This window comes from Carettochelys insculpta, chromosome 3 (genome assembly GCF_033958435.1).
Source record: "Carettochelys insculpta isolate YL-2023 chromosome 3, ASM3395843v1, whole genome shotgun sequence".
Classification (NCBI taxonomy): domain Eukaryota; kingdom Metazoa; phylum Chordata; order Testudines; family Carettochelyidae; genus Carettochelys; species Carettochelys insculpta.
This window is the reverse complement of record NC_134139.1, coordinates 103,643,930-103,715,387: the sequence shown is the minus strand read 5'-3', so window position 1 is coordinate 103,715,387 and position 71,458 is coordinate 103,643,930. Positions and strand designations below refer to the sequence as shown.

Below are 71,458 nucleotides of genomic sequence, written 5' to 3'. Positions count from 1 at the left end.
CCAAACACCATGTAGACAATCCTCGATAGGTGTCTGTCTAACTTGCTGTTCAATATTTCCACTTGATAATTACCTGCTCTGTTCAATCCCTCTAGGGCACCTGGCACTGGCCACTGTCAGAAGATGGGATATTGGGCTAGAGGGACTTTTGGTCTGACCCAGAATGGCTATTTGTAGCCACGTAACACAGGCTGCACCTCTGAAATCTGATACTCTCTGGTCTGGCAACTTCTGGACCAGAGAGGTTGCTGGGCCAGAGAGCCTGGAAGCTGGAGCAGTGCCCAACAGTGACTAGGGCGCTGCAGCTGGGAGTGATGGCCCAGCAGCAGGGAAGCCACTACTGGGTGTGGCAGTCTAGGAGTGGTAGAGGGAGTTGCACATCTGGGGTGCTAGTGAGCCGCAGGCAGGGAGCGGTGGCTCTGGGATCCCAGCCCTTCCATGTCTGCTGCAGCCCCAACTCCCAACCCTCCTGTGGCTGCTGTGGCGGCCCCAGATCCCAGCTTAGCGGTGGCAGTCAAGGCAGGACTGTGAGCCCAGGGCACAGTAGACAGGGCAGGCCCGGGAGCGGGGGTGGGGCAGCCTGGCCAGGCCAGTGGCAGGGTGCCAGCTGGCCAGAAGTTCTGAGGGGCTGACAGCAGGGGACCACCCCTGGTTTGATAAAATTCCCTCATTTGGAACCAATCTGGTCCTGAGGGTGCCAGACCAGGAGGTCCAATGTGTATAACAATTCAAGGAGAAGAGAAAGATGCTAAAAGACAATGGCATCTCCAGGATCCTGCATTCCTTTTGTATGCAGATCTTCCCCTGAAAGGATTGCTGAATCTTCAAGGGATAGGGTAAGACACCAGCCTGGAACAGCTGGGACATTTCAAAGGAAAGCTGCTACTCCATCACTGAAAGCATATTGTCCAGCACCACATCTGCCTCTGTTGAGAGTGTGACTGAATTTCGTAAAAGGACATCACTACTCTGCAGGGTGTCATGAGACTGACAGGGAAGACAGGCGTGGGGTTATGGCTTTGCACTGGCGTGTAGGCTCCTGGAGTTCAGTCCCTAGCTCTTCCATGTGCTTCTTTTTGTGACCTTGGGCAAGATGTGTAAAGCAGGAGTTACAGCCGTTTGTTAAAAGTGACTTATGTGCACTTTGGATCAGGCCTTTAATCTCTCTCTGCCATAGCTCTTTTCAAATGGAGTTAATACTAATTCCCTATTACTAACATTTATGAAGCACTGACATGCTGTGGTGGGATGCCAGAAGTAGATAAAACTGATTTATTGTCTTGCGTTTTCAGATAAAGAACTAAGTTTGTTCCCCACTTTAGACTGGACAAAGGGAAGATTGATAGTTGAGGCCTATAAAGCATGCGGCTTAGAAACGTAACATGAAAAAAAAATAAAAAGAAGAGTTTGTGAGGAGGAACCAGACACTAACTACTGGTAGAACTTTGGGTGGAGCTTTGTAAATCCCCAGATAAACAACTTTTATAGACCCTGATTATGCCAGAGCTTCAGTCAGTGCTTGCAGGTCTGAGTTATTTGTTACTTCCAGGCCATCAAAGCTGAAGGGAATAATACTCTGTATCTAATATATATTTAAACACAGAGAAGTAAGGGACCTTCCTGAGCTATTTATAGTGGGTTTTTTCCAAAAGGAGTTACTAAGCAATAAGAGCAACAAGCAGATAAACTTACTGTATCTACCACATCTGTTCTGCTTTGACTTCCTGTACAAAAGTGACGTCATCCCAGTTTGGAGAAAGCATGTTAAAGGTTTGGGTATATTGCCAGAGTTTCAAATAGACTAGCAGTTTCATATGACATTGTTCTATTTTCTGTTGGTGAGGGTGTGGACTAGGAAGTGTGATAGGGCTTTAACATCTCTAGCTTCTGGGATCCCAAGCACCTTCGCTTTTGTTTACTTACCCCGTCACAAGGGGACAGTGCATTTCTCACTGCTATAAAAGCTGCGGCGGTCCAGCATGGGCAGGTAGGTTTCAACCACTACGCAGTAGCTGACTCCAGTTTTCAAATCTTCTATTTTAATGACTTTATCTGTTCCTTCATACACCAGTATTTTTTGTTTCTGCATGTAGGGGGAGAGGATCACAATTAGTACGCTCCTGTGATAAGTATATCTATGGCCCGGCTTTGTAAAGGAGAGCAGAATTGTACAGGCATGTTTTGGATGCGCATGAGCCAACTACAGTATGCCAATAAAAACATTTACTAGCTCAGGGATCAACACCCTTTCCAAGGCGGAATACCAGAATTTGACCTTTTGACCTCTATGTCCACTCCGAGTGCTGGTGATACTTTTAAAAGTTATTAATAGTCCTACTTGCAACAGCGTCATTAAGAAATAAATTAAGATGCAGAGCTTTACTGTTTAGGTGGTGGTTGGGGCATTACCTTGTCTTTTGCTACTCCACAGGTGCCTGGCTTTGAGCAAGGTCCTGGCTGTATGGGGGAGGCCGGGGGGCGGGGCGGGGCTGAGCTCCCTCCTCGTGCTGATGAAAATTGGCTCATGTGCTGCTCTTGGCACCTGTGCTGGGGAGTTGCTGACCCCTGTATCAGCTTATAGCATCTAAAACAACATAGCCTCTGCCCCAAAGGGCTAATTTGAGAGTGATAAAGGAGAACTGAAATGCACTAACAAAGGGACAGAATAAAGGTTGGTGAGGCAATGATGAAGACACAAATTATTTTCTAAAATCTCTGTGTTAATTGCATAACATATGCACAAGCAAATCTGGAGGGTTAATTTAATTGTAAACAGAGGCAGTGCTAGCCCATTGGGGGTCCTGTGTGGGAATATTCCCCCTAGGGCTGGCTCTGTTAAAATAGAAAGCATTACTCAACTGTTTGGAAGTACAACATAAATAAACACGAATGTGCACTTACTTCATCTAGCATATTGTTGATAAGAAACACTCGATATAATAGATCATAATAGCTTGTCATTGGTATCTTGCTGCCCCTTCGCCTGGTGTATGGTGTATTTGGAGCCTGGAGCTTTAATTTTATGGATTTGTTTCTAGGAGTCAGATTTACTGATGGAGGTCCTATCTTTGCTAGAGTAATAAACAAAAGTAAGAAAATAATTATAACTGAAAAGGTTAGCTCACAGTCTAGCATTGTAACAATTGAGGGAAAAGGCCACCAAATTGAATTCATGTTATTATTGTAGGGTGTGTGTACCAAACCCTCCTGCTTGCTTCATACATGGAGTCCAGATTTTTGTTTCCAACACTATCTTTGTATAGTAGCATCATGCTAGTAAAGCAGTATTTATGGCTAATGGGTTGCTTTTTAAAGTTCTTACTTTGAAGGTATCTTTAAAAAAATCCAACGTTTTAATTTGCAAGCATGAGAACTCTCAGCTCAAAAGATGAAAACTTGTGAAAGTTGGGGAAAATTACATTTTGCTGTTCACAAGGGGTATTTGTGGTAGGTAAACGAGCATTTTCACTAGCTAGGGCTCTCAGCATGGTCTCTGTTTGGATTACTCAAAATGGCTACCTTAACAACATCCCTCTTGCTTGGAACATAGTCCTCACTGCGGACAGGAGGCTTTGACATGTTTGAAAAACATTTAGGTTATTAAATAGCTAAAGGTTCATTCTTGCTCACAAACAGATATGGAATTCCCACTGACAGGGAGCAAAGACAGAATGAGTCCCATGTTATTTCTCTTTTTGGGTGGGTGGGGGTGAGAACAGGTGCTGGAGTTGGGGTGCAGAAGTATCCCCTGGCTTGAAGTGGTTTCCATTATATACAGAATTTACACTTTGGTTCAATGGCTCTTCACACCCCCACCAGAAAACATTGTTCCAGTGCCCCTGAAAGTGAGACAGGAGAACATGTTCCATCACCCAAGCTACTGTCATGAAACACCAGTCTCTGTGGCAAAGCTTAAGCTCAGTCTCAAGCAAATGGCTAAGAAAGAACTCAGTTCCTTAAATTGTAATGAGCACTGTTAAGTTTGACTCACTGAGATGAACTGTACCAACCAAAAGTGAGCTGGAAGAGCATGCTATTGCCTCTTTTGTTACAGCTGTTGCTACTTCTCTGCTTGTCATTACTAGGATATATAGTATCAAAAGAAAAAGTTACACATACAACCATTTTTACCTACTCCTAAATACAAGCTGTGCCTCCTGTGCCAAAACAATATACATCTGCTATGAATGTCTATTTACATTCGTTTCCCAAACCCCCTAATGGAACATGCATTCGCAAGAAAGTTCAGGGTGCACTTAAACAACACACAAATCTTGCAGTGCAGGAAAGGATGATGATCACACCTATACACTGTCCAAAGATATGCTGTCCTCCTGAAAGCGCTGAACTTTCCTGTGACAGGTGCTGGTATAGCCTGCTGGCAGGATGTTTCCATGCATCCTATAACTCTTCACTTTTTGCATAGCTAAAGGACGACACATTTCCTGCCCCCCCACCGACCCCCCCCACATCCCATACTGTCCGGTTTCTCCATTCTTTGTCCAGGCCTTGCAGTGGTATGGACCACTAATGAGAGTGCTTGTTCCAGTTCTGTGCCATTTAGTTATCTTGGGAATACCCCGTCATAAGTTAGAGGGTCAGTCTCCTCTGCTTTCTCAGTTAGGTACAGGCAGTGAATAGCACTCATGTAATGAAGCTCTGTGGAATTTTGCGTAAACAATTTGTTTTGTAATAGCAATTTTCTCAAGAATTTTAGGCTTAGATGTCTGCCTATAAACGCTCTGGTTCTGACCAAAGTTCTGACACCTGATGGCTGACTAATAATGCTGACATATGCTTCACCCTCAGTCTTGGACATGCTTTCTTTGCTCATCTGTTACACCCTAACTTGGCTAACGTATCTTCTGCCTGCCACCTGATGCAGACTGTATCTTTGCACTACACAGCAACCCTACGCAGCCCACCATGGAGATTCTGGCTTGCTAAAGCAACTGCATTTTACTGGCCTTCATCAATCAGAGCCTCCTAGGAATCTGTCCTCCTTCCTTCCCCCAAATAGTTGAACATTATCACTGTTTCCTCAGCAGCACACGCTAGCCAGAAGCAATGAACATGAGTGGGCGTGTGCTGGTGGAAGTTATATACATAGTCCAGTCTTTAGGGAAGTGGCATCTTCCACAAGCACAAAGTGTACCCATTGACACTGTCTGGCTAAATTTACTCTTTCAGCAGAGAAAGGGATGTCGCCATCCTTCCCATGAAATTAACATAGTCTGATATTAGTAAGCCAGCAACATGAAGGAGAGCAAATTTGACATGTGCGTTCTCTTACTGTAGAAACTTTTATATGTTGCTGTAGTGTAGAAGGCTAAAAACAACAAACTTTTAGCACTGGAGAGGCCTCCTCAGTGAGGCCTCTAATTTTGCATCAGCCCTTTTGTGTTTGCTGCCGACTATAAGTACAGCGCCAAGGCTGAAAACAAGTACAACCACAAGTTATAGAGCTTAGGCTTCTAGCAACCCATTTTGTGGGTACAAATATGCATTCAGAACAAAAAGGGGTATACCATGAAACAAAATATTTAACAACCAAAATGTTGACTTGTTCTGCGGTGGTGTAATTTTCAACTTTTAATTATAAAGCGGTCACTCAAAATCACAAGTTGAGGGGTGTGGGGGGAAACAGACATCTCTTGAAGAGGAAGCCCATACTTCTCTACACGGAATAGATAAACATTTTCAGACTTACTGTCCCTCCAGGGAGTAAATCTGCTGCTGGTGTTCCAGTCTGAATGGACTCCAGCTGAAACTGATTTCACTCTGCCATAATAAGGTTCTCGGATATCAGAGGTCTCATGTGTCAGATCACAAAACACTTCACGAATACCCCAACATTCTTCCTTGTTCTTCCATTGACTTTGTCCATACCTGTGGAGGGGGATTGAGATCGGGGAAGGGAGAGAAGGTGTAGGCTTTGATCATTTCTGACCGTGGATTTAAGACTGTGCAGGTTGTGACATTATAGTTCCAGATCCAGTTGCTGAACTGCACCCAAACACCAGATCCTCAGAGCTGCCATGGCAAATAATTCTTTCATCCAAGATGACTGCAGGAAAGATTGATTTCATGAATACTTTCCAAAGTCTGTATCATTGACTTTTTTCCTAAAGGAGACATAAAACTGAAGTTCTCACCACTTCTTGTCATCAATGTTCTGTGGCACTTTTTCCCCCGCTGAAGATAAGTTGCTGCTGGCTAGATATTTTTCCAGGTGAGCAATTTGACATTTTGTCTATCTAAGCCAGGCATGTCCAACCCGCGGCCCGCGGGCCACATGTGGCCCTGGACAGCTAGTAATGCAGCCGCACAAGATCGTAAACTTTTAACATTATTATGTGGTTTATATACATTAACTATATTATATATTTTATATGCGGCCCAAGACAATTCCTCTTCACTCAGTGTGGCCCAGGCAAGCCAAAAGGTTGGACACCCATGATCTAAGCCTTCCTGCAGTTCCAAACAGCAAATGAAATTTTGTTTTTCACTTCCTGTTTCTGCGCATTGTGGCTTAAGTTTTCAAAAGTGACTAGAAATGAAAGACACTACCATGTGGGGATGCCCTACCTGATATGTGAAGTGCCTGCCCTGTCGTGTATCTAATAGCCAGCCCCCTTAAAGTGTCTCAAAAATTGGATAACTAAAGAATGAAGCACTCAGGATTACTAGTTGCTCTTGAAAAGGTAGGACAGTTAGCACATTCCACCCCAGAGAGAATGAGTGAGGAAGATGCTTAGCATACTGCAGGGAGTTACGTGACATCGTTTTTTGTTAGGTTCTAAAAAGTCATCTTGTGTGCTATTTGTAGCAATTGACTAAGTCGCGTCTTTTGAAGTAGCCGAGCATGGCTAGTCCCTGGACGTACGACGGAAGAGGCTTATCACTAGAGCGGAGTGAAGTTTTTCCAGTGAAAAATGAAGATTCAGCAACAGTGAAACATTTTGTGAATTCTTGCCCATTTAATTGTTTGTAGGGGGGAAAAATAACACGTCTCAAAATTTCAGTGAACTTTTATAACAAATAATAATAAGATTGGAAACAGAACACTTTGTTTGACCCAAAATTAATTTTTCTTTGGCTTTTCAGACATTTCAGTTTTTGTTCTTGACTTTTTGGAACTCTCAGTGGTCTAGAAAAAAAAATCAGTTCTATTTCTCACCCCAGGTACCCCCAGAAATAAAGACAAGCCAGCACTAGGACTCCTTCACTGTACTTACACTTTGTACTGCACAAAGTAGGTTATGTCACCTGAGGCAGCCCTCCCAGGCTGCCACTGCAAAGTGCTCTTGAGGTTTAATGAGTGGAATTCAACCTTTTGTGGTTTAATTAATCCCTGCAATTCTTGGTGTTCTGAAACTGAAGGAAAAGAAGTGGCAAATAATAAGTAAGAAAGCATAGAACGCATTCATTTTAGATACTTAGGCTAGGCCTAACTCGAAATAAGTTGCACAAGTTGCGTTGCACAAATGTGTAATTTATTCTGAGGTATCTTATTTCGAGCCCAGTGCTGGCTACACGGCACTAGAGTTTGAAATAAGTGCTTATGACAAGGGTTACTGGGAATGAAATACCGTGCTCAGAATAGTCCTGCTTTGAGTGCAGTGGTGGGCTGCACCATTTCTATTTCAGGATACAAATGTATCCCAAAATACAAACAGTAGTGTAGCCTTAGCCCCACTGTACTAGCATAGTACATTGCAATGCGTGATATCATTTTCTTTTACAGAGTAGTGTTTGTAGTGTCAATAGAAGAGGTCAAATTGCCATCCTAGGAAACACGTGTTTTAATTCAGTTCACAGGTACAGCAAAATCAGCAGTCTTTAGTTTCCCCCAATGCCATCCAAGCCACACGTCTGAGCCATAACTTTAGGGATTATTGTTGTTACTATTTAGGTTTTTTATGCAATGCCCATAAACATGCTGAAGAGTGAGAGGCTCTGCATGTCTACTGAAAATGGTATCTTTTTCATGGTAAATCAGGATTCTAGTTGTTGAGGTAGTTTGTTGTGTCCAATAAAATGTGATCTGAGATTTCATGCCGTGGAAGAAACAAAATGTATCAGATGAGTTTTCATGCTAATCTGAACCAGTTAATACACCTCAGAAGCATCCAATTTCTCTCTTTCAATGATAGAGCCAGATTATCTATTCTGTCTCTGACAGAAGCATTATAACAGAATGAACTAAAGCACCTTAGTTAAAGTGACTGATGATATGGCTGTAAAATGATTTTTAATGGAAAACATTTGTCTTTGCTTCTAGTTCAGAACTTTGAAAGTTAATGAAACAAACTAACATTTAGAAATAACAACACTTTATACATTTGTGAAAACACCTTGAGATCCTGTCATTTGTCCAGATTCATTAAGAAAACCCCCACTGCCTTCACATCAAAAGAACTAGAAGTGTTTACTCACCAGTTGGACAAGTCCAAAGCACATTTATCAGTAAGCACAGGGGGTAGTGTTTAACCAGCAAAGTTAGAAGAGCTGCCAGAGCGGAGAGCATCTCTGAGCCTCTTGGACATACGTAACCAAATGTATTACTACTTTTAAAAGGAAGTGTTTAATCAGTCATAAATTTGTTTAGTTCCCTCTTCTGGGAAACAATGGAACAAAACAGCTCAACGCCCATTAGCCAAGGGTAGGTTGGGACTTATGTAAAAGTAACTTTTGACATAACCCTCTTAATATCTTCATTGTTTTGCATTAAACACACAGCCACTTGTTCTCGACTTAGCAGCTATGTCACTGCTAGGCTTTGAATACAGCCTTATAATAAGCGAGGCTGCATTTTTTTGGCATGGTGTGCAGTATGGAAATTGCACCCCCCCCGCACGCCTGCTCCTCTAGTCAATTAGACAACAAAGTGCCCTGATTTCTACCAACTCCAGCTTTTCACTCCCACCCCACAAATACCCCAATACAACTATCCACTGCCCTCACGTATCCCAATGCCCGCCAGGCCCTGGCAGCTCTGATGTGCATGCCTCTCTGTACAGCCTAACACCTCAGCATCACAACACTGCCTGCAACACTCCATAGCCCAACCATAATTTATCCCCAGCCTCTCATAAACACTATCCCCAGGCACTTAGCAGTGCCATCCAGGCCAGTGGCCCTGTCACAGGCTAGAACAGCTCCCTCCTGATCCCTGCTGCCCAGATTCTCTCACTCCACATTCCCACATGGCTCAGGTTTGGCCCACCTGCCCCTCTCTCCTAATAGCGGGACAGCTAAGCCCGATTGCTGTGATTGAGATTGGAAGCCAATCTGTAGAGGCATAGTGCTGTTTGGCCTGGCTGCCCCGTCACTGTGCCTAGACTAAAATAAAATAAAACTCTTGGTTTCTAAAGTTAGCACTTTAAGCCCCTATGTAGGCACCAGATGGAGGCAGGGGTTACACAAGGGCCTTCAGAAGGGCGAGATGAAGATCAGACAGCTAGCAGAGGAGAAACGAGCGCACAGAAAGCACAATAAGGACTTGCCAGACACCCACCACATCTGCAAGAGATGCAGCAAGGACTGTCACTCTTGTGTGGGTCTTCATAGTCACAGTAGACGCTGTGAATGAAGCCCTCAATTGAAACTATAAAGGGCACGATACATAGTCTATGCAGACTGAAGGATGCCTACTACTAAATACAGTAAACTCTTTCATATCCGGCAGTCCCAGAACCAGAAGGTTGCCAGATGTTCAAATATTTTGGATAATAGAGAGCTATACCTAGCAGTGTGTAACACTAAAGAAAAACAAGATTAGATATTGAGAAACAAACAAAAATGTATGCAGAGTACCTTATTTATCAACAACAGTAGTATTGTACACTGTACACTTGCATTATATTTATTTGTATTTACTTTCACTATATTGTACTTACGGAAAACACAACTAAAATTTACTTCTGGTTAAAATGCTGGTTATTTGAGAGTTCCGGGTGATAGAATGCCGGATATGAAAGAGTTTACATTGAATGAGCTGATTGTCAGACACGCTGAAAATACCAAGCAGTCTCCCAAAACAACACACCGCTTTATGTCTGTTCTGAGGCCACCAAAAATGCTGCACTTGTCTGTTGTGGTTATCACTTGCTGTTTTGTGAAGAGGTTTTTCTTTCTGATTCTGCTTCGCTCTGTTCCATCATCCAAAGTCAAAGAACGTGACAAAACTGATTGTCACAATGTGAGACACTTTGCTGTTAAAAGTAATCTAGTTTGATGGCTTGATTTTGGATCCAGAATACTTTTGATTTCCACTTCTGTTTAACACATGCATTACGACGCATACTTTCAGAGCAGTGTGAGTGAAAATACAATTACTTTGTGCTCTCAATTAGCAAAAGATTCTAAGCACCCAAACCTCCCACTAACTTCTATAGGAACTGCAGGAGTCAGAACATTTTTGGGGAAAACAAAGCAGTTAAGCCATAATAGCTTGACTTTTTTAAAGTTACTTTTACAGTGCCATGGTCTTCTATGAGAGCATCACAGTTCACTATCCAATTTACTGGGCTAGCCACCATGCTTTACCCCTGCCCCACCGTTTAAATGAACTTAATGCATTGTTACCCCCATCTTCTGATATCCTCTTGCCATTCTAACACCTGTATCACTCTGCAGAGAAGTAGCAGATAGTGGGGCTTTGTGGTGGACTTTCCAGGAAAGGCAGAATCAGGGACATGGAGTCTGTATATATTCTAAGTGTAACATTTTTTTTCCAGATCTCCCCATGTCCTGAAATGAGATGGTCAGACAGCATGTGACAAATCCTTTCTTCCATGAATATTAGCCAATCCCAATGTCGTGTTGTGAAGGCCCAAACCTGCCTCAGGGACAGACTTTAATCAGAGACCTAGGCAGAAAGCAGGGTCTGCAGCACCTTTGCATATGACCGTGTCTCTCCTGAAGCAGCCTGTATATAAAGCCTTACAAAATTAAAAACAATGTAACATGTCTTTCCAACAGGCCACATTTTCCCACTTTAACCTCCCACTCCCTACCAAACTTGGAAGACTGTTCACCCATGCCACCTAGTGATGCCTCTCACAAAGGTATAACTAATGCATACACGGTACACAAGTGCAGAAACATTAGCCCGGATGAGATCTCTCCTCCAAGGACAAAGTCCTGGTCCAACCGCAATTGGCAGCAAAATCTTGAATGAGTGCAAAATCTAGCTGCAAATAGTGGTTTAAATGAAAAAGAAAAATTAGCGTGCAGCTACACTAGGAACTAACTTCAAAGTTAACTTTGAAGTTAGTTGCTACTTCAAAGTAGCCTGCAGAGAATCTACACATTTTCCCTTACTTTGAACTTAACTTCAAAGTAAGGGAGCCCAACTTCGAGGTCCTTACTCCATTCCTGGGAACAAAGTAGTGCCCTACTTCAAAGTTTAACTTCGAAGTAGGGTGTGTGTAGATGCTCAACTTTGAAGTCTGTTACTTTGAAGTTGTACTTTGAAGTAAGCAACTTTGAAGTTATTTTTGTAGCGTAGACACAGCCTTAAAGAGTAGCCTGTGTGAAATTGTGGCCACACTTTAATACACTAATAATCTGGAGAAAAGCCATTGGCAGCTGCTACTGCAAATGGGGCCCAATTCAGCACCAGTGTAAGCGGGGGACATCTTCAACCTTCTTAGTAAAGTTGTACCTACTGCGACAGGATCAGGCCAAATGGCTACAGGAGATGGATTGAAGGCAGGTAAATGAGCTCCAGATTAAGCAGATCCCTTTTTCCTGGGTAAAGGAACAGGGATACTCCAGTGCAATCCAATCACCTGGAGTCAATCAGGAACTAGCACAAATCAATTAAGACAGCAATTGGGACATCTGGCACCAATTAAGAACTCACTATAAAGACAAGAAAGAAGATGTTCTTCTGGAAGACTGGGAGGCACAAATTGTATCTGTCAGAAGAGTGTGCTGTAAGGATAAAGGAGGTGCTGGTACAGGGGCGGTGGGAAGTAGCCCAGTCGTCATGAAGCTGGCTCAGAATATGTTACAGACAGATGCCACCCAGAGCGTCCCTGGCCTGGAACCTGAAGTAGAGGGTGTGCCTGGGTTTCCCCCATCCTCCAACTCCATATTTGCCATAGGAGGGTTGACCTGGACAGTGAGACACACCAAAGGGGGAGAGACTACAGTAGATCCCTGACTTACGCAAAGGTTGTGTTCTAGTGCAACCCTGTGTAAGTCAAAATTCATGCAACTCAGGGGAGCCAGGAAACTGACAGCGCTGGTCAGTTTCCTCTTTCCTGTGAGTGGCCGGCAGCCCAGAGCCCAGCCTGGCTCTCCGCTGCCTGCCACTCATAGGAGAGAGGAAACTGACCAGTGCTGTTATGCTGATCAGTTTCCCTGCTCCTCTCAGGGAGGTCAGACTGACTCTTGGCTGCCGCCCATGACAGGAGTGGGCTCAGCTCTGGTCCGTTTCCCTGCCACTCAAGAATTGCATTAACCCAAGATATGCAGAACTTGAGTGTGTGTATCTTGGGGGTCTATTGTACTTTGGAAAGAGGTTTGGCCTGTCCCCAATCTACTCAGAGGGGCAGAGGAGTCTAAGGGGATTATTTCGCTCCTTGTCCCCAACGCTGGCCAATGATAAGGATGACTTAATAGACAGCAAGTTTGTATTCCTGGGAAAGCAGCTAAGTTGAAGATCACTGTGAGCCTCTGAGACAAGCAGCACCCTTGAAAGCATAAGACCCATGAAGGCAGAGAAGGAGCTTTGTCACACTACGTACAGCAGGGCTGACTTTGCACTTGTCATTTTTTTTTTAAACAGCCCATTTAGTGGGCCTGGAATTATGAGAAAACAAGGAACGAAATCCAGAAAGAAAGGAGAAAAAACCAGCAAGCACCGAGCATAATCCCAAGTAGTACATCTGTCACTGACTGGAAAATATTCTTTTTTTTTTTTATTTCCCAAACACACTTCCCAAACAATGGTGACCTTTAAGCAGTTCCCCTCCCTAGAAATAACTGGTATTTATTTCATAGTGTTTTATGAGTGCCAGTTCAGGAATAAGGAACTATTACATAGTCTTGTTACTGGACTATGTCATTAGAGAATTTTACAGCCATGGAGTGCTTGTAGACTTTGATCTGTCCCCAGCACAACCTACTACAGCATGTTTTCTGCTTTGCTGTGAGGTGATGTGTCTTAGAATCTGGTGGCTTTTCAATTCTTATTCTTCATTTCCCCACACTTGTCTGCCCCGCCCCCCCTGTCCTCACCCTCCTGAAGTTGAAAATAATTCAAATCCAGTATTTCAGAGAGGGTGAAATCCTGGCTCCATTGAGGTCATTGGCAGAACTTCTGCCAGGATTTTGCTCGGGCGGCTTTTTGTTGCAGGTTTACCACCTCTTATTCTAGTACTACTCGAGAAAAGTTCCTATCCCAACACGTGATTCATGGTGTTCTGATTAGCGTTATGGTTCAGGACAAGTTCTAGGTCACGCTGACTTTTATTTGTAAAATGATTAGCAGATATTATATTGACCTGTTTAACTTTGTTTGGTGAACAGTCTTATTAAAATGTGCATACTTATATTACAGTTCTACTCAGAGACCCCAGCTTCCAGGACTGATGCCCCACTGTACTCAATGAGCTATGCTTCCCAAAGATTACCATCTACCCGTAAACTACATGAAATGCAGAGCCTAGCTATTGCCTGATGGATAGGCACGTTTGTCAGAAAGTAACATTACAGTATTTAAGGAGTATGGAAATACTATATATTTTAAATGAGAACCAATCTTTTAGCAAAAGAATTAGCATTGTGAAGTGTTGATGAAAATATTAATGTTTTGTTTCTATGGCTATTGTTTAAAATAGATTCATATTTTCAGAGTTAGCATTAGTTGGACTTAAGTTGGACTCCTCCTGTTTCACTTCAAAGCACTCGGCTAATAATGTGTTGAGCAGCAGTACTGTGATGCATGTGCAGATACTGTAAAAAGACACACCCTTGGTTACTTAGTACACGTGTATACGTGGAGCATAGGCCCTTAGGTGTGCTTTGATTTGAGGATGAGTATTGGCATAAATACTGGCATTACAGCCTAACCCGTTCTTGAGGTGTGGAGAGAACCAAGGTTGTGCTCATAAGTGGCTAACGGGAGTCCCCTTACATGTTAAATCTTCGCCGTTTTATCATTCCAGAACAAATCTATGCTTTGATAATGTATTGCCAAATTCTATGAGGAATTATTCCTAAGGGTGAACTTCACCCTGTGCAGAAGATCTGGACAAACTCTCCCTTGTGTAATTCCACTTAAACCTACTTTGAAATCTGTGTTTCACACACAAGCCTGGAATTGACTCATAGCACAAGGGCTAAATTAACTATTGCTCTGTGTGCAGATTTGAAGGAGCTGGAGGCAGGGCAAAGCTGGAAATCAGATTACTTAGTTTATGGAAAACACTTCTCACAACCAGCACAGCTTCCCTGAAGAGGCCACCCAAGTATGAGACCAGGCCTTTAATTAATAACTACTAAGATAAGCCATTTGGTATGCCTTGATACGGAATTTACAGAATGCTCATGAGAAAAAGCAGCAGCGTTGTCAATTGTTCTGCTCAGAGAGGATAAGGTTTAATATTTAGGATTGTAAAGAATCCCCTTCCTTTTTTATTAAGCAACAAGGATTCTATGCTTCTATCATTCTTGTACCACACCACAGGGATCAAAAGAGGAGAATGTACTAGCTGTTTGGGGAAGGGTTGTGTTGCACTTCAAGATTACTGCAGGCAGGTTTCCAGGAGAGTAAGTACTGAGTTGCTTTGTAGAGCGAGTGAATCCATAGTTCATAGTGGCATGGCCTTTAATGTTCAGTCTAGAAAGACTGGAATCAAGCCTGTAAACTGCAAGTCCTCTAAATACCAAATGTCAAAGGTTATAGAGTGGGGGAGGCTGGAGCTGTGAAACATGACATGTTAGGAGTTTCTTATGTATTAAATAAGTTACTTACTTCCGTTTAAAATATTTATTTAGCACCCTGTGAATCCTTGAATTATGCCAACAGACTAATAGTGGTGTTCCGTATGTTGAGATACGGGGGACACCACCACGCAATAAACAAATCTGAATTAGTTCCTGTGAGATACCAGATATATTTCAGGACAGAATTACCTTCCTTCTGTTTCTTAAAGTGGCTGTTTGCACCATAGATAAAGGGCCAGAGAGCGATTGTGCGGGAGAAGAGAAACTACAATTTAGGCCAGGATTTGGACAACACAAGCAGTGGCCATGCAAACTTCCTGATCCTGCTGCAGCAAAATACCTCAAACCTAAGGGGAGGGGGTCTCCACATCTAGTCTGTCCTTGATACAGACTGCTTTGAATTACAGCCGTTGCAATAGTGATGGCTAAAACACGATCCATCCGCACTGCAGAACATGGCAGACCATCCATTTGGCACTTAACGTAGGCCAATGGCACAGCCATGTCAGGGTGATGGCCATGAATCAATTGAGCCATGTTCAACAAGGGTTCCATATCCCTTAGCCACCAATAAGTTGTACATCTGCTAACTCCTTTGATCAAATGAAATGGCCCCTTTGTCTCACTGTGCCTTCTGGCAGTCAGAAGTTTATTAACTTACAGCATTGTCAAACTGAGTGTTTAACTGCCCCAAATCAGTGAAGCATTTGGTTCAACGTAGGATGTCTTTGCAGAAGGAAGAATACTATACTGTTGCCTGGTAGAAGCAGAGACTTACTTGTAGGTCAGACTCTTCCTAGAAAAGGCATGAGGACAGTACATTGTTCTTCTCTGTGACTAGTTTTAACCACATAGTTAGCGGGGACAAGAATAAGGAAGTGATTTCGTCAAAGAACTCCATTCCCTTAATCCAGAAAAGCCCCTAGAAGTATATGTGCTCCCACTAGCCTTATCCGCTTTGCTGCCATTCTTCCACCCCTCTTAAATCATCCTCACAGCAGAACTTTCCTTCCCTCCCATTGCGAAGAGGCCTTCAGAAGTCCTCAGTCTCCTCCCATGTGTCCAAGCCTGGCTAGAAAGAGGGCACTTCCGCAATCTTCCAGTGAGCACAGCTGACAGGAAGGATGCTGGATGGCTTACCCCATGGCCCACATCTAGCAGTGCCTATTTTCTGCTGTTGAGCAGAGCATTTGTTTGTAACTTTTCATGTATTGTTAAATGGCCCCCTCATTGGAATGCTGTGTCTGTTACCCACAGAACTTTTTGGGGTTAGGGCTGACTCCTCTAAGTCTTCACGTAAGTAGTGTATACAAACTGGTACAATTCCGTACTGCAGGAGACTTGGGGATTTACTGCTATCAGACCTGTTACAAGGTTTTACAAAGAGGCTTCCTGCAAAACTTACATTCAGTAATGAACTCAGAGAAGCCTGTACCTGCAGCCTTTATGAAAGAGCTTGCCAGAAAAGTAAACGCTGATCTTAGATTGTTAATTCATGAGGACAGGGGCCATCTTTTTGTTCTACATTTGTACAATGACTAGCACCAGTGGGGCCGACAGCCACCATGGACCCCAGGCCAAGGTGGGAAAGGGACTCAGCTCCCTGTCCCCAAAGGGGCGGGGCCTAGGGAAGTCATCCCTTAGTGCCACTCAGACCACGGTGCTGCCCCCCTGCCCCCGAGATGTGCAGTGGTGAAGGAGCACTGCAGTGGTGCTTTAAAGGGGCCCAGAGCTCCAGCTGCTGCCATTGCTGAAGTAGTGGCATCGGCAGGTGGCGTTCTGGGTCCCTTTGAAATGCCAGGCACCTGCGTAATTGCCCTGCTGTGAGTAGGCCTGGCTAGCACAATGGGGTCCAGGTCTATGACTGGGCTGCTAGGAGCTTAATACAAATACTAACCGCCATTAAACAAATCAACTGCCATTTGCACACCTGCAAGTTGAATCCCTGTAAGAGGTCCTGACAGCGGTGCAGGGGAAGGAAAGGGCAGTTATGACTTGGCTTAAAGTCCTTCTGTGCTGAAACTTGGTCTCAGTTGTGTATGTGCATTCCCTCCCCCCGCCCCCACTTATAAACTGTATGCCCTAGATCCTGGAACAACTCAGTATTGCATAGAGTATGCGGCTTGATTTTTATCTTTATTTAAGCAGACTGTGCAACATGAACCAGCAAAAGCCTTTCCTCCGTTATCCTACACTGTTTCTAGATTAACTGCAAACTACTCAATTTGCTTTACATTTCAACACAATCTAAAGCCAATCTAAAGCTGCAAGCTCTGAGCAGTGGAGACTGGAAAGGGTGAACAGCTCACTGCAAAGGCTTCACCATGTGGTCTGCCTTGAGGCTATCTAACACTGCACGGGTGACAGTCCCTCACTTCTTTCTCCACCACCGAGCCCTACAGAGAAATCCAAAGTAGAGGGGATGAGGGTGGGTTGTGGATCATCCACAGGGGGACACATCTTGAAGAACCATCATTACTGCGCAGGGTTCTTTGAGTAGTGTCCCTAAGGGTGTTCTCCTGTAGGTGACCCCCAAGCAGTACCCAACACTGGAGGCTGTGACTGCAGAGTGGAGTCTGTTACACTAAACCCCCAAAATGCACGACTTCGAGTTGTGCTTAACTTAATGTGAGTTAAGCGCAACTCGAAGCCACTCTGCAGCTGTCTGCCCACTTGGCTCCCCCACCTGTGGGCAGCTGGGGAGAAGCTGCGCCTGGCTCCCAGAGTGGCAGGAGCAATGTGCTGGTCAGTTTCCTGACTCCCACCAGCAGAGGGGAGCTGGGAGCCAGGCTGCTGCCTGGTCCCCGGCTCCCCTCCACTTTCTGGAGCCAGGAAACTGACTGGGACTGGTGCCCTTGTGTTTCCTGGCTCTTCCAAGTTGCGCGGGAAATTTGACTTAGGCAGGGGTTATGAGAATGCAATCTCTGAGTAAGTCAGGGGTCTACTGTACTACATAGAATCGTAGAACAATAGAGCTAGAAGAGACCTAAAAAGCCATCAAGTCACGCCCCCTGCCCTAAGCAAGACCAAACCCATCAGATTAGCCCAGCCAGGGCTTTGTTGAGGTGAGACTTAAACACCTCCAGGGATGGAGACTCCACTACTTCCCTGGGTAGACCATTCCAATGCTTCACCATCCTCCTAGTGAAAAAGCTTTTCCTAATGTTCAACCTGGACCTTCCCAACCGCAACTTGAGACGATTGTTCCGTGTTCTGCCATCCATGACCACTGTGAACAGCCTCTCTCCAGCCTCTTTGCAACCTCCCTTCAGTAAGTTGAAGGCTGTTATCAAGTTCCCCCTCAGTCTTCTCTTCTGCAGACTAAACAGTCCCAGTTCCCTCAACCTTTCTTCATAAGTCACATGCTCCAGCCCCCTAATTATTTTGGTCACCCTCCACTGGATCCTCTCCAGTGTATCCACATCCTTCCTATAACTGGGGGCCCAGAACTGGACACAGTACTCCAGAGGTGGCCTCACCAAAGTCAAATAAAGAAGAACAATCACTTCTCTGGATCTACTGGCAACACTCTTCTTGATGCAACCTAGTATGCCATTAGCCTTCTTGTCTACAACGGCACACTGTTGACTCACGTCCAGCTTCTCGTCCACTACAACTTTTCTGCAGAATTACTACTGAGCCAGTCGGACCCCAGCCTGTAACAATGCTTGGGATTCTTCCGGCCCAAGTGCAGGACTCTGCACTTGTCCTTATTGAACCTCATCAGATTTCTTGCAGCCCAGTCTTCCAATTTGTCTAAGTCACTCTGGAGCCTATCCCTACCCTCCAGCGTATCTACCTCTCCCCCTAGCTTAGTGTCATCCGCAAAGCTTAGAGTACTATGGAGTCAAAGTTGGCATTAGAAGTGAAATTTGCATTGATCACAATGTTCTGTGATTGTGCGGGCAGAGGTCTAAGTTGCTACCCTACAGATTGCTGAGATAGGATATCTGTAAGGAATATGACAATGTAGAAACTGACCTCATGGAGTGCATGGGTACCCAGGATGGGAACACGGGCCCTTGCTAACCGTAATTAATGCAATTAGAGACCCTTTGTATAGTTTTTGAGCCAGTATCACAGATTAGAAATTTTTCTGTGGACAAAAGGAAGAGTTTAGGGGATTTCCTACCTTGTTGAGTTCTGTACAAGTACAACGTTAGTGTTCTTCTAATCTGTAGCATATGCAGAACCAGCTCCCTGTTGTCACAAAGTGCTTTTGCGGGTGTGGGGGAATGAGCAGTGGATCTGTTGATTTACCTTGAACATGTAGGTAGTGGTGGGAAACTTGAGATGTAACCTTAACTTTTTTTTTTTTTTTAAAGGGCCACGAATGGTGGGTGTGCCAACAGGGCTGCTATTTCTCTTTCATGCCTAGCTGAGGAGATGGCAGTTAGAAATTGGTCATCTCTCATACATGTCTTCATGGACACAGAGAGCAAGTTGACGTGGACTCAAAGGCAGGTCTAGTCATAGCTCTGAGACCTAGGTTAACATCCCAGGCTGGAGAGGGTGGTGTCACATGTGAGATTCTCAGTGCCCTTAAGCAGGGGCGAGCAAACCTTTTACATCAGGCCCCACTTTTTGTCCTTGCAGTTACCAGAGGCCACCCAACCTGTCTAATATAAACCAAACCAAAAGGATGCTTTCACTGCAACACTTGCTTTAACAGAGCCAAGTGACAGTTTTGACCTTTTGGAATCTAAAATGCAGTGTACAATCAGAGGGCATATGAGGTTAGGTCTATGTGAGTAGAATAACTGTGACTTGGAATAGTGTCCATTTTATAGGTATGTCACATAGTGTTGGCTGTGTAGTGACACATCTATTAGCTCCTCAGAGCTTTCTGCCACTGGGCCTTGAACTAAGGCTATGTCTACATTAGAGCATACAGTCAATTTTAAGGGAGTTAAGGCTATTTTATAATGTACTTGTCTTCACTACCAGTATCATTAGGTTGATTTTAAGGGGTCCTAAGGTCGACTTTTCTACTCCAGCTTTTTCACGAGGAGCAATGCCAAATTCGAACTTACAAGGTCAGTTTAATGCTAGTGTAGACAGTTTCCAGAAGTATACCAAAATGCCCCCAGTGTGTCCGTTCAGAATGCTGCTTTCACCTCCGCTGTTCCACAGATGAGCAGGAATCAGGAAGCAGCCTGGGCTCTCCAGCTGCCCCCTGCACCATACAGCTGCTGGGATCTCCAACTTGACTCCCACACCATGCAGCTGCCAGGCTTTCTGGCTGCCCCCTCTGCACCATGTGGCTGTCGTCCCACCACATGGCTGCCAGTTAAAATGAAATTAATCAAAATAAACTTTCAAAATGAAGCATTTCAACAATACCAAAAAACAACTTTTCAATAGCTCTAGACTGAAACTTTTCAGATATTTATTTCTGCATTTTACATTTCTCAGGACTGGCCCACTAGCTTTGTAACGGCGTTTGCCAGTGGCAGTCTATAGAAAAGTGGCATGAAAATGTGTCTGGTGGTTTGTTTTCAATGGGAGTGGGGAGTGAGGGCAATGCACTCTGGGATGATGACATCAGACACCCACAATCACTTGCAGCATATTATTTTCCTATATCACACTGGCACAGAAACCCAGAATGCAATGGGCGTGCAGGAACTGTGGGATAGGTACCCACAATACAAAGCTGGCAGTCGATCTTAGCAAAGGTAATGGGGACACACTATATTGACTTTCTAAACTTGTGGACACGCACCATCAACATTATAAAATCTAGTGGTATAAGGTCAACTTCAATAAATGCGACTATTTCCTAGTGTAGACATAGCTTAAAAAGGAGCCACACCTCCAGAGCTAGGACTGACAGGGTGGGGTAAAGAAGCAGTCCATTGTTTTGAGAGATCAGGTGAGGAATCAGCTAAGGCGGAACAGGGGGCCATACTGTCATCTGTGTCAGGTATAACAAGAAGTCTTGTGGCACCTTATAGACAAACAGATATTTTGGAACATAAGCTTTCGTGGGCAAAGACCCGCTTCATCAGTTGCATCTGATGAAGTGGGTCTTTGCCCATGAAAGCTTATGCTCCAAAATATCTGTTAGTCTATAAGGTGCCAAAAGACTTCTTGTTGTTCTTGAAGCTGCAGACTAACACGGCTACCTCTCTGATGTGTGTCAGGTATGAGAGTCAGACTTGTCTTGGTCAAAAAGGGAATTCAGAATAACTCTCACTTTGGCTTGTTAAATTGTCAGCAGGGTCTTGGATAGGAGAGAAAACTGGGAATAGACATACAAGAGGCCCACCTCCTATGGGAGGATGAGGGAACTTCTGAGTGAATGTTTCCACAGGCCAGGCCTAAGGCAGTAACAAGCGTATTTTTTTTCCAGTAAACAGCGCAGAGAGATCTTTAGTCATATTGCCTCAAAGGGAAAAAAAAATGCATGTGAAAATGCACGAGTTCACTTCCCACTCACGGTTGTGCCACACATTCTGACGGAGGCAGTCAGCTGTCATGTCCTGTATCCCTGGTAGACAGCTGGGATGAGCACCTTGTGAGGTATGCTCCATTCCTGGATTCTGAGTGCTTCCTTGAAGAGGAAGATCAAGGGCACTCTTGGTGATTTACAGAAAACAGAGGTCCAGCATGACCTTCATATGGGTTCTCCTGGATGAAAGGCCATTCCTACCAGCACTTAGCTTCAGAGAGAGATATGGAGTGTCATTTCTGTGGACTTCAACTGTATTCAACTTCTGTGCACTTGCATCCGAAACTGGCCAGGAGACTTCTCCCTGACCAGTCAGTCTCAGACCTAGCTATGTGATTTAAACAGTTTTGAAATCCAGGCTAGAGGATTACAATTCATACAGGTTGCATCTTCTTGGCCTGGGACTCTCTGAACATGGCTGGACCCCGCGTGAGAGAATTTGCCAGCTTTGCCAAGTGAGGTACTCTGCCACCAGCCCCAAGTGCCTGCTGCAGACACCCTGCTTTAGCTTCCAGACCACCTCCACTGGACTCCTCGCCCAGCTGCTGCCAGTGTCCTAGGCAGCCGAGGCTCTGGCTTCCTGCCACGCTGCACCAGGGCTCTGAATGTGGCCCCATCCCCCACAGTGCTCCCAGGTGGGCTGCCCATGTTGTGTGTCTGGTCTGCCTGCCCTTCGGCTCCCAGGTTATCTTGTCAAGGAGCATTTGTGGTCCTGATGGATTACAGATGTTGCTGGATTAGAGTGATGGTTTTTGGAAGTGCAAAACCACACCTCCCCACCCCGATGTCAACCGGTGCAAAATGCAACAATGCAAATACTTAGCAACACAGACTACCATGAGCACGTCTTCACATTTATTGTTTTTTTGGTGAAGGATGTAATTATTTCCATTAAAGTATTTACATAATGCACCCATGAAATAAAGATGAACATTGGTATGAATGTAGTATATATCTGCAAAATTACAAGTTTCTAGACTTTATCCTGTATCTTGGTTTTATTTGATTCCATTTCAAAGCACTTCTGGCAACACAGTAAGCTCCTATTTCCACATCTTGTCTACAGGGGAAACTACATATTAATTGCAAGCATGAAGCCTTACAGGCCACAGTTACACTAGCAAGTTTTGTAGTCAAAACTAGGGTTTTGACAAAACTCGGGGAGATCTACACACAAAAAGCTGTGTAAATGCGATCTGTCAACAGAAGTTTTGTCAGAACATCACTTCCGACAGCAATGTCTGTATACAGATCGCTGTAGTGTAACTGTAGCCAAATAATAAGGAATTAAGATATGAAACCTCAATGTTGGATTTTCAATTTGATAGTTTTATGCTTCAGAGTTCCACCAGAGGATTTAAATAACGACACCAAATTACCGGGAGAAAGGGGGAAGTCCCCCCACCCCCCCAAAAAAAACCCAACCAAACAAAAACATACTCCACTGTCTCAAGAAAATAAAAAAATGCTATCAAATTTAAGAATTAGGAACAAATGCTGTAGAGGCTTCTTAAAGAAATAGGGTAGCTTAAGAATTCAAAATTAGATAGCATGGTAACATACAAGTTTCTCATATCCATAAGATATAATTGCATAATATGGCACCTGTATACAAAATACAAATAGAGCTATAAGCACAGTGTATAATGTGGGCATTTTGAAGGAGTGTCATGCAGTCTTGTAATTAGCACAGACAGTTATGTTCCACCAAGCAGATGCACTTTTAGTTCCAGAACAGACTCCAATCAAATCTGTTTTTGCCCATAGTGCCAACCTGATACGATGTACAACAATTCTTCAATGCATTTTATTTAGAAGTTGCTGCAGAATCTCTCCTTTACCATAAATATTTTCTTTTAGGTTATTAAAGAAGAATGCCAAAGGAAACTACCAAGTGGCTTAATGTGAGGCACCTTAATGACCACTTCTAGCACATCTTCACAGAAATGAAGGGAGGAACGCAATCCCCAATGCAACAGAAGGGATTTTCAAAAAAAGAGAAATGTCATTTTTCCACAGAGCCTTTATATAACAGCCAGTGTTAGACTCGACATATTGCAGCCACTTCTTTTTCTGCACTGGCATCAGAGACAATGCTAGTTTTAGTTTCCATTTGAGTTTCCTTCAATGTCAACATTCTCCTCTAAGTCACACTGGTAATCCCACTAGGATATCGATAAACTTCTAAATGACTATGCTGTACACACCATAGGACTCTCTGTAGTCTTCAATAATTCTTCTCCAGACTCATGCATGCCACCAGTATGTCTATATCCCATCACAGATTCCTCTTCACCAACTTCTATGAGCATATCCAATGGTACATGAGGTTTGTCATAACCAGAAAACGTGTTGCGGGTCTTCAGGTCTATGGAGTGTTGCACTTCAGTGCTGGAAGGCTCTGGGTCTGAAGGAATACTATGTAACTCTGCTTGGCTACTATCAGAATGAAAATAATTCTCTTTCATTCTTGGGCTTTGTTCATCAGAATCTATTTCAGCAACACTTTCTTGGACAGACATCTCTTCTGTTTTGTTTGGTATCTCCTGAGAACTCACATTGCATGTTTCGTCATTGCAGTCTTCAGAATTAGGGGTTCCTATTTCTTTAGGTTGGTCTACTTGTTCTATCAAGTCTACCTCGTCACTTTCTGGCAATATTGGTGTGGATGATGACGAGGTTATGACAGAGCTGTATTTTGTTTCAGGATTTGTTTCTAAAACGTTGTGTGACTTCAGGTTTCGTACCACAGTGACCTGAAGAGTATACAGAAGGTACTTTTAGTTATACATAAATTACATATTCTGGTGAAAATTTAGTTTACTGTCTCTATAAATCAAAATTTAGAGGCAAGACAAAAATAGTGCTTTAAAGTGATGCATATGTTAATTTAATTATATTTTCCTTTCAGTAATTCAGCTGGTGGTAAATGAAAATCAGCAGCAGACATCAGTATATGGCTTTGACACCAACAGACTTGCTGAACATGAGATGTCAGAAATGCACAAATTTGACAACTACATGGTAGGGATCTAAAAAAAAGTTTCCTCACTGTCAGCTTAGAAGAGGTAGTTGTATGTAAAGGTCAAAGAGGGAAGAGGAGGAAAGGAGCAGGAAACGGTCTTCCTACTCTTCTTATTTAAGCAATCTTACAAGCGTCAGCTACAAGGAAGTTAATTCCTGAAATTAGTCATTTTTTTCACCCACTTCCAGTCCAGCCCATTTGCAGAAAGCTGGGCGTGTTATTTACAGGAAAAAAAAATCCACATACCTCTGCCCTGACCAACGTAAGTTTCACTGGCAAAGTGCTGATGTGGGCAAGAGAGGTTCTCCTGCCAATATAACTAATACTGCTTATTGGGAGTGGTTTAATTGTGCCAGCAGAAAAGCTCTCTGTGGCAGGCAAAGAGTAGCTGAACAGTGGACTTCACAATGGCCCAGCTGTACCGCTACAGCTGTACCACTGTAAGGCACATAGTGTAAATGTAGTCTCATTCTCACAGTAACATGAGAGCCCTAAAACATCCCCTTTAAAATGTCTAGGTGTCCTTCCTGGACACTTCTCCCATACTGCTAAGCACAACTATCTGTTCTGAATCAGAAAGGGATACATCTCCTTGAAAATCACTCCACAAGAAGAGCACCTGAATTGCTTTGCCCGATTTTGAATAGCTGAAAAAAGATCAGTGAAGGGGCACTTTAAGGCTCTCAGTTAAATCTGTTGGGAACAGAAACAAAGACTATGGTACAGAAAACAATGTGACTTTAAAGTGTCCTAAGATCTGCTGCCTTTCTGGCAGTGGTGTCTCTTTTAACAAATTACCATTTCTTTTTTGTTATAATGGAAACAAGTATTGAGGATCTATCTTTTGCCTGTTCTGTGTGTTGTGAAAGTGACCACTCATTAAAAGTTGCCAAAGGACAGTCAAAAAATAAAAAAAACCAACAAAACCACATACACATGAATATACACAAGGCATGTGGTGTGTTCATGTATATCAAAGTAGTTAATAACTGCTGCAATTAATTCCAGACCAAGGGGTATGGAAGAGAATCTTAGATTGTGACTTCAAAGAGGACATATAAATCCCAACACGTCAAAAGGATTCTGTTTTCACTTCAGGACCCGGATAAAGTCTCAACCTCCAGAACCAAATTATAGTTAACTCCCTCTCAGGTACAGGAAATTGGATGTTAAGATCTAAATATACACTATAGAGAAATAGGAACGGAGATGTGTATAAACACAAAGCTCCTCTCTTCACTCATAAAATAATTTTAGGCTTTGACACGCATTAGTTCCTTGAAGCAGCTACAAATCCAAATTAAACAGCTTTTTTAATTGGTGAGTAAAGAGACTATTATATGTAAGCCTGAATATGATCCACAAGAATTAAACTTAAAGGATATTCTTTAAAAGCTACTAGTAACAAGAGAACAAAAATCTGTGATGATGCCTAATGCATCCACATCCTAGCTATAGTGCAGCTTCCAACATTTTAGCACCAGCATCAGAGAAGTCTACAACTTTTTCCAACAGTGTCTAGAAGTGAGAAAGGCAGCCATAATCTTGGTGTTCTTCTTAACAAATGTTCAGGCCAGAAGGGATGATTATCAAAGTCTAATTATGACTTCCTTTGACTCTGCAGTGTTATTATACAAGTTTTTTATACTTCCTCTAAATTACACAGTCATATACAGTGGCTATTATGGTGACAGAGGCTTTTATAAATGACAGGAGGTTTTTACAGATAAGGCTTTTGTAACTGACAGTGGAACAGACTTCTCAGGTAGTTTTGGGCAAAGCAAGTCTTGGTACATACACAAGCCTCAGGCTGCAGACTGAGCTTTAGGACTCTCCCCTGTTCATATGATGTTAAAGTCCAGGTTCCCACCTGAACACAAATATCTACACTGCAATTAAAACAAATAGCACAGGCCAGGTGTCTTACTGCAGTGCAGACACACCCATATACCTGCCTGTTTCTCTAGCCATAAAGCAAGGAAAAAAAGGTTTCCTAATACCATCAAATGGATCTCCTGAAGCTAGGTGTAAAGGTTCTTTGTTAAAAATAACTGACTTGAAAAAGAATTTAGCAATTCAAAAAGTTGTTTCCAGATCCCATGTCAAACTTAAGCACCACTCCCCCATCACATCATCCAGTAAAGCAAAACAAAAGTGCAATTAAGATATACAAAGTTAATTTTTTAAGTATGAAAACGAAATACTTGAACCTGGCCTACTGGAGCAAATTCAGTTAGAAAGGAGAAAGTCTAATATTAAAGGAAATATAAATCAATAAAAGATTACAGGTATATAAATTCAGAGCACATAAGATCTTTGTGGAAGGATGAAACAAGTGCAATGGATTTAGGAACCCAGACAGATATTGTAACAAAAGCTATTTAATAAGTTAACATTATGGCTATATAGTATGCAGTGTTGTTTACCTACGTTTCTCTCCTGCATGTTGCTTGTTATGTATTTCAGTAAAAATAATGGTTGTAAGACTAAGTTTATTAGATATTAACATATACTATACAATAGCAGACTGACCAGGTGTTATACTGAACGCTAATGTGAACTTACCAAAGACTTAGGTAGTTCAATTTTTCTCTCCTTTAGCTGTTTGCAAAGGCACACCACCGCCAAAATCAGTCCAACACCAAAGACAACAGCAATAACTGTTGTAATAGTTTTTAAGTCTAGAAAATTAGAGCAAAAATTTAATGAGAGGGATGGAACACAGGTCATTCCGGCATTCACAAAAATCTTAAAACAGAAATGGCACACAATCCTTAGAGCAATTAAGTCCACAAATGTAGGATTTACAAAACTGAGTGCATTATTTTGGGATTAAAAATGTTTGTAAAGAATTCTCTTTGACCAAACCAAACAGCTTTACTTTTTATTGACTTCTTTAGTTTTGAAGAAGACAAGGAAATACATGACTAAATTGTTTTTTCTGCTTTTCGTTAGTGACATTCAGTGTGGATAAGTAATTTCTTATTTTTAAAAACAGTGCTCAAAAACATGAGCACTGTTGAATTCGTGATTGCATTAGTAACAACAATGTATTTGGTCCCTAAAACAGAACTGGGCCCAGCTCTCCTGTGCCAGTGCAGGTATGCCCTAGTTTGGCATACTAAAGAGGATGGGTCTGCACCAGGAGTTATGAGAGAATCTCAAAAGGCAAGAGAACTCAGAACAGAGGAAAGAGAAAGATCAAAAGAAGGGCAAAGCTGGGTGGAGAGCTTCTGGGAAGGGAAGTACCTAAAGAAGGGAGCACTGAAAAAGTTCAGCAGTTGAGAGCCAGATCAAGCTGGTGAAAGCAGAAAGGCTCGGGGAGAGGATCGTCACATATGTTTCTCTAGGCCAGAGAGGAATGAAGGCTGAGAGGAGCAAACAGATGCCTGCTGGCTCTCCCAGCTGAAGAGCTAAGCTGGAGAGAGATGTAGTCTGAAGAAAAAAACAGATGTGTTGATGCAAGGACTAGAACATATTTGAGGAAGAAACAAGATAGAATAGTACCCCTGATAAAGAGGCTGGGGTGAGGCATGTTGTGGCACACCAGGGCTGTACCTAGGAGTCTAAGCAAGGTGAGACACTGGAGCATTATGAAGTGCCTCAGCTATAGTTGGTAAGCTGAACGATTATTAGGACTTGAAACAGTAAAATGTACTGTTTGGACTGTGCTGGGGAATTCTCAATTATAGCTGAGAGGCGGTTTGTCATGAATTAGCCCTGTGAAGTACTATTCACATTCCGAAAGCTTATGAAAACTTACTGGGGACTCTAGGACAAGGAGGAAACTGAGGCTGGTGCCCTAGTCATGCCACAGACTGCGGGAACACCATAACAATGTGATGGACAATCTGGCAGGTGACCAGCTCCTGGGAAAACAGGAGCTACGAGTGCCCGGAAGAAGGCAACCGAGACAGGAGGCTGCCTGCAGGGACATAACCATGTACCCTTCCAATGATCACCTTAGAACAGAAGCCCACTGTTCACATACCAATTTTAGATCACAAGGCGATGCAATTTATATGATGCATGGATGCAGAAAACTCCACTGGCCCTTTAAATGGGAGTTTCTCGATATATTAAAGGATGCTGGAAGAGAGAGTTTGAGGGATGCTTTCAAAGGCACAAATGGAAGATGAACAGGGTGGTTAACCAATTCCATTTTCTTCTTTGACAATCTCTCACTTCATTCATTTAAAACATTTTGGTGTCTAAGTTCTAAGCCTCAACTAAGCAGAATACTATACGGTCTGATGACTTGTTGGGAGAAAAGTGCCCTTATTTAGCCTAAAATTTTCCTTTACTGTTCAAACAGAACTTGTGCACAAATGTGTCTCTGGAATTGAAGGTTAATGCTTAAGTTGTACAGGCACAGAAATATGGAATAAAGGATCTCCAGTGGGATCTTAACCAGTGCAATACACATGCAACTGTACCACTGTTTAGGCTATTAAAATAATCAAGACTGGTTTGAAAGGTGGAAATTGCAGTTAATAGCCCCAGAAATTTAATGGAGGTCCTCACACTAGCTCAAGCATTCTCAGCGTGGGGTATCAGGGAGTTGTGATTATCCTTCCCATATTATTAAATTCCAGGGGGAGCACAGCATAGAAATGAATGAGAACACTATCAAATTTCTCTCTTGCATCCGACGAAGCAGGTCTTTGCCCACGAAAGCTTATGCTCCAAACTACCTGTTAGTCTATAAGGTGCCACAGGACTTCTTGTTGTTTGTGAAGATACAGACTAACACGGCTACCTCTCTGATATTGTTAGTGGGACATTGTAACAAAAACTGAGTTAGGACTTCGGTATTTGCATTTTCTCCTTAACTTACACCCAACATGTAGGTATTATGAAACAAAGTAAAGAAGAATAGCTATCCTCACTCATTTTTAAGTAAACCAAGCAAGTTTTACGCACTTGCTTTGTATCTTTAACGTAAGAGAAGGCTACTCACCTTGTGCAGTACCTGAGGTTCTTCAAGACAGTTGTCCCTGTGGGTGCTCCACTTCAGGTGTGTGCGTGCAACCCCCACACTTTTAGAGATTTTTGCTAGCAGTACCCTTGGTAGGCTGTGCACACCAGCAGGTGCTGGTCAGAGCCACTAATGTGCATGCACAGCCTGCTGCCCCCTCACTTCCTTCTCTGCCACAGAACCTATGTGAGAACTTCATAGCAGAGGAGAGGAAGGTGGGCAATGGAGCACTGACCGGGACAACCACCTTGAAGAACCTCAGTTACTGCACAAAGTGAGTAATGTTCACTACTTCTTTGAGGAGTGTTCCGGTGGGTGCGCCTCTTTAGGGGACTATGAAGCATCATCCCCTTGCAGGGCAGAAAAGGCCGGGGGGGGGGGGGGGGGGGGTCGTCTTCGGAGATGGAGTTGAAACTGTTGATAGGATCCTATGTCCAAACTGTCCTTCAGCTGAGAAATGGATGATTGCATAATGTTTTGAGAAGGTACGGAGTGATGCTCATGCTGCTGCTTTACAAATCAGTGGGACACACTTAAGGAAGGCCTCTAAGGAAGCCATTGCGCTCTTGGAATGTGTCCATACGCCTGTAGGAGGCTGCTGTCTGCTCTTGTGGGCTACATCTACACGTGCCCCACACTTCGAAATGGCCATGCAAATGGCCATTTCGAAGTTTACTAATGAAGCGCTGACATGCATATTCAGCGCTTCATTAGCATGCGGGCGGCAGCGGCGCTTCGAAATTGACGAGCCTTGCAGCCGCGCGGCGCGTCCAGACGGGACTCCTTTTCGAAAGGGCCCTGCCTACTTCGAAGTCCCCTTATTCCCATGAGCTCACGGGAATAAGGGGACTTCGAAGTAGGTGGCGTGCTTTCGAAAAGGAGCCCCGTCTGGACGCGCCGCGCGGCGGCAAGGCTCGTCAATTTCGAAGCGCCGCTGCCGCCCGCATGCTAATGAAGCGCTGAATATGCATTTCAGCGCTTCATTAGTAAACTTCGAAATGGCCATTTGCATGGCCATTTCGAAGTTTGGGGCACGTGTAGACACAGCCGTGGTAACATAAGCGCATGCATTCGTAAACCCATTTTAATAATCTTTGTTTGGAGATGGCCTCTTCTTGCGAATGCTCTGTGGCAGAAACAAACAGCTTGCAGGATGTGCAAAAAGTTTAGGTTCTATAAATATAAAATGCAAACACTGCATGCACATGAAGAGTATGTACCACCACCTCTTTTACAATTACAAGGGGTTTGGGGTAGAACACAAGGCGGCAACCAGGTTCATTACCGCAGAAAGAGGAGACCACCTTAGGAAGGAACCTCATGAAGTCTCATGACTATCCTGTCCTTGTGACATTTTGTATAGGGAGGGTCAATCTTAAGTGCTCCCAATTCTCCTACCCTCCTGGCAGAAATGACAGCTACTAGAAATGCCCCCTTCATAGGTAAATGTACAGGAGAACAGGTGGCAAATGGTTCAGAAGGTTTTCTCATAAGGGCACTGAGCACCAGCTTTAGGTCCCATGGCACAGTGGGGGCTGAACGAGTGGATAGATGTTCTGTATGCCCTTAATAAACCGTTTTGTACTGAAATGAGCAAAGATGGAAAAAAAACATCTCTGTGCGGATGGAATGCCATAATAGCTGCTGCACAGACCTTTAAGGAACTAAGAGAAAGTCCACCCGTCTTTAACAGCATGCAGTCTAGAATGTTGGGGAGTGGAGCCGCTGATGGTGACGTGCTCTGAGCGTGGCACTATGTGGAGAAGTGGTGCCATTTACTAATGTATGTCTTTCTTGTGTTAGCTTGCCAACTGTTGAGGATGACGTTCTGGACTGCTGTCGAGCTTGCTGACACTAGTGGAGTTAGCCAGTGAGATGCCATGCCCAAAGCTGAAGAGCTGGTATGTTGGGGTGAGTCATCTGGCTGCTGTTCTAAGTCACGAGGTGAGGAACTAGGGAAACTTGCCAGGGAGGTTTTGTGAATGGCTGTAGAAGGTAAGTGAACCAATTTTGGGCCACTAGTATGACCCTGGCTCTGTCCTGTTAGATCTTTTGTAAGGTGCGGCTGAAGAGTGGAACCTGCAGAAAAAACATACAGGAGAGGTGTGTCCCACATTCAAATGAATGCATCCCCTCGAGTGTTTACCCAGTTCCACTCAAGAAAAACATTGAGGGCATTCTGCATTGGTGGCTGTCGCAAAGAGGTCCATTGTAGTGCAGCCCCAATGTTTGAATAGCTGATACAGGATGCTGGGGACCATCTCCCACTTGTGGTCCATGCAGAAATGAGTTTTGAGGTTGTTGACTTTAGTGCTGTCTGTGCCTGGGACGTAGGCAGCTATCAAGTCTATCTTTTGCTGAGTGCACCAATCGCAGAGGCATACTGCTTCCATGCATAAGAGTGGGAATGCCCCTTGTCTTGATGATTTATTTAATACACGGTGGTTAGGTTACCTGGATCATTTTGCCATGTGTCAAGGGGAGGAAGTGGTGGCATGCATTGTTTGCCACCTTCAGCTGGAAAAGATTAAAGTTGAGCTGTGTGGCATGCGAAATGTGCTCCCCCACCCAAGGAGGGAGGTATCCATGGTGATGGTAACTCTTGACATCTGCTGCTGGAAGGGTGTGCCTGTGCGGGTGAAGTTAGGTCCATCCACCAGGAGAGTGAGTTTTTGATTTTTGTTGGAATATAAAGGACCTTGTTGGCCTGGTGGTAATGAGGTCTGAATGCACACCTGAGCCAGGCCACAAAAGTTGCTGCTGACATGCGCCCTAGGAGTTGGAGGCAGGTGTCTTGCTGTCATCTGTGGGCTGTTCTGTGCATCCAAAATGAGATTTTAAAGCGTCAGATCTTGCGTGGGAAGCGATGCTGTTGCAATGGTGCAGACAGGGTGAACTCCGATGAAGTCTAGTGTTTGAGTTGGGGTGAGCATGCATTTTGGTATACTGATATGGAGGCTGAGGTTCACAAAGAGATTCATGGTCATGTGTACTGCTTGCACTGTGGCCTGGTACGTGTTGCCCTTTGACAGACAATTGTCCAAACTGGGAAGAATGGTCACCCCTGCCTTGCATAGGTGAGTGACCACTAATACAAGGACTTTGGAAAATACCCACATGCATAGTCCAAATGGGAGCTCTCTGTACTGAAAATGTAGTTTGTGTACTATGAAGCAGAGAAAGTGTCTGTGTGAGAAATGAACAGCGATATGAAACTAGGCATCCTGTCGATGGACAGACAATCTCCTTTCTCCCGACCTGGGATTACTGTGGCTAGAGCCATATCCTTGAATCATTCTATGCAAATATATCTGTTTAGTTTGTGTAAGTCCTAGGTGGGGCACCAGCCTCTTGTTTTCTTCCAGGTTGATGAAGTAAGGTGAATAGAAGCCAGTCCTGTCTGTGTTATGTGGGTAGCTGCTCGATGGCACACAGTTGTGGGAGATAACATATCTCCTGTGTAATGGTGTCCTTGTGAAATAAACCCCAGAACAGGGATGGATAGCGGGGCTAGGTAGGCGGAGAGGAAGAAAAAGTGAAACAACAGCCCATTTGGATAATTTCCAGCACCCATTTGTCCAAAGTAATGTGGTACCAGGCAGACTAGAATGCTGCTAGGTAGTTGCCAAATGGGGTAGAGTGAGTGAGCAATGGTGGAAAAGGTGTGGCTATTTGGCCTTCCACCAAGCCCTCAAAATGTCTGTCACGATGTTGATGGTTGCAACATGGATAGTTGCTCTGTTGGTTGTCTATGTCTGGTCTATCTTTGAGTCTGTCGTAGTGTCCCTGAGACTGTGAATATGAAGCTGTATGGGAGCTTTGGCTGAATGCTCCAATTGGTTTCTTCTTATTTTCAGGAATGTAAATGCTCAGAGATTTTTAAGGTGGTTACGCGAGTCCTTGACCATGTGGAGAGCTGCATCAGCGTTCTCCTCAAAAAGTCGATTACCATCGAAGGGTGAGGTACCTCTACTCTGGCCTCGACCTCCTTTGGGAATCCTGATAGATATATCCAGAAAGCTCTATGCACGACTGCTGTGTTCTTGATTCAGCAGAGCATGCTCAATCATGGGATCCTTGTCACACTGTTTGAGTGATTAGCAAACCTCTTGTATGTTGGATCTATACTGATCTTTTCTGCTGTCAGGTAAATGGTCAATAAAGGCCACTATATTTTCAAACATATTGTGCATACGTTTTGACAAAAGTGCCCTGTAATTGGCAATTCACAGTTGGATTGTGGCAGATGTGTAGGCCTTCCTGCTGAATAGGTCCATATGCTTCCAGTCCTTGTAATAGGGCATGGTGCAGGCTAAATTCTGGTTGCCCTTCTGATTAACTGCATCAACCACAAAGGAACTGGAGGACAGATGTGTTAAAAACAAAAACAACAACAACAAAAAACCAACCACACACACACACACACACTCTCTCTCTCTCTCCCCGTCCCTCCCTCCCCCTCCCCCCCCTGGTTCCCTGTGGTACCACACAGTATTTAATGACCAGAGCACTTGCAAGAGAGGAGGATAGTGGTGGGGGTCTCGTTGTCTTGGCATGGTCGACTAATGCCGATTCACCAGTATGGTGAGTTTGGCAGTGGGTGAAGCCTGCAATATGTTAATGAGCTTATACTGGGTTTCAAGAAGATGCTCTAAAGATGTCCCAAGGTGGGAGGGAGTGGCATAGTATCATGAGGAGATGAAGAGGATATATGTGCTGGTGCCATAGGCTTGTCTCCTTCCAAGTCTTCTATTTCAGACTCCTCCAAGTCCTCTATTGCAGGCCCCTCCTCAAGCTCTGCCATTGAGACAGCAACTGAGGTAATGGGTGACCTTGTGGTTTCAGGCTGTTGCTGCGGAGGCTGAGGGTGCTTGGTTCTGTATGGAGCCCAGGCATCCCTCAAGGGCCAGTGGGGAGGCACCGTCAGGGGTGGTGGTACTCACTGAGGTGGCTGCCACGCCGCAGGTGGCTGGTATGCCTGTGGCTTGAGAGATGAATGCCATGGTGCATTAGTATCCTGTGAGGCTGCATCTTCCTCATCACTGCACTGCACCGAGATTGATCCTGTTAGAGTCATGCAAAGGCTCAGTCTGCTTTTTGTCTGCTGATTTTAGGGGTAACTTTGGCAACCCTGCTGCCTGCATAGGCAGAATTTGTGTCTGCACCGATGCTACTAACAGACTAGATGGCAGCACTGGAACAAGAGATGGCAGCACTGAGGTAGCCTGTGGTACATAACTACACAACTTTGGAGGTGCAGATTTACTCCTCTGATGGGTGCTGGATTTAGAGCTGCCCCAAGACAAGTGCTTCATGCCTCGGGTTGCATTGGTACTGGAGACACCCAGTCTGTCCTGGTCCAGTGTGGTCAGTGCCACTGGTACTGGCAACTGTTTCACTTTGTTGCTGGGGAGACTGTCTGAGAGACCAAATGAGACCATGTCCTGTGATGGGCATGGGGACGGTCTCTTGAGCTGAAGCCCACAGGATCCACCTTTTCTGAGGCAATTGCGGGAGACTGTTGGGTAAGTGAGGTGGTTTGTTCCAGGTCAGAGGCAGTCCGGAGAGACTTCTCCATATGAAGTTTCAGCTGAAGCTCTCTAGTGTTTCTGGTCCTGGCTGTGAGCTTCTTGCAGTGAGGGCACTTAGCTGCAACGTGCACCTCCCCAGACATCAGACACACTGCATATGGCCATCCGAGATTGGGATTGAGAACCTGCAGGTCAGGCACTTCTTAAAGTCAGGAGAGCCAATGGAGAAGTGGGGAGATAGTAGGCTGTTCATGCACATTAGGGGCTTTGACCGGTGTGTGCCAGCCGCCGGTGTTCACAGCCTGCTAAGGGCACTGCTACTATAAATCTCTGATAGAAGTGCAGGGGCAAATGCACACTTAAAGTGGAACACCTACAGGGACACTCCTGGAGGAAGCATTTTATGGTTCTCTTGAATCCAGCAAAGCCTGTACACTTCTGATCATCAGTTTCCACTGAATATCACAAGTGTAATTGTAAAGTCTGTCTTCCAACAATTAATGTAATTATTCATTTGGTATTCCCTGATTACACAAGTCTAGCTGCAAATGAAACAAATTATGATACCAGTCAAATAGAAAATGACAGTCATACAACTGCAGGACAGTGTTAATACAATACCAGTTAAGAATCTTCAGAAATATGGATCAGATTTTTATAAATTATTTTTACCTAGCTGCTGTTTAAAAGGAACATCAATGCAACTTTCATTTGATCGGGAAAATCCTCGAGCCAAAACCAATGCTGAATGACCTTGGGCTGAAACACAGTAAGTGGACCCGGTAGAAGAAACTGGAATGTATATGCTACAGGTCTTCTTACATGGGTCTGTTTCAAGCTCTTGGATCTAGAAGGAAAGCAATGTTAGATTCAGATCCCTAATTATTTTGAACTTACAATATTGACTCAATGTAAAAGTTAGTATTGACATCTTACAGGGTCATAGCTTTTAAAGTGTTGGGTATCGGACCTGTTAGCTGTGCGTTGCAACAACTGTGCATCTCTGCTAAAAGCTATGTGTAAGACAACAGCTCTAATATCTAGCATTATTAAGAACTCACATCATAGTACCAATAGGTAAAGTTTGCAAGAGAATCTAAATTACTTATGTTCTTAAGTCTCATTCATGTTCAAATGACACTTATGCTCTTAAGCCACTTAAAAATGGGATTTAGGGACTTAACGAAAATTTTATCCTATGATGAAACATGTCTGTTTCTGATTTCTTTGTCTTGCACCCAATGATTCATCTAGTATCCTTATTGAGGAAAAGTGTGCATGCAACATCTTGGAAATCACTCCCTCAACATTAATTATGTTTTCAAGGAGTAAAGTGGGCACATATAAAAAGTTATCAATATTTCTGAAGTCCCCTGAAGACTAGCAAAAATCCAATTTTGAACTAGGCCAGTTTCCAAAATTTGAGGTAATAAAAGATGGAACAGCGTAAACTAATACAACTTAAACATTTCCATTCTAAGGCTCTTTCAATTGCTTATAACTGAGATACCTTCCTCTATCAAACTTAACTGGTTTCCATTCAGAGAACTGTTTGGTTTTATTTTAGCTAGAGCATAAATGGTCTGGCACTTTGAGAGCATAGCTCTCATTTCTGTTAATAATGTCACAAGCTTTCTTTGAATTGCTCTAGTGGCCTAGTTTATAAGAATATACATTTCAAATCTTCCCCAGAGGTGGTCCCTAGGCTGTATACCTTTAGGCTTCCTGGTGAAAAGCTGCATTGATTTTGAAATTAAGGATGTAGATGTGTACACAAAGTACCCCTTGAACCCAAACCAGGTTTAGTCTACCTCCTACCCAAGATCCATAAACCTGGGAATCTGGGATCCCCCCTCATCTCAGGCATTGGCACTCTCACTACAGGACTGTCTGGACATGTGGACTCTGACTCTCTCCTCAGACCCTATGCCACCAGTGCTCCCAGCTTTCTTCAAGATACCAACTTCCCTAGGAAGCTGCAATTCTTTGGTGACCTTCCTGAAAACACCATCCTGGCCACCATGGATGTAGAAGCCCTTTACACCAATATCCCACATGGAGATAGACTTCAAGCTGTTAGGAACATTATCCCTGATGAGACCGGGGCACAAATGGTGGTGGAGCTTTGTGACTTTCTCCTCACCGACAATTATTTCAGATTTGAGGACAATTTATACCTTCAAATCAGTGGCACTGCCATGAGCACCCACATGGCCCCACAATATGCCAACATTTTAATGGCTGACATGAAACAACGCTTCCTCAGTTTCTGTCCCCTAACACTCCTCCTCTACTTGCACTACACTGACAACATCATCGTCATCTAGACCCATGGGAAAGAGGTTCTTGAAAAGTTCCACCATAATTTTTTCAACAGTTTCCACCCCACTATCAACCTTAGCCTGGACCAGTCCACACAAGAGATCCACTTCCTGGACACTATTGGGCAAATAAGTGATGATCACATAAATAGCACCTATACTGAAAACCCATGTACCTCTATGCTTATCTATATGCCTCCAGCTTCCATCCATGGCACACTACATGATCCATTGTATACAACCAGGCACTTAGGTACAACCACAGTTGCCCCAATCCCTCAGACAGAGGCAAACATTTACAAGACTTTTATCAAGCTTTCCTGAAACTACAATACCCACCTAAGGAAGTGAAGAAACAGACTGACAGAGTCAGATGTATACCCAGAAGCCACCTGCTATGAGACAGACCTCACAAGGAAAACAAGAGATACCACTGGCCATCACATACATCCCCCAGCTAAAGCCACTCCAGAGCATCATCAGTGACCTGCAATCCATCCTGGACAATGATCCTTCACTCTCACAGACCTTGGGAGGCAGGCCTGTCCTCTGCTACAGACAGCCTGCCAAACTTAAACAAATCCTCAGCAGCAACTACAGACCACAACACAGTGACTCTAAACCTGGAACCCATCCCTGCAACAAACCTCGCTGCCAACTCTGCTCACATATCTACACCAGCGATATCATCACGGGACCTAACTTCAACCATACCATCAATGGCTCCTTTACCCGCACATCTACTAATACAGTATACGCCATGATGTGCCAACAATGCCCCAATGCAATTTACACTGGCCAAACTGACAGTTTCTATGTAAAAAAACAAACGGACATAAATCAGGCATCAGGAATGGTAACACAGAAACCTGTAGGAGAACACTTCAATCTCCCTGCACACTCAGTAACACATTTAGAAGTAGCAGTCCTACAACAAAAAAAATTTCAAAAATAAAATTGAAAGAGGAATTTCTGGACTAGAGTCAAATTTGCAAATGAATTACATCAACCAAGGATTGAACAGAGACTGGGAGTGGTTGGCCCATTACAAAAGCAGTTTATCTGCTGACAGTGGGTTACATTCCCCCGACTGAACTGGCTTGTTTTCTCCACTCTTGATTTTCACTGCTCCACACACTAAATTGCTGATAATGGGTCATGTCTACCCTGACTGAATAGACCGTGTCAGTTCCAGCCCTCCCCTTTACTGGGACTCCCTCTATAAATCCTCCTCTGGAACCGCCCCACCCCCATGCATCTGATGAAGCAGGTCTTGCCCACAAAAGCTTATGCTCCAAAATATCTGTGAGTCTATAAGGTGCCACAGGACTTCTTGTTGTTTTTGAAGATACAGACTAACACGGCTACCTCTCCGTTACACAAAGTACGGTAACTTTTAGATAATTTAAAATCCCTGAATCTCCCAGTTTGGCATAGACACTGATTTTTGGCTCATCATAAAATATTTTCCAGTAGAATGGCTGACTGGAAAGTATTCAGTGAATGAGTTAGCTCCATGCATTGAAGAAAATTTGGGTCTTGCTGTATATGGAGTCAAATTCTGTGCATCATTATCATATACTAAATTCATACAAGTTAACTGATGTACTTTGAATCAACAGTAGTGACTGATTATTTGGACATAAGTGGAATAAATGAATAAGATAGTGGACAAGACATTTAATGAGGAGCCTTAAAGCAAACACTGAACAGCTCCCTCCATTCAATATAAGCTGCTCAAAGCACCACAATGAGAGATATGAAAAAAAAACCTAAATGAATTAGGTCTCAAAAAAAAAAAAAAAAGATACTTAGTACAGCATAGGTCCTACAGAAATAATTGCATGTGACCACATGATTAAAGATTACCACAATGAATACTCAAGACAGGGCAATGGTTGAGGCTCCACATTCAACATATCATTAATAACTTCAAAATTGTTTAACAAAGTCTCTTAGCATCTTGAAGTGTATGCAATTTACAGTTCTAAAAACCTATATTGATATATTCCCTGTGTATTTTGGCCTTTTCAAAAAAACCACCACCAAAAAAGCCACAGATAAGATCTAAAACTTTCAATTTAAAACATACCGGGTTTTCACTGGACCGATAAAACACCTTGTACGTGAAGTCCTTATTTTTAATAACAGCGGCTGGAAGTTTCCGATACGGGTGGCGAATCTCAATCCTGATTTGGTCTTTCTCAAGTGACATATTTAGAGTAGGTGGTCCTATTTTTCCTGAAACATAGGTGTACCGTCACTATTAAATTTAAAAATTTTGATACAGAATTCAAAGACAAATGTAGGGTTAACAGCTATGACATCATTGTCCATTTTCAAGAGGAAAAAAATTGTTTCCAAAGATATGCCAGAATACTTAGAATGCTTACGCATATGATGGAACAGATGCTGCAGAGGAACTGTACCTTGGTTAAGGGAATATGCTTTTGGAGGGGCACAAATACAACAATGGGCAGTACCAGTGAAGTCTGCCAGGTGGCTTATAAAGTTTACTAGAAAATTGTAAGCTTATAGGCGAGAGAGGAAAAAAGTCAAATGGTCTTTAAAAAAAAAAAAAGATTAAAGCGATGAACAAAAAGAGAATATGGCAGCCGGACAGATGTGAAGTGTATTTATACGTTATTACTTTGGATAAAGGGTGACTTTTTATTTCAATGTAGATACATCAACTAGGAAAGATACAAGCTACCTTGGAGCAAGCCACTTTAAAATCAAAACAAAAAAAACCTGTTCAAACTAGATTTTGCAGTGGGACGAAAATGACAGGGGCAATTTAAATGTAGTTAAGGGCCACAAAACCAATTAATATCCCTTAGAAAATAATTTTTAATTTTATAAAGAGGCTTCAAGATGTAGCAGAATACAAAGATATTGTGGTCAAAGAAGCAGAAGCCCTTGCTGTCCTGGGGCAGCTGGCTTGGTTGCTGCTGTAAGAACATGTGCTGTATTAGCAAGTCCTGCACTAATACCACAGGATTGGGTTCTGTGAAATGTATCTGCCTGCCCCACGTTCAGCTCCATGATCTCCAGAAGGCAGCAAGCTCACTAAAACTGGAAAGCTGCTGCCCCCTGCCTTTCTTCCACCAGCTGCTAGGGAACAACATCCTCTAAGTGGTAGAAAGAACATCAGCCCTTTAGCAATCCTCCATGTCCAAGCTGGCAGACACTCTTGCCCCTTTCCTCTGAAGGGCTGCCTCTTCAGGTTCAGATTTAGGTGGGTCTGGGTACTAACACAGAAAGGCCTGTATCAGCAGTGTTTATGCCCCTAGTTAGGAGACCAAGTAAAATGAAGCAGAGGGCTGGTTGTGGCAGGCTGCCCGTGGCCCATCCCTGATTTTGGTTAAACCAGAATAACTTTCCCTACATACATAAGGCCTTAAAATTCAGCTCCTTGACAGAAATAAGGAAAGCAAAACAAATGATGTATACAGGAGACTGAAGCACAAAATGTATCTGCTACTGTGATGAAATTTCACTCAAGTATCATACAGAATCTAAGAACCCTACATAAAAACAAAGAACATTACATTTGCAAAAAAAAACCAGAGTAATAAGCAATCTCAGGAATTACCACGACAATAGGTAAGAAAGTGGCTCATAAAAAATAAAGTATCAGTTTATTTAAGATTAGGAATTAGAAATGGATGTGATGAACTACCTTAATGGGCAACAAGTTTAAGAACTGAAGACACTTACACTTAAGGATTGGGCACTACAAGAATTTAGGGAAAGATTTATACAAAGTTTAACATTTATATAAATCACGGGACTTTAAATGCACCCCTTTTTGGTGTAAAATCTAAATGAAATGCTATTGACTCAGAATGTGCCTAAAACATTTTAAAAGTGAAAACTACACAGTACAACTTTGCACAGTACAACCTCAATTATCCAGCTATAAAAGCATACTAAATGCATTTGGTAAACCAAAAAGAGACTGTTGTATGCAGAAGGACTGCAATGCAATGGACTTTAAACACAGGACATTATGCTATGCAGCCATACTATAGTAGACTTTAGCTTCCACGCAACTGTTTGTTTGATCATAAAGTGGATAACTGAAGGCACACTGAATACAGATCACTTTGCCTAGCACTGTCCTGTAGCACACCTGGGATGTTTACAGTGACAGTGTTCTCGAAGGACAACACTGGTCTCCCTACCAGATAATGGGGCACTGGGTCAATAGCAAAATAAGAAAAGAGTATCAGGGAATGCATCACCAACACCCATTTCTCTTTTTTAAATATCTGGAAAGGTGCTCAGACAGTAGTTACTTGTATGGTCCCCTTACTACCTATAAAGAATGCTACTAAGCAACCCTTAGGTTCATCTTTCATCCTGAAGTTAATACTATGACATTCTGAACAAAACATAATATTGCACTAGAAAGATATTTATAGTCATCTTTTAGTTTAACAGAAATATTATGAATTCCATTCAACATGACCTCAAATCACATATCTGGATATAAAATGTATGGTTACATTTAAACTTACCATCCCGTCGCAGAACAAATTCTTTGGTCTCAACATACTCCGACTCTTCTAACCCAATTAAAGCTTTAACTCTAGCCCAGTGAGATAGACTCAGTTCTTGTATTTCATTAGAGAGGTCACAACGATGTTTTACTATATTCATGCAGGAGCTGACTGGCTTATATATCCCTGGCCTGTGAAACAGATTAAAGAATAAATTAAGGAAATTTTTACAAACATGATATTATACAATGCAACTCTCAGACTGGAGAAATTCTGTCTCCATTTACACTCATACTGAATTCCATACAGACTGTATAATTTCATTGTGTATAAATAAAACATTCCTAGAGATATGGTAAAATGAAAGGAATCACTACATGAATGCCTTTTAAAGAAAAATAAAGTACTGGCATAATACCAGACACTTACTCATAAGGTTTAATTTCCACAATAAAGTGAGGGGTTGGAACTGTGTGGAAGTAATCCCAGCGCAAGACAGTGACGAAGTTTAAGGATTCTATGACAACATTTGTTGGCAAAGGTACTAAAAAAAGAAACAGAACAATCAGTATCTTGATGAAATATATGGCTGTAGAATCCTCATTATTCCACTCCTTACCTTGCCTATGAATTTATTAACAAGTTATCAGTAGAAAGCGAACAAAACTGAATTAAGTTTTCACACAAAGTTGCACTGGTTTAACTATATCAGCCTTTTAAAAAAAACACGTTATTAGTTAAAACAGTGCATTGCCTACTTAGAACAAACATAAATTGGTTTAAAAAGAAAAACCACACACACACTTAAACAGTTCACTTTTCCTCATGTAAACAAGCCCACAAAAAGGTTATACTTCATTGTTTTCAGTGGAGTTCTCAACCACGTTTATTATTTGACTTCCCCCTCCTTTACTGTAGAGAGAGAAACCAACTTGAAAAGAAAATCGTATCTGTTTGAAGTGCTTATACCTTTTGTTGGTCGTATACAATTTTCTGACCACCTGGGAACCAAACACAATTTCGGCTACCACTAAAAGGTCAGGTGCATTTCTTTCTTTGCTTATGTTCTGGCTATTTCCTTCAGGTGATACCTCTAAGAGAGACTGTTTTCATGCCTTACATTGTAATCACGTAAGTCACAGGTGGGGAATCTTTTCTTGGGCTAGGGGCCACTGACACACAGGAAAACCAGGCAGGGGCCACATGAAGCACCCCAAGCCTCCTCCCCCAACTCTTTCTGACACTGCCCCCTAACTAAGATACCTCATTTCACTGAGGTTCAGGGGTTTCCCTAGGCGATATTAACTCTTCCAGGGACCTGTGGCCAGTAAATTTTGTGTAGGCTCCCCCCAGACTCTGGGGTGGATCCAAAAATGAGGGGGTCAATGTGTGGGAGTGGGTTGCCAAAGGTTGCAACATGGATAGAGGTGCAGAGTATGACCGAGAGAGAGGGTGCAGGAGCGGGATGGGGCTAAGGGGTCTGAGCAGAGCAGGAATTGGGGTTTGGGATCTGGGTGGGAGTTAGGTGCAGGAGTGGGGTCTGGGTGGGAGATAGCATGCAGGAGGGGGTGGGGTGCACAGTCTGGGCGGGAGGCAGGGTGCAGGAATGGAGTGGTAGTGTGGCATCTGGGGAAGAGGCAGCTGCTGGATGGAAGTGGGGGATCAGGAAAAGAGGTAGGGTACAGGAGCAGCTGAAGGTGGCATGTGGGATCTGGGCAGAAGGAAGGACATGTGAGGGGGTGGGATGCTTACTTGTGAAGCTCCTCAGGATCACACAACTCCATGATTACTTGCCTCTGCCCTCATCTGCTCCCACTGCCCGTGATTCCAGCCTTCATGCAAGCAGTTTCTTGATCTGCTGTTCCCCCAATGGAGGTAGTGGGGGATGGGGGAGACAGCAGCACACAGAACTGCTTCCTCCCCTCACCAGGCAGAGTCTATGGACCATATCCAGCCACTGAAGCGGGCAGCTGGTACTGATGCGCCGGCACTGGTGAGCCAATAATGTGGGGCATTGCAGGCCTGGAGTGCCACCACCAGCTCACACCACTGCGCACATGCGTGCGTGTGTGTGTGAAATGACGACAACGACTTTGAGCCTTGCGGGCCGGATCAAGGTTTAAGAATCTAAGCATGGAGAAAGCCTGAAAATCTACTTCCCTGGGAGATGTGGGGAACTTCTCCTACACACATATCATCGACTTCACAAATACAGCTTTTGGGTATCAGACTAGGGCCTCATGTAAACTTACCAGAGAATTTGCTTGCAAGACAACTAACAGCTTCTAAATTACTGTTTTGTTTTTTTTAAAGTACACATCTAACTTTTATAACAAAGACATTTTGAAATATGAATCAAAGAAAAGGAATGAAGCACTGTCTTAGTTTGCAAAAGTGAAACAACAGTGTCTAAATAAACTCTTTCTCCTGTGTTACTGGGTCATCAACTCTGAAATACGAGAGCCCGAATGCTAAAATTCACTACAGGTTGAACGGCTCTAGCCCAGAATTCTCCAGACCTGACTGGTGTAGAAACATATAAGAACAGCCATACTGGGTCAGACCAAAGCCCCATCTAGCCTAGTATCCTGTCTTCCTAATAGAGGCCAATGCCAGATGTCCTGGAGGAAGTGGACAGAACACAGAATCGAGTGATCCCTCTTATGTCATCCAATTTCCATCTCTGACAGACAAGAGGTTAGAAACATCATCCCCACCCATCCATCAACCATCACCACAGAAGGTCTATACTGTCCAGTATCATTACCATTGCTACTAGGCTCTTAGAAGACATTTAGGGGGTAAATTAGAGCTAAATAACAGCACAGAACACTGAGAGCCAGTACTAGCAAATTTTTTGGGAAGTGGGAAACTTAGCTGGATGTGTACTTATAATGGGTGTGGCCAACCAAAATCATGCCAGACCAGAGAGGTTCAACCTGTACTTTACTGTTGATAACATAAGCAGAAATGTCCAATTTATTCATCATTTACCAGATGTAGTTATGTTACTACATCAAAAAGCAGGTGGCTGCTAAGAGTTGCTGAGGTTGGTGTCTGAAGAATGGACTCATGGCTCCATTAAAGACAATGGCAAAACTTCCTTTGACTCCACTGAGTACAAGCTTTTAAACCAACTTCAAGATCTCAGCATCTATTTCATTATCTTTAATCCCCCTCTGTAAGGGTTGGAAAAATGCATCACTTCCCCATTTCTGACCCCTTAACCTCCTGCCTAAGGTCAACCCACCCCCAGCGATCTCCCATGCTGTTCCTATTGCCAAAAGCTACCTCGCTGCCATCATTTCCCATTTCCCCCTGACAAATTTTGCAATACACGGGAGAGCCCGGCAGGGGGAAGACAGCCCAATCTCCACAGCAGGAACAGACACTGAGCCAGCCTGTGCGCTGTGCTGGCTCAGCATTTTAACTGTAGAGCAGCAGACTGCGTGTGCGTATGGGGTGGCTGGGAGTTGACCAAGTAACCAAGAGAAATTTTGGTGCTTGCTTGGTTACCAGATTACTCGCTCTTTAACATCCCTATTCCCTGTCATTTTTTGAATTTTCCTGAAACTGCCACAGACTTTCCTGTAACGTAAGTCAGAGATTTTGCTGCAGAATTTAGACTGTCCACACAGTTACACAGCCTTTGTTTAGTGTCTTGGGAGTCATGGTACCTTAAAAGATTTGTTCTCTGTCATTCCACACGTTTTTTTTCTTTTGTGGGGAAGCCAGGGGCAAAACACTATTTTACCTACTTTCAGGTAATCTGAATCAAATGCATTTGTTTTGCTGATGCCTTTTGTCTTAATTAACATGTGCCAGATAGACAAGTTTTAGATTTACTTCTACTTAATGTTGTTAGAGATGGGAGTCTGAAAGGACAGAATTAGGGATGTGATTGGATCTTAGCGCTATGGAAGTGCGTATTTGTAAGCATCTGAACTGTTAACCATAAGGCTAAGAAAATGTATGAGAAGTCAAGAAATTCAGTGGTAAAGTGGTTCATGTTGTATATTAACACAGGATATGCAGCATGACCCAGTTTACTGCTAATTTCCTGACTTAATGTTTTAACTTCTCACTCTTCAATATGATTTTGCATCTCAAAGTTGTTGCCCTTTGTGTGCATTTTATTTAGATTTTATTGACAAGAGGCTTTTAAGTTTAAGTAACCACTGCATCTAGCCAATATTGATTGGTATTACAGAATTGTGGCTAGGTTAGCAAAGTAGGGCAGGTTATTTTAGAAGGAAGAAATGTTCAATATGTATTTTGTTTGGGGGATATATAAAAACAATGTACTATTTCAAGACAAGTCTCTGTAATGGGTAATACTGATATTCTTGAAGAATGTGATTAATCATTTAGAAACTGCTACTTTTTAAGTACAGGAGTGCCTCGAGTTACACACAGGTTGCATTCCCATGCACCCTCACATAACTCGAATTTCGTTGAAGTCAGGGGGTGGCTTTTCCCCCCAGTGAAATGCATGTTCTGTAGCTGGGGAAGCAGCAGGAGCACCTGGGGCTCCTTTTGAAAGGTAAGTCCCAGGGTTGGGGGGGGTGTGCAGCTGGGGAGGGTTACGCCTGGTAGTGGGTTGGGGCCATGGGGACAGACAAGTTAAGCCTGGGGTAGGAAGGTAGTGGAGTTGAGTCGGGGCCACGCAGCCATGTGGAGGGTTGAGCTGGAGCCAGGCATGGGGGTGTGTGTGAACTGGAGCCAGGCCTGAGGGTTGAGGATGAGCCGGAGCTTGCTCCCCCTCTTCTTTGCTTGCAGAGCCCAGGAAATTGACCAGCCAATGGTGGGCTCTGCCAGCCCCCAACTGCAGGTTTCCCCAGCCCCTGGCTGGGGACCCTGGGGCTGGCTCTGCTGGCTTCTAGCCTGGGGGTCTACCCACCCCCAGCTGGGGGCCCTGTGGCTGGCTCTGCAGTCTGCCAGCTGGGGGGCTGCGGGTCGGAACCCCCCCCACCACAACCCCACTCGCGTAAACATGAGATACATACATTTTGAATGTACATATCTTGACGGATTACTGTACTCTATTAGCTAAAGTGGGGGAAGACTCGGCAGTGGACCTAAATGTTCTAACCATGCAGGTGTCAGTGTAAAAAGTTTGCATACAAAAATGTTAGGAAATGCTAGAATTAAGGATATCTGCTCAATTTTAATTCACCCTCCCTTGTGCATATAATAGTTTGGGCACCTTGTGATCAGCTTTTCTCCCATGGCATCCCTGTCTCAATCAATGCACAAGATGAACCCATTCCAGAGATGAATATGTTCTTTAGTTCATTTGTTCCAGTGGACTGCAGCTAAAAAATGGTTTCATGGTTTTAAGCTAACTCAATGTTCCCCTTAAGATTTGGATTCTATCCCTGCTTCTGCTGGTCGAGTCATCTAAACCAAACTGCACCCAGGTGGTCATTAATTGTGCGTACCTCGTTTTGTGATGCCTGATCTTAGACCCTGAGGTCTGATGTGCAGTGCATTCACCACCTGCAATTGTACTTAATCAGAGCAGTGCTTTGAACACATAATGCTAAGCATTCAGAAAATAGTTTAGGTGTCTCAACTTGGACACCTAAAATTACAGATACTTTTGATCTTAGTGTCTCAATTCTCTATCTGTCAAAAAGGAATACCACCCTTCATTTCCCAGGAGTGTCTAAATTAACTAATATTTATGAAACAACCAGATATTATAACAACAAGCACCACATAAAGCCTGTGATTCATTTAATGCTGCTTTCAGAGCAGAGATTGAAAAATGAATGTTAACAAGGCCAGAGAGAATATATTGAAGAATGAAAAGAAAACAACACATTGAACAGTTTACTCATTAAATGAGCACCATTCTTCCTGTGAACTTAATGAGGCAGAGGGTTGTGGAAGAAAGAGTACAGTAAATCCTACAACCCCTGCATAAAACTCAAAGGTTTTGTTTACACACAGAAACTGCACCAGTTTAACAGTATTTTAAAGCAATTGAGTGCAACTGCGTGTACAAAATCAAATACTGGGAAGTTTAAATAAACTTACCTAGTGACCTAGTCTGGTTATAACTCCAGTGTTGTTGCTCCTGCTGCTCCAGCTTGTTAAAGTCTGTAGCAGACTAACTGTGAAAGTCTTGTCAGCTTTCACTGCTGCTGTTCAGAACCCAGTAGACATTAGCGACATTAAAAAGGATCATGCTATTTCACTACTTTTAACAATTGTGAGCTTGAGGATCCAAAAATGAAGGCCAGAAGATACCATAAGGAAGACACAAACCCCTTAGAGCAATTGAGAGTCTGAAAGGAGTGGCACATGATGGCATATATGATGTTAGTAGAGGAGCCACAGAATCACGGGCACTTTCTCATGCTCCTCTACTATCATCATATATGCCATCATGTGCCAACAATGCCCAGATGCTTTGTATATTGTACAGACTTCTAACTCCCTTAGACAAAGGGTCAGCGGGCACAAAACAGACATCAAAACACTCCAGATCCACAAACCAGTTAGTCAACATTTTAATGGAATGGGGCATTCTGTCAATGACCTCAAGGTATGTGTGTTACTGAAAAGAAATTATCGCTCCTTTGTAGAAAGGGAAGTGGACGAATTGACATTTATATTCAAATTCGGAACATTAACACATGGTTGAAATCGTGATGTGAACTTTGAGTCACTATAGGGGCTCGTCTGCATACTTAACTCAATCTAATTCTTGATCTCCTCCCCCCACCCCTCCACTCTCTGATTTGCTCACCTTGATTATTTTTTTCTGATTTGTCCTCCTTGCTTCCTGTTTTTGGTTCTCTGTGTCTTAAATATTTAGTCTGTTCTGGTCGGGATATGGTCTGAAGAAGTGGGTCTGTCCCACGAAAGCTCACCTAATAAACTGTTTTGCTAGTCTTTAAAGTGCTACTTGACTGCTTTTTGTTTTGATAGTGTATAGACTAGCATGGCTTCCTCTCTGTTACTATTCAACAATTTGAAGCCATGTATTTTGAGGGTTTACTGTACATAATAATGTAATTTAAGATTGCACATGTGCAAAGAGGCTGAACTAAGGTTTCACAGGTAGCCATGATTTTGGCATTTCCTAACTTTTCAGTTCTTGATTTTGCAACCTTAATATTTCTATTGTAGTTTTGTTTGTGTACTAGAACATTTGCATTTGCGTTCTGTCCCACCAAGGCTCATCACCTAATAAATCATTCTGTTAGTGTTTAAAGTGGTACTTGACTGCTTTTTTGTTTTGATAGAATACAGATAACCACAGCTATCTCTCTGTCACTATGCAGCAAGTACTGTATTTACTATTAGGCATTTTAGCATAAGTACTTTGACACCTTCTCTCTTGTGGTTGAGAACTTGTTGCTGTTTCCAGTAAGAGAAGTGTCACCTTGTGCTTGCTAGAATATGACTAAGCCACTTTCAAACCTTGCACATATTAAATCTTTGTGGTTCCATTTTTAAGATAAGAAACACATTTTACTTTCCCTTATTAGTATAACATGAAGCAGTTTCTGAGCTTTCTAACATATAGCCTCAAGTCTTTCTGCTATGCTTGCTAAACAAAAACAATCAGGTAAAGGTTGGGTTTGAATCATGCTCTATGATGACATCAATTATATTAAAAAGCCTGCATTAAAATAAGATTTCAAAGTCAAACATTTAAAAGGTTAGGAAATACCATAAATAAAATTTCCCATTCAACCTTAATTTGGCCCTTTTGTACGTATGTATTATGAGAATCTCTATCTATACAATCAAAAAACCCCACAACCCTTGCCTTACTTAATCAGTGCAAAATATGGGTAATGCTTCATTTGAGGAAACAATTCATTGTTAAGCTCAGGCTTATAACTTACAGTTAGGCCCCATGCTATATTTCTTGAACATGATCAAATATTATGCTGGATTCATTAATTTCTAGTGCCTAATCACTAGTTTTCTATGGCATTTATATTACTATGAGTATCTTATGAATGTGTCTTCAGAACTGCTCTGAAATAAGTTAGCCTCATTTACAAGTAATAAACAATTTAGACTATAATTTGAACAAACGTCCACTAATTATGGCTGCTTCCATGACTGGATACCTAACTTGAGAACCAGGCATGTATTTTTAGTGTGTGCTACATTTTTATTTATGGTTTAAGTTCCAAGTGCTGTATAGATACTAACCAACCCCTGCCAACGCTCCTGTGAATTAGGTGGGTAAATACGATATCAATTTTAAATACAAGGAGACCGAAACACTTATGCAAAGCCAGAGAGTGAGTCAATGGTATAACCAAAATTAGAATCCACGACTTCCACACCTTGCTCTGAATGTGCTTAGAGTACACTTAATTTTGGAGTAAGCCCCATTGAATTCACTGACACTTATGATGATTCATTCTTGCAACTAGGCCCTGCATTTTCTTTTTCCACTACTGTAGGGTCTCAACATTCATGAGGGTTCCGTGTTAGAAACTCTCACGAATGCTGAATTTTGCAAATATGGCTCCCGGCTGGAGTCTGGCTTCCGGCGCTCCTGGCTGGGGCCCGGGGGGAAGTGGCGGCTGCCTGTGCTCGGTGTGCCAGAGCCCCAGGGGAACCGTCCACTTGCGAATAATTGAATTCTCAAACATTAAGTTTGCGAACGTTGAGACCCTAGTGTACTTACACTTGACATGTTTCTTTTTCACCCAGGGAATGAATTTCTACAACTCACAACCCAACCCCTGCCCAACCTGGTGAAAGTAAAAGTGGTGTAGTGTAAGCAACAGAGGAAAGAGGGATGGAAAGAGCAGGAGGGCATGGCCTCATAGAAGGCATGGGACAGGACGGTGGCCTCAGAGAAGAGCTGGGACAAAGGCACAGCAAGGGCCTTAGGTTTTGCATGATTTGACAGCTGGCCAACCGACTGGTCGTGCATATAAAAGCCCTGGCTACGCCAAAAAAGTGCACCCAGCAATGTAAGCTGGCAGTTTGCTGGGCACAAGCCGGTGCAGGTGCAGCGCTGCCTGAATGTTAGATGGATAGTGTCCATGCAAGCATCGCTTGCGTGTGTGCGTGAGGAGGCACTGACTGTTCTTCCTGGGGCCCAGATTGCTGTCAGTAGGCCTGTGGGTGAGGATAGTCCTTAATGACTGGAGGAAGAGAGAAGATAGATGCGGTGGGGGGAGGACTGTGGACTTGTCTGCATCTGGACCCCAAAGCTTGGGGCTCCCTTCCATAGCATCCAGCCCATGGCAGGGTGGAGGGTTTGAAGCCCCAGGCCTTGCAGGCTGGATCAGGCAAGCTGGAGCTGGATCCCGATGGCAGGCCTTGCTATGGGCGTGGGGGCAAGAAGCATCTCCAGGCTCCACTGTTAATCACTGTTAGGAAAGGGAGGGGGAACAGCAGCATCCTCATCAGCCTGCCCAGAGGCTTTATACCACTGCTCTGATTGGCTGGAATTCCAGACAAGCAGAGCAGCAGAGGGCAGTGCCTGGGAGCAGAGATGTGTGTTGGGCGGTGAGCAGGTAAGCTGCACCCTCAAGTTTATTCCTGTCCCTCAACCACTCCTGTACCCCCTCCCATACAGACCCCCGTTCCACCACCATCCTGTAACCTTGCTCCCACAACCTCACTCCCACCCTGACCTCACACCCCAAGCCCCCCATACCCTTCCAACCCACATCCACACCCTCCTCCAGCACTCCCCACCCCTACCTGCACTCTACCAGACTCCCTACCTGCACCCTACTTCTGACCTCCTCCCTCCCACACCCTTCACAGCCACCTTGCCCCCTCCCTTCCAGACCCCCTACTCCTAACCCTACACTATTCCCCTCCCTAGATCCCCACCGTCAGCCTGATCCTGCATCCCACTGTGACCCAGATCACTCATCCACACCTTCCCTCCCACTTCGACCCCATAGCTCTGGCCCCTATACAATTGGGGACTACATCATTGGTGAGGTTTTTTTTGTTTTGTTTTTTTTAAATTGCTTCTCACTTATGTGGCCCCCAATTGATCTGTGTAAGGGTCAGTGTCCCCCAACCTGAAAAACGTTCCCCATCTCTCAGCTTGGTGATCTGTCCCTCATCTCTAATCCTGTTAATAACAGAGCTTTGGAAGGATATGCCAAAGACATCCAGTGTTAGAATTCTAGTTTTCTGTCCCATGCAGCCTTAAAGGCAAAGCAATAGCTAAACAGACTGTTTGCCTGGAATGACCTAATATGATCTTTCTGGATGGCAACTGTGACAAAATCCCTTGTCAGCCCCTGTGGGTCCCTGCGCTTCCTGGAGGTTTCCTCTGTTGGGCCTCAGAGACTCATGGAGACCCCTTGTCTGCCCAGGCCTTTCCAGAGGTGGGAGTCTCCGCTTAGCAAGCCATCCTCATCATAGGCAAGTCCCAACTGGGGGGGACATGGCCACCCCCCTTGCAGGCCTGCACCTGTCCCAGTGTAGTAACTCTCTGGGGAAGGGTGGGGGTGGAGTCCAGACTCACCCTCTACCCTGGACTCTGGCCCAGGGTCCCTGAGAGGTCAACAGGCTGCTGGTGGGGCCTTCACGCCTGCCCCAATGCAACGACCTCACCCCGGGCCACTTCACCCACTGCTTCCCTGTGGTACCTTCCTGCTCCTGCTCCTCAGTGCGCCTTCCAAAACCTCCCCCCTGCAACCAGCTAGGGGGAACCTTTTATAGGGAGTGCAGGGCCTCAGCTGTCCAAAGACTACGGACTAGAGTCAGCTGTGGCTACTAGTTAATGAGGCCCCCAGCTGTCTGCCTTAATTGGGGAACAGGAAAGCATTCCCCCACCAGCCAGTATACCTGCCTTCTTGTAGGATTCTGTAGCCCCCAGGCAGCGGTCTGTCTCATATCCTCCCCCCGGCTCAACACCAGGGGGTTGGGCAACTTGGGACGTCATACAGTGCATCCTAGAAAGTCCATCCGTATTCCCGTTCAGTTTGCCCGCCTTGTGTTGCGCCTTACATTGAAAGGGCTGCAAGGATATGAACCACCGGGTCACTCTGGCATTCTCTTTGTTCCATTGCATCCATTGCAGCGGCGCGTGGTCTGTAACTCAGACAAACGGACGCCCAAGTAGGTAGTATCGTAGGGCCTCCATAGCCCACTTGACCGCGAGACACTCTCTTTCGACCACTGCATACTTCCTCTCCCTGGGGAGCAATTTCCAACTAAGATATAGGATTCGGTGTTCCTCTCCTTCTGATACTTGGGACAGGACCGCTCCCACGCCGACATCTGATGCATCTGTTTGTAAGATGAACTCCTGGGTGAAGTCGTGGGCTATCAGCACTGGGTTGCTACAGAGGGCCGTCCTTAGGTTTTTAAATGCAGCCTCAGCTGCTTCAGACCATTTTACCGGATCAGGGCCTCGAGGTTTTACCAGATCTGTCAGGGGGCTGGCTCACGTTGCAAAGTGAGGAAGGTATCGTCGGTAGTACCCCACTACCCCCAGGAAAGCCCGAACCTGCTTTTTCCGTTTAGGCCGAGGCCACTGCTGTATGGCCTCTAGCTTATCCGACTGGGGCTTCATACCCCCTTTCCTACCACATACCCCATGTACTTGGCCTCGGTGAACCCCAGGGCACACTTGGCCGGATTTCCACGAGGCCAGCTCGCCGAAACGTGTCTAGGACGGCTTCTACCCTTTCCAGGTGAGATTCCCAGTCTGGGGTGTGTATAACTACATCATCTAGGTAGGCGGCTGCATATCTGGTGTGGGGCTGCAACAGCTTATCCATTAGGCGCTGGAAGGTGGCTGGCACCCCATGGAGACTGAAAGGGAGAACCGTGTATTGGAACAACCCCTGAGGTGTAGCAAAAGCTGTCTTCTCCTTGGCGTCTTCAGCCAGTGGGATCTGCTAGTAGCCTTTTGTTAGATCCAGTGTGGTCAAGTACCGAGCGGTGCCGAAGCAGTCGACCAACTCTTCCATACGCGGAATAGGGTAAGCGTCCAATTGTGAGATTTCATTTAGCCACTGTGGAAGTATAACATTGTATAAGTATAACGTTGTATAAGGGGACATGCTGGATACATTGTATATGAGAGGGCATGCCAAAACATGTTACAAAGTATCTGAGGGAGCACACCATAGGGACAGTTAGCTTTTGAATGGAGAAGCAATTAAGATGGAGCCAGCACGTCTAAGAAGCAGGCATCAGAATGGAAGGTGTGAAGGGCAATTAGTTAAGTTAACTGGAAGCTGTTAAAGGACATTGTTAAGGGTGGCAGGTAATTGAAGATACGTGACTGGTCTCAGGGATCTCGAAGGGTGGTGACTAAAATCTTTTTCTTCTTTTGTTTGTAACTTCTCTGTAACTTGTTCTCCAAAAAACTGTATAAATTAAGAGACACAAGCCCCACTCAGGGGGCTCACTTCTAAATGTATTAGCAGAGCGGCTTTGCTAATAAAACAGAGTGGTCTGATAAATTGTGAGTCTGAGTCAAACTTTGACACCACCGAAAGTCGTTACAGAAGCGTGTAGTGCCATCAGGTTTTGGTACTAATACTATGGGGCTGGACCACTGACTGTGAGACTCTTCGATTATGCCCATTTCCAGCACCTTGCATACCTCCGCCTTGATTTCTTCTCTTTTGGCTGCTGGGACCTGGTACGATCTCATCGTCACACGGGCCCCAGGATTTGTAATTATATCATGTGCAGCTTCCGATGTTCAACCAGGCTTCTTGGAGAACACATCCTGGTTTCGAGCAATCGTGTCTAGGGCTTCTCTTCTTTGGGTTGGCGTTAATTCAGGACCTATTTTTACCGGCTCCCTTCCTGCTGTCTCTGATTTCTGCAGCCCTCTAGCCCCCTCCTCTTCTTCTCCAAGACCCACCGGGTTCAGGGCTCTAGGGCCTGGTAATGCTCAACCTGGTGGCCTTCCTTTAAGGGTAGGCCTGGTGTCCGGGCAAGTGTGGGCCAGCCCCTTTGCTGCGAGCCAGCGCTCCACCAGAGCAACTACTTCATCATATGTAGTGGGGTCCTGTTGGCCCACCCACTCCCGGAGGACCGGGGGTAATTTCCTCATGAACTGGTCTATCACGAAGATCTCCATCATGTCCTCAGTGGTATGGGCCTCGGGGAGCAGCCACTTCCGGGCAAGGTGGACCAGTTCGAACAACTGAGCCCTTGGTGCCTTCCCCTCACGATACTCCCAGGCATGGTACCTCTGGGCCCTGGCTGCTATAGGCACCCCTAGACGGGGCCAAAATCTCTCCCTTGAGCCTGGAATAGATATTGGCATGTTATGCAGGCAAGTCATAGTAGGCCCTCTGGGCATCCCCCCAGAGAAAAGACGCCAGGATACTGGCCCATTGCTCCTCTGGCCAGGCTTCTGACTATGCTGTTCTCTCAAACGCGAGGAGATAGGCCTCCACGTCATCTCTGGGCGCCATCTTGGGGAGACAGCCTGCAGCCCTCAGGGATCTCACCCCCTCACTCCCAGGGGTTCAACCTGCCAGCTCCTGAAGCTGGTCGACCACGTCTCTAAGGAGGACATGGTCCGCAGCAGCTTGATCTAGTAAGAGTTTGTTGGTTTCCTGCTGGGTCACTGTAGCTTGTACCAACGCCTGTATTAGCTCCTCCATTTTAAGATATTTCCCAATGTCCCTCACCCAAGTGCTCCCCCGCTTTTTTTTCCTTCCTTCCTCTTTTCCCCTCCTCTTTATCCCATGTGGTTACTGTTGGCCGCCGCGCAGTGACATCCCACTCCTGACACCAGTGTGACAAAGTCCCTTGTCAGCCCCTGTGGGTCCCTGTGTTTCCTGGCAGTTTCCTCTGTTGTGCCTCAGAGACTCACGGAGACCCCTTGCCTGCCCAGGCCTTTCTAGAGGCGGGAGTCTCTGCTTAGCGAGCCATCCTCATCACAGGCAAGTCCCAACTGGGGAGGACCACAGCCACCCCCCCTTGCAGGCCTGCACCTGTCCCAATGTAGTAACCCTCTGGGGAAGGGCGGGGGAGGGGAGAGTCCAGACTCATCTTCTACCCTGGACTCTGGCCCAGGGTCCCTGAGAGGTCAACAGGCTGCTGGTGGGGCCTTCACGCCTGCCCCAATGCAACAGCCTCACCCCGGGCCACTTCACCCACTGCTTCCCTGTGGTACCTTCCTGCTCCTCAGTGTGCCTTCCAAAACCTCCCCCCTGCAACCAGCTAGGGGGAACCTTTTATAGGGAGTGCAGGGCCTCAGCTGTCCAAAGACTACGGACTAGAGTCAGCTGTGGCTACTGGTTAATGAGGCTCCCAGCTGTCTGCCTTAATTGGGGAACAGGAAAGCATTCCCCCATCAGCCAGTATACCTGCTTTCTTGTAGGATTCTGTAGCCCCCAGGCAGCGGTCTGTCATACAACAATTTTAGAATTTTGTTTGAAGACAAAATGTGGTAAGACACCAATGGCAAGATGACTTAACTAATTTAGTTTAAATGCAATTCACTTAAGTGTTGGATTCTACATACTAAATGCTCAATCGTGTTCAATCTAAGAGTGAAGTACTCTTGCTACTGAGTGCCTTGTAAGTTTTTTCAGCCTGTACATCCGAAGAACAAAATGGAAGAAATTATTTGTTCTCTCCTCCACTGCCTATCCCATCAAAACAGGCAGGTGAGGGTTTCTCATCTTTTGGGTCAGGATCCAAAACTGGGTTGCCAATGCCAATTAAGTTCCCTGTAAGCTGTGCAGTTACCTATTCAGCCCCATTCAGACACTCCTGGAGGCCATGCAAGGCAGGAACCTGTGGTTCTTGTACATCACCTTCATATTAGTGCACATAAAATTCATTACACTTGAGGTGGGAAACATTAAAGGGAACAGTGGCTACCAGACTGCTTCAAAGGGTTATGTGGCGGCTCCTGCGGCTACTGTCCCACAGGGCTGGCTGGGCTCACCTCCCTTCTCTAGCCACTGCTATCTCCAGAGTCCCAATGCCACTACAGTTTGGCCCTGCCATCATTATGACAGGAGTCTGGGTAGGCCAAACTTGAGGGAGTGGCACTGTAACCCCATGAGCCATGTCACAAGTGCAAACAAATTTCTCGCAGTCAAAATGGGCAAAGCCAAATTGGAGTGATTCTGTTCTCACTGTTGGAGCTTCTAGGTTTGCAGAGAACCAACCCAGCCTACCCACAGTACCGGAACTGCCACTGTATAGTGAGCCTTTTACAATTAATTCTGTGCTGAACGGAAATTAGTTTGATTATAGGCATTGATTATTTAGATTGTTGATGGCATACCTATGCACAGCTAATATATTTGTAACCCAAAGGCACTAAGACCACCGAGAAGAACCTCTAACACAGGGGTGGGCAATAAAAAAAAAAGAGGCAGCCCACTATATTTATATTCACCACTACATATTCTCTGCAACTATCAGATGACTGCAGCTCTTGTTAGCCGCAGGTAGCCATTTACAGCCAAAGAACAGTGGGAGCGGCATGGATCAGGACACCATTTCCCATGGCTCCCATTGGCCACAAACAGCAATCTGTGGACAACAAGAGTTGTGATCACTCAATATCTGCAAAGGCACAGGTATATACACAGTAGGGTCTCAACATTTGCAAGGGTTCTGAGTTGAGAACCCTTGCAAATACAGCTCCCGCCTGGAGCCCGGCTGCTGGCGCTCCATGTCCCACAACCCCAAGTGAAGTGGCAGCTGCTGGCGCTCCATGCCCCGGCGGAAGTGGCTGCTCATGAATAATTGAATTTGCAAACATTAAAGTTTGCAAATGTTGCGACCCTACTGTACAGGTAGGGGCCTACCAGAGACTAACTCTAGCAGACTGGATCCAGCCCGTGGGCTGGTATTTGCATGCCCCGATTTACTGCATAAGCCAAAAAGCTCTTAGTTAGGGACTTATCTATTTTTTACCAGAGAATCTATGCCCTGGAGTTCAATCTTCCAAGGCTCAAGTTAGTAGATCTAGTAAGAACTGGCTAAATCAAAGGCTGAGGGCACCCGTCAACTTGCGTACTTTAAAGTAATGCAGAGTAAGGGAAGTTGATAAGAGTTTCTTTTGCTGACTTCCAGAAGTGGGGAGGATGCAGAAAAATTAATGTAAGGTACATTGACCCCAGCTATGCAATTTACAAAGCTGGAGTTATGTATCTTACCTCGATTTCTCTCCCCTACTGTAGACTTGGCTTAAGACTATCGAGTAGAATTCACTCTCCCTTTCTCAGCGTCTCTGGTTACATATTGATGCAAAATATATTTAGATCAGCAGAATCAATATTTGTTTTCATACACTTTCGGAAAACAGAACTCAGAGATCGTGTGTGATCAGCATCTGCACAATGAACTGTTAATAAAAACAAAAAGCAGTCAAGTAGCACTTTAAAGACTAGCAAAATAGTTTATTAGGTGAGCTTTCGTGGGACAGACCCACTTCTTCAGACCATAGCCAGACCAGAACTGTTAATAGTGTGTCACTACATTTTCTCTCTCCAAATCTCACTCCTGCATGTATGTCAAATGTTCAGACCCTTTCTTGGGGCTGATTTAATAATTATTAGGTGCAGCTGCAATGATTTTAAACATAATTTAAGAAATTAAGACTAGACAGGTTTCAAAACCATTCAGACAAGATTTTGTACCAGAACTGAACCATGCTTACATGGACCTCTTTTAAAGAAAAGTTTTACCCAATATCTACTAACACAGATAAATCATCCTTAAACATCTTAAAATGTTACTTATTCAATGTTCTCAAGAACACAAATATCAACCAGACACTTCTTTTTCTTTTGCTGGGTGGGGTAGTGGGGGGGGGGGTGAGTGTTGGCAACACTCAGCTGTTACTCTTCCCTAATGTATTGCAGCCAAATATTCTTCCTAAAAAGGAAGCCCTCGAGAGGCAAGCGTTTTTAAAAAGAAAAATCCTTAAATTCAGTGCTGTGATGCCAAGACATTGTTTGTAGGCAAGAAAACGGAAGGAAACCAAGACCATCACGTGGGGAAAATGAAAATAAAGGGAATAAAAGAAAATAAACACGCTGCACCCTCCGCCCCCCAAAACTCTGCCAGACACACACAGAATTACATCTTGTCCTGATGAAGCAGGTCTTTGGCCACAAAAGCTTGTGCTCCAAAATATCTGTTAGTCTATAAGGCGCAACAGAACTTCCTGATGTTCTGGAAGATACAGACTAACTTGGCTGCCCCTCTGAAATTGTCCTGTGTGACCCCACAAGCACACAACATTCAGCGTCCTCTCCGACACCCCCCCCCCCAGGACCCAAACACCACCTTCGCACTGGCCCCCCCGCCCAACCACTCCCAGCACAGCTGCCTTCCTCGAGTCCCCAGCCACGATGCTCCCCACCCCCAAGTCACTAACCCTCCCACCCAGCAGAGCAGCGCCGCTGTTCAGCAGCCCAGACTCACGAGCCAAAGCGCTACGTGCCAACCCCACTCCCCCTCGACTGCGCAAAAAGCGCGTGTTTAGCCGCGCCCGGCTGGGGGAGCGGAGACCGAAGGCAGAGTCCAGGGCCCCCTCTAGCGCCCCCCGCCCCCTCACTGGCCCACAGCCCCCCCGTCGGTACCTATAGCCGGGGGCTCCCCGGAGCTGGCCCGGCCTGGGGACACCAGCATGAGGAGGAGGAGGAGCAGCGAGGCCGCAAGCCGCATCGTGGCGCAGGTTGAGGGGAGACGAATTGAAGCACCGCAGCTGCAGCCCCGGCCGGGTGCCGCCTGGTGTTGCCAAGGCGCCTGAATCCCTAGGGCAGGGCGTCACATGACGGGCGGGCGGGGTTTCCCGGCAGCTTCTCGGCGCGGCTAACCTGGGGGGAGGGGGGGTAACCGTGCCGCAGTGCTGCAATATCCGGGCCGGGCCGCCCCCCGGCCAACAAGAACCCGGCAGCTCGGGGCTGGCCCGCCGCTAGCGTCTGTGGCTGCGCGGCACCCTCTGCGGGCCGCCTGCCGCAGCGCGCGGGCCTTGCTGTGACGTCACCTGGCGTTCGAGTCTGTTCCCCTGGAGTCACACCCCGCCCCCACCCCGGCGCCTGCAGGGCCCCGCCGCCGCCCTTGGCAGAGGGCCCAGCGTGGCTCAGCCTCCGCGAACGTGGAGTGCGTGAAGTCGGTGCAGGACTGTACCCGCAGTGCTGCCGGCGGTGCGGGGCCTACCACTCAGTTCTGCCCCCGCAGCCACCCCCACCCGCATTTATCCACTCGGAGGGGGAGCCGTCGTCGCCTGCAGCCTCGCCAATGACAAGCAGCCCTGGGGCACCTTAGGCACTAGCAGGTCTGTTAGTCTGTGCAGTGCCACAGGGCTGCTTGTTATTCACCAGCTCGGTTACGTCTGGGGAGGTTCTTCCCCAGGGGCAGGTCTAGCAGCTGTGTCCCCCACCCGAGAAGGAGGTGGAGCAGCTGCAGTGGCTCTTGGAGATCCTAAACAGATGACTCCCTCTTAGGGCTGGCAGATGGCCCGGATTTCAGTGACAAGTCCTGTGTCTTACATTTACCCAGCATAGTGCCATGAGGCGTTTTTGCATAAATGCAGGAAGTGGGACTTGACATGGAAATTCCCCACCTGCAAGGTTCCCACAGTCGTGAGACTCTGCCTAGCTGGTTCCTAGCCAAGGAGCTGCCAGAGTTTGCCGGCCCAGGGATCCTCTGGCCGGGGCTGCCAAGGGGGCTCAGCACTCCAGCCAGCTCCCTGCCATGGGGCCACTGGGGTCCTGCAAAGCCTTCCTAAAAATCTGGCAACCGTACTGCTCTTTATCCACACAACCCTTCCCTAGCCTGGTATGCGCAGGGTTGCCAGTTTCAGTTGGACATACTCCTAGAGATTTCTCCACATGGCATAATCTTTGTTAAAGATTAATCTTCAATTCTTGGAGGCTCCAGGCCACTCCTGGAGAGCTGACAACCATAGAAAAGGAGGAAAATGACCAATTTTTTAAGAAGAGAGGCAGCTGGAGTATAGCTATCCTATTTATGTGGTCTTCTCTCCACTTCCCTCCTGTGAAAAGTATACACCCTGCCTTTCTCCCACCAGAAGAGCCCCTCTTACTGGTGAAGCGAGGAGAGGGGATTGTTCCAACTGGCAAAAGCAGCAGGTCTGATTGACTGGTTTTCCTCAAGAGATGGGCTATTGATAGGCAGCCAACGGGAAGGACTTTCTGCTTGGCAAGTCTGAAAATTGTTTTTGTTTTATCAACATTCATAATCAGTCTGTACTGCTTCCCTTCCTCGTTTAGCACCTGCACTGTTCTCACTAGCTTCTCATCTTCCTCAATGATAACTATATCATTCATGAATCTCATGTTGTTAATTCTCATCCCATGCACCAATAGCCCTTCTTCCTCTTCCTTGATCTTGTCCATGACTCTCCAGATGCGTGATGAAGATACTTGGCAATATCAGATCTCCTTGTCTCATACCTCTACTTCTTCTAAACCAACTTCCCAACTCTCCACACATTCGTACCGCTGTCTCCACATTGCCACTGATATCTTTCAGCAACTGTTAGTTTGCTATCCACTCCGTATGACTCCCAACACTGCCCAAGTCACTCTAATCTGTACTGTGAAATGCCTTCTGAAAATCAACAACACAATTATAGATGTTCTTGTTCTTTTGTTGAGCTTTCTCTGCTATTAGTCTTAGTGCCAATATCTGCTGTGTGGTACTTCTATTTTTCGTGAATGCTGCTTGCTCACCTGCCAGATGTTCTATCTGTGATCTCAGTCTCTCCATCAGTATGATCATCAGCCCCTTGCCCAGATGACTTCTTAGGGTGATTGTTCTGTAGTTTTTGCACTCCAACATGCTTCCTTTCTTTTGTGTTTTCACTAGCATGGATCGTATCCATTCCTTAGGTGCCTTCCCTTCTTTCCACAGTATATTGCATAGGAAGGGAGATCAGGATCTAGATTGAACTAGATCCTGAACAGATCGGGATCAAACTAGAGAATGTAGAGAAGTTCACGTATTTGGGGAGCAACATAACATGATCTAGATTGTAAAAAGGAAACAGTGACTAGAATATTGAAAGCAAGAGTGAGTTTGAAGGCGATGGATAAGACCTGGAAAAGCAAAGTGGCTACCTTCGGAGGGAAGCTGAACATCTTGAAAATGTGTGTATTTGGCAGCATGTTGTATGGATGTGTGCCACGGGTGGTAACAACAGATTCAAAGAGAAGGATATTGGCGTTCCAGAGGAGTTGTTACAGAAAAATCCTGAGAATACGATGGATGCAGAAGGTCACCAATGAGGAATTATATAGGAGGATACAGCCAAAAGAGAACATACTACAGAAGTATCAGAGGGATAGCTGAATTAGTCTGTATCTTCAAAAACAACGAGAAGTCCTATGGCACCTTATAGACTAACACATATTTTGGAGCATAAGCTTTTGTGTGCAAAGACCCTCTTCATCAGATGCATGAGTTGGGGGTGGGGGGGATCCAGAGGAGGGTTTAAATATATGGGTTTATGAAAAGGAAGGCGTCCCAGTCAAGAGACGTCCAGAGTTGGCAAGGTCAGTTCAGTCATGCAGGATGTAGCCCATTATCAGAAGTGAATGTGGTGTTGTGAACATCAAGAGAGGAGAAACTGCTTTTGTAATTGGCCAGCCACTCCCAGTCTCTGTTTAATCCTTGGTTGATGGTGTCAAATTTGCAAGTGAATTGTGAGCTCTGCAGTTTCTTTTTGTAGTCTGTTTTTGAAGTGTTTTTTGTTGTAGGATGGCTACTTTTAAATCTGTTACTGAGTGTCCAGGGATATTTTTGTCTATTTATTCTTTTACATAGAGACTGTCCAGTTTGGCCAATGTATATTGCAGTGGGGCATTGCTGGCACATGATGGCATATATTATATTAGAAGGGGCTCTTTTACCTGGACATCTGCTAATATAATATATGCCATCATGTTCCAGCAGTGCCCCTCTGCAGTATACATTGGCCAGACTGGACAGTCTCTGTGTAAAAAAATAAATGGACACAAATCAGACATCAGGAGTGGTAACGTACAAAAACCTGTAGCAGGACATTTCTATCTCCCTGGACACTCAGTTGTTCATTGTTGGGCTTTCAGGTATTCCCCAGTTATCAAAAATAATCATGAGATTTTTTCTTTTTCTTTTCTTTCTTTTTTTTTTTTTTAACTTTGCAATTACACCACTGAGAGACACAAATAAGTCCTTAAAGAGCCGCGTGCAGCTCCGGAGCTGCAGGTTGCAGACCCATATCGTAGGTTGAGGATTCCACAACCCCAGCTATTGTTGAGGAATTTCCTGCCAGATGAAATGCTGTTAAACTAAGTTTTCTGTAACCACCTTGAGATTTGTTTATCTGGTGCTAGTAGATGCTAGTAGGACAAAGCCTCCTTCTTAACACTTGGTATTACATTATTTTAATGTAATTTAGGTGGAATGAGAGGATGTGACTCTCTGCTTTACAGTTAATGGCTGCTGGTCTTTCAGTCTGGCTGCAGATGATGGTCTTAGGCCTTCCAGTATGGCTACAGGCCTTGCAATATGGCTACAGGAAAAAGCTGTATTACACAGGGTGCACGACAGGGAGGGATGCAGTGATTGAGGAAGAGGTTGAAGCAGGACAGAGTAGGGTGCAGTGAGAGTGTTGGGGTGCTGGGAGACAGAGTACAGCCTGGTCAGGCTCAGGGAGGGTTATTCCCCCTCCAGATCAATGAGGGGCCACTCCACCACACTACACAGTTGCATATGGGGAATCAGTCTTACTATTCCAGGTCTCGGGTCTTTCTTTGATCAGGCCAAACAAACAGTCAGACAGGCCCAGTCCCTGACACAGGGCACGGCAAGAAAGGATGTCACAATACAGGCCCTGGCACACAGTGGGGCAGCAAATGGTCAGGGGTCCTAGCAGGGCAGAAGGCCTACAAACACGAATGCCACCACAGGTTAGGAGTGATGGGGGGCACAGGCCCACCCACCCCACTGCACCCCAGCCCAGGGCACTACTACCATCAGAGTGGTCTGCCACTGGGGTCCACAGGGATCCAAACCACAACATGCTGACTCAGCTATCCCTGGACCACTCCTGGACTCCCCCTCAGGTCATACATTGCTGGGCCAGAGGTTGGGTTCCTCCATGTCTGGGTGAATCAGGGTCTCCGTCACAGCTTGAGGTTCCTCGGTAAGCAGTAGCTGGTGGCCTAGCAGTCCAGTCCAGTATTCAGCGTCTTGCAGGGCTTGGTCAGCTCCCAGCCTGGGAGCTCTGGCTCCTCCAGTAGCCGGGCTAAACATTTATATTTCCTGCCCTATCCCGTCCCGATGGCTTCCAGCTAGAGGATGGGCAGGTGTGGGGTGCTGCCCTCTAGATCTTGGGGAGGAATTATTCCCCCTCCGGATCAGCTAATAGCCCTCTGCCTCGCTACACAGGGACATGTAGCTTGAGCTCCTTGGTGCTGACAGTGGGGTAATGGAGTGAATTTCATTGCAGGGGAAGCACCACAGCTCAGTCGGAGGTGCACAAGGATTGCAAGGAGTAGAGGGCTGGGTGGCAGTGGGAGAGGAACACACCATGTGACCCCTCAACAGCTGCCTGGTGAGCACTCACAGGTCACACTCATTTCTCCCCTGCCCTGACTCAGTCAATGGGAGCTGTGTCTGCACCTGTAGGTGCGGAGGGAGGCAGCACGCAGACCTTTCCCTGGCCTCCCCTAAGGCTAGGAGCTAGACATACAGCTGCTTCCTGACCTGGGAGCCACCAAGTGCAGTGGCAAACAGGAAGCCTGTCAGCTCCCCTATGCTGCATAATGAGGTGACACCGCCCATTAGACAGTTCATGGCTCTTAACCGGACCTGACCAGAGCCACCAGGATACATTTCTGATGGGTGTTTCAATCCAAAAGCAGACGGCCGGTCACCCTAGGAGCCGGCCACAGTGAACCTAGAAAATAATGAATCAAAACTGATATGCCAAATACTAGGACTAATATGAGAGCAAAATAATGGATCCACCACTGCATTTTAGGGTCCTTAAGAAAGAGATGTGGGGGAAAGGGAAGTGAGTTTCACTGTTCAGCTGCCACCCCCGCTGTCTCCTGAAATGCCAAGCCTCTGTCATCCTCATCCTGAGAGATGTTCTGACCACATTTGGGCCAGAGAGGAATCCAGATAACATCATCACTTCTACCTGCTCAGGTTGAATCCAAAACACCACCTGGGCAAGAAAATTTATCAAAGTTCCCTGCCCCACTCTTGTGTCTTCTTTTCTTATTACTCCTCTTTCCTCCCTCAGTTTGGCTTAGTCATCCACTCGTGTATCTTGCAGTTCTACTGAAAGCCTATTTCCAGAAAGAGGTTATTAAAAGATATGTCTCTAAAACATACAAGTTTAGCAGGTCTCAGAGAGGTTCTTAAGGCTGTATGCTGTACTGTGCTGCAAGGAAAACACAGGCAGAGTTGTAAGCCAGAGTTAACACCAAGACAGAAGCTGCTTTTTTATTTTAACAGCAACAGCTTTGCCTCACTTAACTTCTTTTTCCCCCCATCCCCCACTGCAGAAGAGTTATTACTATTTTGATACCATCTAAAAGACTGTCTGGTGAGGGGTTTTCCCCTTCAGCTGTCTTCAGCTAAAGGAAATAATGGATGTTGTTGGCCTTGGCATTTCAAATCCTTTAACTGTTTTTCCTTTTGTATATTTTTAATGAAAGTTTAAAAGGATTTTTAACGATGTATTTGCCAAGGTACTAAGCAGGCTGAGGTCTATGTAAATCAAATGCTAAATCTTGTTTAACATTGTTTAGTGTTCAACAGTGATTCGTTATCTTGTTAATGCCTTTTACTCTTTGGGCCACTGCATTCCATCTAAATTAAGAGAACAACTGATGAAACAATTTGTTTTCCAGATTAACAGGGTACTTTTGCAGATTAGATATGTGACACTGCACCCCATATCCTTCTTAACTGTATGATAAAATTATGATGCACTTTGTACAAGACATATAGGCCATGTCTACACTACAGGGTTTTGTCAACAAAGCTCAAGAAGCATCCACACTACAAATGTGTTCTGCTGAGAAACTGTTGACAGAATGCAGCAGTTTTCTTGGGAGAGTTATGTCACTCCTGTGTGAGGCATAGTGCCTCTGTCAGCAGATTCTGTCTACAAAAAATAGCGTAGATGCTCTGGGGGGCCCTCTGTCTGCAGAGAGGGCTTCCAGTTCACCACGCTGCCCTGTTTGCAAAGCTTCCGGTTGGCTATTCTGTCGACAGAGGACTGGGCAGTCTGGCCACTCTCAGAGGGCATCGACAGGGGAAGCATCTTTCATGTGCGGACATGTTCTGTCCACAGGGGTTCTGTCAGGAAATATGTCCTGACAGTAACTTCTGTCAACAAAATTCAGTAGTGTAGACCCAGCCATAGGGTGCCCTTGGTCAGCTTATGATTTGCTAAATATTGTCCTATTTGTATGAAGGTATCATTTTTGTATCTGAAGTTATGACTATTTGACTACGGAGCTGTATTTCAAATGTGCTTCCTCTGGAAAAGCCCCACAGCCCAGCCATTCAGGCACATAAGAACATAAGAACATAAGAACATAAGAATGGCCATACTGGGTCAGACCAAAGGTCCATCCAGCCCAGCATCCCATCTGCCGACGGTGGCCAATGCCAGGTGCCCCAGAGAAGGAGAACAGAAGACAATGATCAAGTGATTTATCTCCTGCCATCCATCTCCTGCCCTTGTTCTGAGGGCTAGGGCACCATACTTTATCCCTGGCTAATAGCCATTTATGGACCTAACCTGCAACAATTTATCAAGCTCTTTTTTAAACCCTAATAGAGTCCTGGCCTTCACAGCCTCCTCGGGCAAGGAGTTCCACAGGTTGACTGTGCGCTGTGTGAAGAAAAATTTCCTTTTATTAGTTTTGAACCTACTACCCATCAATTTCATTTGGTGTCCGCTAGTTCTTGTATTATGGGAAAAGGTAAATAATTTTTCTATATTCACTTTCTCCACACCATTCATGATTTTATATACCTCTATCATATCGCCCCTCAATCGCCTTTTTTCCAAACTGAAAAGTCCCAGTCTCTCTAGCCTCTCCCCATATGGGACCCTTTCCAAGCCCCTAATCATCTTAGTCGCCCTTTTCTGAACCTTTTCTAATGCCAATATATCTTTTTTGAGGTGAGGAGACCACATCTGCACGCAGTACTCGAGATGTGGGCGTACCATAGTTTTATATAGGGGAAGTATGATATCTTTTGTCTTATTATTGATCCCTTTTTTAATAATTCCTAACATCCTATTTGCCTTACTAACTGCCGCTGCACACTGCGTGGATGTCTTCAGAGAACTATCCACTATAACTCCAAGATCCCTTTCCTGATCTGTCGTAGCTAAATTTGACCCCATCATGTAGTACGTGTAATTTGGGTTATTTTTTCCAACATGCATTACCTTACACTTACCCACATTAAATTTCATTTGCCATTTTGCTGCCCAATCACTCAGTTTGCTGAGATCTTTTTGTAGTTCTTCACAATCCCTTTTGCTTTTGACTGTCTTGAACAACTTGGTGTCATCTGCAAACTTTGCCACCTCACTGCTTACCTCATTTTCTAGATCATTGATGAACAAGTTGAACAGGATCGGTCCCAGGACTGATGAAGCTAGATAGTGCTAATGGGTCATTAACAAAGACAATAGGCTGGGTTGGTTGGTTGTAGGTTACGTGTAGTTTTTTGGTTTTGCTTGTTTGGGTAATCTACTTTGATTTCTTTGCTGCCACTAACAATCACTTAAAACCTATCTTTTGCCATTAATAAACTTAACTTTTGTTTTTTCTCTAAACCAGAGTACATTTGAGTGACGAGTCTGGGCCCTCTCAGCATGGTTAACACAGGCTTGCTGCATATCTTTCCCACATCGAGGAGAGAACAAACTTGTATGGGCTTACCTTATATAGTTCTCTGTGCAGTGCAAGACAGTATAATTTTGGGTTTACACTGAAAAGAGGGTGTAAGCCAGGGAGCTGGGAAATGGCTGGTGTCTGCTGTTGGCACTTGTGTGACTTAGGTAGAGCACTCAGGTAGTTCATTTTGGGTGAGTGGCACCTCGGGCTATCATGTTGGGTGATAGCAGGGCCTGGAAAGGCTGGCTGTGTCCCCAACCAATCAGTGTGAAAAAAGAGCCAGCCCAGCTGGGAGGGTAAAAAGGGCACAGTGGTTCCTACAGCTCCCAGACTATGCCCTGGGAGTGACAACCCATCACAGGAAACTCCACTTTCATGTTTAAATTGCTAGCTCTACAGTGATTATTTTCCCATCCTACAGCCAGCAGCCACGTTGATGCTGGCCGTAATCATCCTTTCACATCCCACTTCATAGCCCCTCTCCCTTGAGGGGGACATGCCCCCTCAGTTAAGTTCCTGGCACTGCAGGGGTTTAGAAAGACAATACATTGCAATACAGAGATTTTTACTGAAAAATTTGGCGCAGTGAAAAAGTACTTCATTTCACTGTTTGAGCAATGGCCTGAGCTTTCAACTACCTTCATTTATTAGGTATATTACAAATGCACAGATATTAGAGGGAACTCTGCTGTTTTTAATAGACTGTCAGCACTGTTAACCACTTTGGTTCAGAACGTATTGCACAAAGGTATTTTTGCAGCATGTTTTGTGCATAGCTGCAATGGGTATAAAATGGAATTTAAGGCAAAGACAATGCCCTGTTTTGGCAGTAATAATGAAAGGCCCTCTTGGCCTGCTTATATAAGTAGTGTTGCTCTTCCAGATCTGCAGCAGCTTGGAGACAAAAGGAACATTCTAGTGAATGGCATGGCTATCTATATCTTCTTGGTCTCTTCTTTGCCTTTTTGAACAAGGCCCTTCTTTGCTTCTTGGTGACAAGTATCAGGGTAACATTCTCCAATATAAGGGCTGCCCTACAGAAATGCACAATAACTAACCTATCCCTTGCAGTCCACACTCCTCAAACACATGAAGACCCATAACCCACCTGCCTATTCAGTCCTCCCACCCACCCCCACTCCCTCAGCTGCAGCTTACCACCCTTCTAGAACTGAAACAAGCTTTTCATGTAAAAGGAAAACTTGGGGCTTGTCTATGCTTACTGGAGCATTTTTGCTCCAGACCTTGATCTGGGTTTGATTTAGTGGGTCTAGTAAGGACCTTTTGCTGTGGGGGATAGTGCAGAAAATCCATATAAGGTGCATCAACTCCAGCTTCACAGTTCATATAGCTGGAGTTGCGTTTCTAACATCGATTTTCTTCCCTAGCGTAGAACTGGCCTAAGGTGGTAAGTGCTGACCGTTTGCAAGCTTGCTCCACGAATCTCCAGAAGTCAGCATTCTGAAGCCGTGTCTACACGTGCACGCTACTTCGAAGTAGCGGCACTAACTTCGAAATAGCGCCCGTCACGGCTACATGCGTCGGGCGCTATTTCGAAGTTAACTTCGACGTTAGGCGGCGAGACGTCGAAGTCGCTATCCTCATCAGGAGATGGGGATAGCGCCCTACTTCGACGTTCAACGTCGAAGTAGGGACCGTGTAGTCGTTGCGCGCCCCGCAACTTCGAAATTGTGGGGTCCTCCATGGCGGCCATCAGCTGAGGGGTTGAGAGACGCTCTCTCCAGCCCCTCAGCTCAATGGTGGCCGCGTGGAGCGGCCCCTAAAAGGTCCCCTCCCCCTCCCTTAGTGTGCAGGAAGCCGAGGGAACATGCAGGCAGCAGCTCAGACACGCGGCCAGCCTGCACGTCCCTCAGCAGCCACAGGAGGCACAGGACCCTCAATGGCCTCCCGGCAGCCCCCCCAGCGCCCCCAGGGGACCCCCCACAAGGGGAGCCAGGGCAGCCAGCCCAGCCAGGCGGGCAGCCAGGCTGGCAAGCGGCAGCGGGGCCCCTCCTGGACGGAGGCCGAGCTGTGGGACCTGCTGGGGCTCTGGAGCAAGGAGGAGGTGCTCCAGGTAATGGGGAGCAAGAGGCGGAACACGGATGCGTTCGCTCGGCTGGCCGAGGGCCTGGCCGCCCGGGGTCACCCTGCCCGCACTCCTGATCACGTCAGGAGTAAGGTGAAGGAGCTGTGGCAGGGTTACGCCCGGGCCCGGGATGCGGCCGGATGATCTGGGGCCGCCCCCGTCACTTGCCCCTTTTACAGGGAGCTCAGGGACATCCTGGGCCCCCGGCACACCTCCTCCCCTCCGGCCACCCTTGATACTTCGGCCGACGAGCCCCAGCAGGCCCTTCAGCTGGAGTCCACCCCGGAGGTAAGCCCCGCACCCCGGGGGCCCCCCCCGGAGCCCACCCCCGGGCCATCGCGGCAGGAGGAGGAGGAGGAGGAGGAGGGGGGCTCCTCCTCCGCAGAATCCGGGCTGCAGATCCTCCTCCTGCCATCCCGGAGCAGCAGCCGGGCCTCCGCCCCCCGGGGATCTCCGGACCGTGGGAGTGGACCGACAGGTATGTACCCCCCTCTGGTGTACACCCCTGGGCTTGAGGGGCGGGGGTAATAGATATGTGTCCAGGGCCCCCCGCATGCTCACATGGCCATGGCCCCAAGGACAGCAGGGCCATGTCCCTCACAGCAGTGCATCAGCCCCTGCCCCCGCCCCCACTCCGCACGACAGTGCCATGCCCCATCCCTGGGGCAGGGGGGAGCGGAACCTCGAGGGGCCCCCGGGAGGAGGGGGTGGGACACCCTGCAGCAGCAGCAGCAGCAGCAGCAGCAGCATGTGATGGAGTGGGGGGAGTGCAAAAGGGAGACTCAGGCTAGATATGAGCAACAAGAGCCAAATAGCTCCCAGGGGCAAAGGATGATCCTGGGGCTACAGCTGGCAGGTTACACCTCTGCCCTGAACAAAGAGGAGGGAGGAGCCGAGCTGGCTTTGAATCAGGGCGGGGGCCACAGGTAGAGGCTAGGGGAAGGGAGAGCTGGAAGGCAGCCAGCCTGAGGAGGGGGAAAGCTACATCCCAGAGGGGCACCCCTTGGGGTCTTCTCCCCAGGACGGGTTGGAAGGACTGTCTCTTCTGACAGCTGGTGCTGTCATTCCTGGGAGAAACTGGGCATCTGTGGCCTAAGAAACCTCTCCTGTCAGACCCTGCGGAGTGAAGTGAGAGTCGCTCCCACCAGGGGATGGGGTGCAGTGCAGGGGGACCCCTGAACCCCATCCATCACAGCAGCATCTCCCGGGGACGGGGATGGGGAACCTGCAGCACAGGGCTGGGGGGACAAAGGCCACGGCTCGGGGCCCACACTAACGCCTGTCTCCATTCTTCTTCCCCTCCTCCTCTCCTGTGTCCTGCAGCTGCACCATTGGAAGGACCGGAAGAGAGCGCCGGCGAGGCATCAGTGGTCCCGGAGACCCCTCCGGGGCCATCGCTACAGGCAAGCCCGTTGGCCAAGGACCGACTGGCCCCATGGCGGGCTAGATGGCGGACCCCGCACCACCACCAGCCAATGGCGACGGACCCCCAGCTGCTGGCCATCCACCGTCGGCAGCTGGAGGTGGCGGAGCAGCACCTGCGGGTGGAGCAACGCTGCGTCGAACTGCAGGAGCGGGCGCTGGCCTGGCGCCAAGAGGCATGGGGGGGCCTACATGGACACTTTCAACCGCCTTGTGGACTACCTGGCCCCCCATGCCGCGCCGGCCGCCGCAGCGCCCGCCCTGACTGCTCCACTCGCCGCACCACCTGCTGCTCCGCTCGTCGCCGTCCCGTCCGCCGTCG

At 45.5% G+C, this 71,458-nt stretch overlaps 2 protein-coding genes across 4 annotated transcripts; both read right to left on the bottom strand.

The window, feature by feature from the left end:
* Window positions 1-1,927: 1,927 nt before the first annotated feature.
* Window positions 1,928-8,530, bottom strand: IL22RA2 (interleukin 22 receptor subunit alpha 2). Its single transcript, XM_074990484.1, has 5 exons — window positions 8,440-8,530; window positions 7,239-7,377; window positions 5,711-5,889; window positions 2,902-3,071; window positions 1,928-2,083 (listed from the first exon to the last, which is right to left on the bottom strand). The coding sequence occupies exons 1-5, from the start codon at window positions 8,528-8,530 to the stop codon at window positions 1,928-1,930; spliced, it is 735 nt and encodes a 244-aa protein (XP_074846585.1).
* Window positions 8,531-22,730: 14,200 nt separating this feature from the next.
* Window positions 22,731-59,626, bottom strand: IFNGR1 (interferon gamma receptor 1). Of its 3 annotated transcripts, none has more exons than XM_074990481.1 (8): window positions 59,322-59,626; window positions 52,582-53,756; window positions 42,208-42,322; window positions 41,797-41,969; window positions 39,366-39,514; window positions 35,625-35,799; window positions 27,009-27,124; window positions 22,731-24,174 (listed from the first exon to the last, which is right to left on the bottom strand). In XM_074990481.1, exons 2-8 carry the CDS (start codon window positions 52,805-52,807, stop codon window positions 23,611-23,613), a joined length of 1,518 nt encoding a protein of 505 aa, XP_074846582.1. In that variant the 5' UTR covers window positions 52,808-53,756; window positions 59,322-59,626; the 3' UTR covers window positions 22,731-23,610. The 3 variants fall into 3 exon arrangements, with proteins under 3 accessions (XP_074846582.1, XP_074846584.1, XP_074846583.1); XM_074990483.1 differs by having other exon boundaries at window positions 52,586-53,756; window positions 59,322-59,595; XM_074990482.1 differs by lacking the exon at window positions 52,582-53,756 and having other exon boundaries at window positions 59,322-59,609.
* Between the last annotated feature and the right edge of the window lie 11,832 nt (window positions 59,627-71,458).

What these genes read in the sequence shown, in the direction of transcription:
- IL22RA2 (XM_074990484.1), bottom strand. Translation starts at nt 8,530, where the DNA reads ATGCTCTCCGCTCTGGCAGCTCTTCTAACTTTGCTGGTTAAACACTAC. An exon ending in GCTTTGGACTTGTCCAACTG is followed by an intron (nt 7,378 to 8,439) that starts GTGAGTAAACAC and finishes CTTTTCCTTCAG; the next exon opens with TTTCAGAACACCAAGAATTG. An exon ending in ATTTACTCCCTGGAGGGACA is followed by an intron (nt 3,072 to 5,710) that starts GTAAGTCTGAAA and finishes TTATTACTCTAG; the next exon opens with CAAAGATAGGACCTCCATCA.
- IFNGR1 (XM_074990481.1), bottom strand. Translation starts at nt 52,807, where the DNA reads ATGCAATGGAACAAAGAGAATGCCAGAGTGACCCGGTGGTTCATATCC. An exon ending in GTGGAAATTAAACCTTATGA is followed by an intron (nt 41,970 to 42,207) that starts GTAAGTGTCTGG and finishes TCTGTTTCACAG; the next exon opens with GCCAGGGATATATAAGCCAG. An exon ending in ATCGGTCCAGTGAAAACCCG is followed by an intron (nt 35,800 to 39,365) that starts GTATGTTTTAAA and finishes CTTTCCTTCTAG; the next exon opens with ATCCAAGAGCTTGAAACAGA.